This window comes from Bos indicus x Bos taurus, chromosome 16 (genome assembly GCF_003369695.1).
Source record: "Bos indicus x Bos taurus breed Angus x Brahman F1 hybrid chromosome 16, Bos_hybrid_MaternalHap_v2.0, whole genome shotgun sequence".
In the NCBI taxonomy this organism is placed as follows: Eukaryota; Metazoa; Chordata; class Mammalia; order Artiodactyla; family Bovidae; genus Bos; species Bos indicus x Bos taurus.
Window position 1 is genome coordinate 23,958,185 of NC_040091.1, and position 72,089 is coordinate 24,030,273.

Below are 72,089 nucleotides of genomic sequence, written 5' to 3' on the forward strand. Positions count from 1 at the left end.
AGAAACCAAATTTGCTGCCAACTAGATCATGGATTTCTAGCTTCCAGAGTGTGAGGGAAAAAAAAGTCTGTTGTTTGTCACCCAGTCAGTGGTATTTTATTATGGCAGCTTTTTCACTGTTGTTCAGTTGTTATGTTGTGTCCAATTCTTTGCGACCCCAAGGACTGCAGCATGCCAGGCTCCTCTGTCCTTTACCATCTCTGGGAGTTTGCTCAAATTCATGTCCATTGAGTTGGCGATGCTATCTGACCATCTCATCCTCTGCCACCCCTTGCCATTTTGCCTTCAATCTTTCACAGCATCGGGGGTCTGAAGAGGCATCAGACCAGGCATCAGAGCCTGGACAGGAAATGGCATCTCTACTGGAGTGCTTCCTGCTCTTCTTACCTAAACTCTACTTTTTCCTTTCTATTCCAGCTTATTTAGATAACCAAATTTATCACCTCCAGGCAAATTCATTGCCTCCAGGCCTGGTGCTTGGTCTAGCTGATGAAGAGTTTGACACTGCAGAGTGTGTATGGCCAGGTAGAAAGTTAAATATTCTTTTTTTTTAACCAAGATAAAACTTGACCCTTATCAAACCAATCCAGAAGAAAATGACAAGGAGGCACTGCTGAAAACTGTACTGCACACATCTAGGAGCTTTTAATCCATGTGGAAGGCATTTGTTGTTGTTCAGTAGCTGTCATATCCTACTCTTTGTAACCCCATGGACTGCAGCGCACCAGGCTTCCCTGTCCTTCACAATTTCCCAGAGTTTGCTCAGATTCATGTCCATTGAGTCAGTGATGCCATCCAACCATCTTGTCCTCTGTCACTGCCTTCTCCTCTTGCCCTCAGTCTTTCCCAGCATCAGGGTCTTTTTCAGTGAATTGACTCTTTGTATCAGGTGGCCAAAGTATTGGAGCTTCATATTCAGCATCAGTCTTTCCAGTGAATATTCAGGGTTGATTTCCTTTAGGATTGACTGTTTTGATCTCCTCGTTTCTCCAGCACCACAGTTTGAAAGCATCAGTTCTTAGGTGCTCAGCCTTCTTTATGGTCCAGCTCTCACATCCATATATGACTACTGGAAAAATCATAACTTTGTCTTTACAGACCTTTTGTTGGCAAAGTAATGTCTCTGCTTTTTCGTGTGCAATCTAGGTTTGTCATAGCTTTTCTTCCAAGGAGCAAGTGTTTTTTAATTTCTTGGCTGCAGTCACATGGAAAGCATTTAGGAGGGCTGAGCAAAGGAGGAAGTTTTGACTCAGGATGAATACAATAAACCAAGTAGCATTTCTGAGAGTGGATGGTCATTAGTTGACAAGAGGTATCTAGGTTTAAAGGCGGGGTGGGGGGGGGGGTGGGGGGGGTTGAGGGGGTGGGGTGGATTTCAGGACTTTTAAAGGTCTTGCCTGGGATATTACCAATTGCCTGAGACACTTCAACTTGGTCCTTTACATTCTTCTATGAATCTAAACCAGTGTCAATTCTCTGATTTCTTGAGTAAAGGGTAGAGAATAGGAGGAAATTTACATTATTAAAATATGCGAACACCCCAAACATTTGACACTATGTGGAAAAGAAGCCTCTATTATGCAAATAATCAGAGCCTTTGTCTCTTCTGAATGAATTTATTTGAAGAGAGTTTGGATTAAGAGGATGTGGGAAGTCTGAAAGGACACATCATTGTTTGCTTTTTAGAGGAAAGAGTCCAGAGCAATTACCAAAGCCACCAGGGCAATTAGAGACCCTGAGGGAACTCTGGTAACATTTTTTGGCTTTAGTAGAGAGTGATTGGAAAAAATGAGTCCAGCATGGCTAGTCCAGGAAATTTCAGATTACTTTGCCTTTGGGTACCTCTCACCCATGTACCAAACAATGGTATCTCAGAGTCTGTATGTGGCCATGAAGCTGCATCATTTTCTCCATGTCCTGGTGAAGCCTAGGAACTGTATTATTCAGGGGGAATAGCGCTGGGATGGAACACCAGTTTGAAAGATATGTAGCGGGAAAAAGAAAGGCTAATCTGACTTTGGGCATTGTAAATCCCAAGTTGTCATAGCCTGTGGAAGTGGTGGTGACTGGGCATCTGGCTTAGTGAGCTCCTTAGAGCCTGAGGCTCATGGATTCAGTGGCACTGGCTAGAGTCCTGTTAAATTCATTTTCCTTCTCACGGGGAAACATTCCCTTCAGGGGTTCAGGGCCACCATGCTGTGAGTATGTGTCCATGTCACTGGGCAAGAGTGTGATTGGTCAGCAGATGCCAGAGTCACGGCTGTCAGGTGAGCTCAGTGGAATGTCTCTGGGGGTGGTTTGGCTGTATCACCACAAATCCAGAAGAGAACTGAAAGCAAAGGAAACCCAGTCATTTCTTGATGAATTCAGCAGCTGTGGGTACACAGTTCGGATAATTCAAGTTCAGAGTCTTCTCCTTACAAGTTGATCTTTCTCATGAATAACTTAGGTAATGACCCTCTTTGACTTAATCTTTTTCTAAGTATGGGCATAGCTTGTTTTATTGTGCTTTACTTTTTATGTTTCCCAGATATTGCGTTTTGTTTTTTAACAAATTAAAGGTTTGTGGCGATTCTGCATGGAGTAAGTTTAATGGCGCCACTCTTTCCAACAGTGTTGACTCATTTCGTTGTCTTTGTATCACATTTTGGTAATTCCAGCAATATTTCAGACTTTTTCATTATTACTGTATTTGTTTTGGTGATCTGTGATCAGTGGTATTTGGTGTTACTACTGTGGCCCACTGAAGGCTCAGATGATGGCAAGCATTTTTAACAAAAAATATTTTTTTAAGTCTGTATGTTGTTTTTTAGACATAATGCTATTGCACCATTAGTAGACAATAGTGTAGTATAAACATGACCTTTATATGTGCTGGGAAACAAAAAGAAATTTATGTGACTCACTTTATTGCAATATTTGCTTCATTGCTGTGGTCTGGAACTGAACCTGCAACATCTCTGAGGTCTGTCCTACAGGCATTAGGATGAATCTAAATGTATCGAGTCAAAGACTTCCCTGGTGGTACAGTGGATAAGAATCTGCCTGCCAATGCAGGAGACAAGGGTTCAATCCCTGGTCCGGGAAGATTCCACAATCCTAGGAGCAACTAAGTCTAGGCGTCACAGCTTCTAAGCCTGTGCTCTAGAGTTCTCAGGCCACAAGTACTGATGCCTGTGTGCCTGGAGCCTGTGCTCTCCAACAAGAGAAGCCTCTGCAATAAGATGTTCAAGCACCTAAATGAAGCACAGTCCCTGCTTGCCGCAACTAGAGAAAGCCCGCAGGCAGCAACGAAGATCCAGGGCAGCTGTAAATAAATAAAAAGGTGTTGAGTCAGGTAATAAATCTATCACTTGCATTTGATTTCTATAAACAAGTAGTTTCAGTATGCCCCAATAGCAAACTCATTCATTATACTGTTTATTCATGTTACTCTTTTTTTATAAGTAAACTATGATTTAGAACAGTTTTAGATTTTTTGAAAAAATTTTTAAAATAGGACAAAGACCTACCATAACCATAAATCCTCTACCTAATTTCCCCTATTATTGACATCTAACAATATGGTTCACTTGTTGCAATGAATGAATGAATATTGATAGACTAAGTCATGTCAGTCATGTCTGACTCTGTGTGACCTCATAGACAGCGGCCCACCAGGCTCCCCTCCCTGGGATTCTCCAGGCAAGCATACTGGAGTGGGTTGCCATTTCCTTCTCCAGTGCATGAAAGTGAAAAGTGAAAGTGAGGTTGCTCAGTCGTGTCCGACACTCCGTGACCCCATGGACTGCAGCCCACCAGGCTCCTCCATCCATGGGACTTCCCAGGCAAGAGTACTGGAGTGGGTTGCCATTGCCTTTTCCAATTGATAGACTACGATTAACTAAAACCCTTAGTTTTCTGAGATTTCCTGTGTTTTTAATTAATATCCTTTTTCTGCCCAGTACACCACATTGTGTTCAGATATCATGTGTCCTTAGTCTCCCCTCAGAAGTGACAGTTTCTCAGGCTTTCCTTGTATTTGATGACCCTGATGGCTTTGAGGAGGACTTGCCTACTTGTTTTGTAGAATGGCCCTACATTACAATTTGGCTTAAGTTTTCACTCCTGAGTAGACTGAGGACTTATTGCTATTGCTATAAGTCCTTGATTATCTGGCTGAGGTGATATTTGTTAGGTTTCTCTGTTGCAAAGTTGTCCTTTTTTCCCTCTTTTACATACTGTACACTTTGGAAGGTAGTCTTTATGCTCTCCCTCCTTGAGGGTGGAGTATCCACAAAAATTGGGGTATTTCAGGGGAGATTTGTTTCCTCTCTTTCATGTATTTATTAATACTTATTTAATCCTTTATTTATATTAGCATGGACTCGTAAAAATCTATTTTCTACTTTTGGTTATAATTCATTGTTACTTCATTTATTCTGTTCCTTAAATTATCTCAGTATTGGATACTACATACCCCCGATTTTTGGGGGAAATTCTTTACCATCTACTATAAATGCTTTATTTTCTTGGGCTGCAAAATCACTGCATATGGTGACTTGCAGCCATGAAATTAAAAAATGCTTGTTCCTTGGAAGGAAAGCTATGACCAGCCTAGACAGCACATTTGAAAGCAGAGACATCACTTTGCCAACAAATGTCCATATAGTCAAAGATATGGTTTTTCCAGTAGTCATGTAAGAATGTGAGAGTTGGGCCATAAAGAAGGCTGATTGCTGAAGAACTGATGTTTTCGAACTGTGCTGCTGGAGAAGACTCTTGAGAGTCCCTTGGACTGCAAAGAGATCAAACCAGTCCTTCTTAAAGGAACTCAGTCCTGAATATTCATTGGAAGGACTGATGCTGAAGCTGAAGCTCCAATACTTTGGGCACCTGATGCAAAGAACTGACTCATCAGAAAAGACCCTGCTAGTGGGAAGGATTGAGGGTCGGAGGAGATGGGGGTGACAGAGGATGAGGTGGTTGGATGGCATCACTGACTCAATGGACTTGAGTTTGAGCAAACTCTGGGAGATAATGAATGACAGCGAAGTCTGGTATACTGCAGTCCATGGGGTTGCAAAGAATCTGGCATGACTGAGTGACTGAAAAACAATAAATGCTTCAGGATAATCTTCTATATTTCTTGTCCCAGTCCTAAAATGAACCATTTCTTGGAGGAGCACTGGTTCCTTTAATTGCAGAATGATAATAGAAATCAGAATCTGGGAGCTGGGCGTATCTCTTGTTATCAGACGTCTTTCCTTCTTGGCTCTCTCAGCTAAAGAGTAAGGAAATAGATATATGTGAATTCTAATCCGTGTATAGACACACACCTATAAATATTTCTATATGTAACCACTTGTATTTATATTAAGCTAAACTTGAGCTCACACTGATGCTTTCAATGCTAATCATTACCACAAAGATTTTTCTAGCCTCTCTCCTTGCTTATCCATAAAATCCCACTTCAACAGTCAGATACCTGGTCTCCACCATCCACCATCCATTTTCTTAATTGTTCAGTTCCAATATACACAGATAAAAGTATCAGGTTTGTAGATTCATACCCTCTTGGCAAACAACTTTATTTAGTAGAATTCAGTGATTATATGCCGTTCCTTTTGTCTCTCATCTTACGGACTCAAATCATTTCCAGATTTACTTGGGTCAGCACCATTTTCCCCCATCCTGTACCGTGAGGTTGTGTCTTAAATTTGTAATTCAGTTTGTTTCTCTTATGACAGTCTTGCAGCCCTTTCTAGGATCTCCAATCTTGTAAAGAATTTTAGAAAATTGCATATATTAAAGTTTACTCTGTTTTATGAAGTTCCATAGGTTTTGGCAAATGTCAATGTCATATATCCACAATTACAGTATAGCTTATAATAACTTCATTGCCCTAAAACAACCTGGGTTTCACTGATTCAACTATCTTACCTCCCTCCAAACTTCTTTTAACTGCTGCAATTTTTATTGTATATAATTTTACCTTTTCTAAAATGTTATATAAGTGGAATCATGTGGCATGTAGCCTTTTCAGATTGCCTTCTTGTAATTAGCAGTTTAAATTTAAGGTTCATCCATGTCTTTTCGTAGCTTAATTTCACTGAATAACATTCCATTTTATGAATATACCACAGTTTGTCCATTTATCTATTGAAGGGTATCTTGTTTCCTTCCAGTTTGGGATGATTATGAACCTGGTATAACATTCATATGCAGGTTTTCCTGTGAACATAATTTGCAAATCTGTTGGGTAAATACCTTGGAACTTGGTTGTTGGATCATTTGGTAAGATTATGTTTAGTCAAACAGTTATGCCAAACTGTCTTCAAAAGTGGCTGCATCCTTCTAGCAACAAACGAGAGTTCTCGTTGCTCCACATCCCGCCAGCAACTGATGCTGTCATGCTTTTAGATTTTAGTCATTTTAATATGCATAGGAACATTTCATTGCTGTTTTGATTTGCAATTCTCTAATTACTAATAATGCTGAGCATTTTTTTGCATTTTTTTTGCCATCTGCATATATTCTTTAGTCATATACTAGATTCTTTGCCTTCTAAAAAATTTGGTTTCCTGTTTTCCTATTTTTTTAAGAATTTGTGTGTGTGTGCATGTATGTGTGTGTTTATTTTAGATACAATTCTTTTATCTCAGTGGTCCCCAACCTTTTTGGTACCAGAGACTGGTTTTATGGAAGACAACTGTTCACCTTCTGCTTTATAGCTGGGTTCCTAACAGGACATGGACTGATACTGGTCTGTGGCCCAGGGGTTGCAGACCCCTGTTTTACCAGGTATATATGCTACAAATATTTTCTCTAAATCTGTGGTTGTCTTTCCAATACTTTCTAGAAGTTTTGCAATTTTGAATTATACATTTAGTTTTTTGATTCATTTTGAGTTAATTTCTATGAAAAGTGTAGGATCTACATCTAGATGATTATTTTTTTTTTTTTTTGTATATGGATGTCTATTTGTTACAGCTCAACTTGTTGAAAAGGTTATCTTTTCTCTACTGAATTTCTTTGCTTTTTCTATCAAAGATCAATTGACTGTATCTGTGTGGGTATATTTCTGGGCTTTCTATTCTCTTCCATTGATGTCAATATCCCATTTTTTGTTAATACCACATTATCTTGATTGGTGGTAGTGGTGGTGATTTAGTAGCTAAGTTGCATCTGACTCTTGTGACCCCCATGGACTGTATGTAGCCCACCAGGTTCTTCTGTCCATGGAATTTTCCAAGCAAGAATGCAGGAGTGAATTGCCATTTCCTTCTCCGGGGATCTTCTTGACCCAGAGATCAAACTCAGGTCTCCTGCATTGGAGGCCATCTCCTGCATTGCAAGCAGATTCTTTACTAACTGAGCCACCAGGGAAGCCCGCTATCTTGATTATATTAGTTAAATTTGAGTGTTGAATAATCAATGTATATCAGGGATAAATTTCACTTAGTTGTAATTCATTTTACACATTGTTAATTTCAATTTGCTAATATTTTGTTGGGTATTTTTTTATTGTCATGAGAGATATTAGTGTGCAATTTTCTTGTAATATCTTTACCTGGCTTTCATATCAGAGTGACACTTGTCTCATAGAATGAATTGGTAAGCGTCCTCTCTGCTTCTATTTTCTGGAAGAGATTATGCCTAAGTTATTTGTGAACATAGAATTGTTCACAGTGTTCTTTTACTATCTTTTAATGTCATGTACTTATTTTTTCATTTCTTATTCTTCTTTGTCTAGCTTCTCTGGCTTTGATTGAACACTTTATATGATTCCATTTTTTCTCTCTTAGCATATTGGTTTCACTTTTTAAAATTTTATTGTTTCCCTAGCGTTTGCAACATACGTTTACGACTAACCTAAGTCCATATGTTACTTCATCTGTGTAGTGCAAGTACCATAAAACAATGTAATTTCAATTCCTCTCTCTGTCCATGTCCCTTAAATATTACTTTAATTCATTTCACTTATCCATATGCTACAGTCAACCAATACATTATTACTATTATTTTAAACAAATATCTTTTAGAAAAATTAAGAATAAGAAAGATAAAAGGATCAAGCTTGTGTCTCTTATGTCTGCTTGCATTGACAGGCGGGTTCTTTACGAGTCACACCACCTGGGAAGCCTCCATAGTGTATGCTTAAATTGAATTAAATTAAATACAGCTTATTTAAAACATGGATATCTATCTTATATGTTCAGATATCTAAAATATAATATTATATATATATAAAGCATAGATATCTAAAATATGTATATATTTTAGATATAAAATACAATATAATAAAATATAAAATATAATAAAATATAAATAAAATAATAAAAAATAAAATATAATATCTGTTAGCTCAGATTGTAAAGAATCTGCCTGCAATGCAAGAGACCCAGGTTTGATCCCTGAGTCAGGAATATCCCCTAGAGAAGGGAATGGCTACCCACTTCAATATTCTTTTCTGGAGAATTCCATGGACAGAGGAGCTTATGTATAGGCTTTTCAGGTGGCTCTTGTGGTAAAGAAACTGCCTACCAATGCAGGAGATGTAAGAGATGCAGGTTTGATCCCTGGGTCTGGAAGATCCCCTGGAGGAGGGCATGGCAACTTATTCCAGTATTCTTTCCTGGAGAATCCCATGGACAGAGGAGCCTGATGGGCTATAGTCCATAGGGTCGCAAAGAGCTGGACTTGACTAAGGCGACTTAGCATGCACACATACATATATATGTATATCTGTGTGTGATCTGTCTGTGTGTGTGTGGTAGTCATTCAGTCTATGTTATATATAGCATAGATATCTAAAATATAAAACTAGATTTCTACATTATATACTGATATCCAGGTCAGAGGGGTCAAGACCAGAGTTAGGATCTCAGTTAGGAATAGAGTAGCCTTAACATGTTTTCCTTCTTCTATGCTTATTCTAGGTTTTCCCCTACTTCCTTGGCCACAGCATTGACCCTTAAGAAAAGACCACATTGACCAAAAGAAGGGAGTAAAAAGAGAAGAATAAGGGGAAGAAAGTTCTGTGAAAAGTGTTATTTTTCACCCACAAAGAAGAGAGAAAAGTAGCTTGGAAAAACAACCCTCTTCACTCTTGAATCTATTTTGATGATGTCTTAGGGTGCCCTTGAAAAAAATAGAAAGAAAGAAAGAAAGTTGCATGTAAATGATCACCTCTTTCATGGGAATATGGATATATGTTTGGTCCCTACAGTCAGTAGAGTATAGCCATCTCTGGTGTCAGACTGTCTGAAGTTAATCCTGGCACCAACATCTACCTACTATATGACTTTGGGTAAATTAATCCAATGCTATGCACCTCAAGTCTTTCATGGGTAAAATATCCCTGAAAATATTATTGTATGGTTTAGATGAATATGGTGGTGGGGGTTTAGTTGCTAAGTCACATTTAACTCTTGCAATCCCATAGACTGTAGCCTCCAGTCTTTTCTGTCCATGGGATTTCCCAGGCAATGATACTGGATTGGATTGCCATTTCCTTCTCCAGGGGACCTTCCTGATCCAGGGATGGAATCCACATCTTCTGCAATGCAGGCAGATTCCTACCACTGAGCCACCAGGGAATATATCTATGTTTGTTAGAACAGTGCTTGGTTTGTCGTAAGCACTTGATAAATGTTAATGATTATTGTATCCTTTCCTTCTCCATTGTGTATACTTCAGCCCTAGCGGTATGAGGTGAGTTCTGTGACTTTCTCTCCAGGGCTCCCTCTCAGCTTTCCTAATCATAGAAATATAACAGCAGATTAGGGGAGAGGAATGATTTTTTTGGCCAGCCTTATATCTCACTTAAACTACTGACATATAAATTTAAATCCAACTACAGAACTCTGAGGGTTTTGCCAATTTACTGAGTCCAGCAAATAGCTCCCTGTGCCCAGTGCCTACAGAGTAAGGTACAAGATGGACCTTTCTAGTTTGGCATTGGCTGTCCTGATAAAGTCCTCTTACTTCCTACCTATTCACCCCTCTTCTATGTGAAATTATATTCTTTTTTCATTGCCTTTCAGGTAATTGTGGCATTTAGTTTTGAACTTTTTCCCAGAAGACCTCCAGGCTGTGGGGATATTTTTAAAAATCTAATAAATGAAGGGAAATAAATGTACAGATTTTAAAGTAAATGGGCCAACACCATTTGGAGAAAAAACCCCAAAGTGACTGCCTGCTTGCTAGAACAGGAATAATTTTAGAACAGGTCAGTAATGTAAACAAAGTGAATGAAAACATTTTGCTTAGTGAATATACTGGGCATATGTTTTCACCTTTCTCCTGAGTCTTTGCTTCATAAGAGGAGTCCCATGACCCTCTTCTGTTGAATAAAGTGCCTCCACCAGAAGCCAAGAAAGATTGGCTTTTGCTCCATTCACCTCTCAGGTGACCAAGACTCTGTGGAGGCTGTAATTTTCTTTTACCAGTTCCTTTGAGAAAGGTAATGTGCATATTGAGTCTACATAAATGGAGGAGCTCTCAATCTGCTTATAAACCCGCCTTTCCTTTGGCTGACTGGGTATGCCTTGGTGGGTTTAACTTCTGTCCTAAGCCCACACTGTCCCTCCTTGACATAATTAAGTGGCTCCTAGAAAGGCTGACCATATGAATATGCTTGTATCCAGTTGGCCACTCCAGGGTCAGAAAGCATATATACTTCTTCCTTCCTTCATTTTACTAATGGAGTTTAAAAAAAAAGCAAAAACATTATCTTCTTTAATAAGTGGGGCTGGGAAAACTGGACAACTACATGTGAAATAATGAAATCAGAACATCCTCTAATACCATATACAAAAATAAACCTAAAAATGGTCTAAAGACGTAAATGTAAGACCTGAAACCATAAAACTCCCAGAGAAAAACACAGACCGAACACATTTTGACATGAGTTGTAGAAATATTTTTTTTGGACCTGTTTCCTAGAACAAAAGAGATAAAAGAAAAAATAATAAGTGGGACCCAATTAAGTTTAAAAGCTTTTGCACAGAAAGGGAAACTATCAACAAAACAGAAAGACAGCCTACTGAATGGGAGAAAACATTTGTAAATGATATGACTGATAAGGAGTTAATATTCAAAATACATAAACAGCTCATACAACTCAATATCAAAAAAAACCCCACAACCTAATTAAAAATGATAGAAAACCTAAATAGCCATTTTCCCAAAGAAGACATACAGATGGCCAACAGGCATATGGAAAAACCCTCAATATCACTAATCATCAGGGAAATGCAAATGAAAACCACAGTAGATGTCAGCCCACACCTGTCTGATGTGACTGATGCAACAGAACGACTATTATCAAAAAGAGCATAAATAACAAATGTTGGTGAAGATGTGAAGGAAAGGGAAGTCTAATTCGCTGTTGGAAATGTAAAATTGGTGTAGCTTCCATGGAAAATAGCAGCTCTTTGAGCTGTTGGAAGTTTCTCAAAAAAAAAAAAAAAAAAAATTTAAAATAGAGCTACTATATGGCCCAGCAATTCTATTACTGGGTATATATCTGAAAAACACAAAAACACTAATTTGAGAAAATACACATGCCCCAGTGTGCATAGAAGCATTATTTACGATTTCCAAGATATGGATGCATCTTAAGTGCCCATTAACAGATGAAGGGATATATACACCCATAGCCAATGGAATATTCAGATCAGATCAGATCAGTCGCTCAGTCGTGTCCGACTCTTTGCGACCCCATGAATCACAGCACGCCAGGCCTCCCTGTCCATCACCAACTCCCGGAGTTCACCCAGACTCATTTCCATCGAGTCAGTGATGCCATCCAGCCATTTCATCCTCTGTCGTCCCCTTCTCCTCCTGCCCCCAATCCCTCCCACCATCAGAGTCTTTTCCAATGAGTCAACTCTTCGCAGTCACAAAAAAAGAATGAAATTTTACCATTTGCAACAACATGGATAGTTGGAGGATATTATGCTAAGTAAAATAAGTCAGTCAGAGAAAGACAAATACTGTATGATATTACTTACATGTGTGATCTAAAAATTACAACAAACTACTGAATATAACAAAAAAAAGAAGTATACTCTTTTTGTTACCAGCAAGTAGAGGGAAGGGGGTAGGGGAAATATAAGGAGTAGGGGATTAGAAGGTACAAACTGTTAGGTACAAAATAAGCTACAAGGATATATTGCACAACATAAGGAATATAGCTGATGCATTTTAATAACTATAAACGGAGTATCATGTACATGTGCTGCATGCTCAGGTGTGTCCAACTCTTTGTGACCCCATGGACTGTAGCCCACCAGGCTCCTCTGTCCACGGGATTTTTCAGGCAAGAATACTCGAGTGGGTTGCCATTTCCTCCTCCAGGGGATCTGCCTAACCCAGGGCTTGAAACTGTGTCTCCTTCATTGGCAGGCAGATTCTTTACCACTGTGCCACCTGGGAAGTCCCCCCTAAATGGAGTTTAACCTTTAAAAAATTGTGAGTCACTATATTGTACATTTGTTGTTTATGTCATACTGTTCATCAACTGTAATACTTCAGTAAAAGTACTGTCTATCCATCTATTTATCTAGATAACAAATAGGACAAAGTTTTAATTATGATCTTATTGTCTTATTTCATTGGTGACCCCTCTTGAGGAATAACCATGCCTTACATTCTTAGAGTAGGGCTTCCCTGGTGACTCAGTGGTAAAGAATCCACCTGCAATACAGAAGATGTGGGTGAGATCCCTGGGTTGGAAGGATCCCCTGGAGAAGGAAATGGCAACCCACTCCAGTGTTCTTGCCTGGGAAATCCCATGGACACAGGAGCCTGGTGGGATACAGTCCACTAGGTCCCAAAAGAGTTGGACAGAACTTAGTGACTAAACAACAACAACAAATATTCTTAGAGTACTTTGTACATAACAAAGTGTTCACACGTGCAATTGGGCAAAGAGCCAAGAACTGATAGTTATATAACTGGTTGGAACCCCATCTTTGCTGGTTGCTAGTTCTCTAATGTTGGAGAAGGCAATGGCAACCCACTCCAGTACTCTTGCCTGGAGAATCCCAGGGACAGGGGAGCCTGGTGGGCTGCTGTCTATGGGATCGCACAGAGTTGGACACGGCTGAAGAGACTTAGCAGCAGCAGTTCTCTAATGTAAGGCAAATCATTTATCCATTCTGAGCCTCAGATTTTCATGTGTTAAACAGAGACCATCGTTTTATATATATACATGGTTGACTCTTAAATAACGCTTGAACTGCATAGGGTCTACGTATATGTGGATTAAAAAAAAATACATACTACAGTTCTACACAACCCACAGCTGGCTGAATCTGAGATTGTGTGAACCATGGACACAGAGGTTCAACTGTAAATTTATTTGCAGATTTTTGACTGCTTGCTAGTCGGTACCCATAACCTGTACTTTGTTCAAGGGTCAACTGTATAGTATCCTTAACAGAAATGTGTGAGGAATACATTACAAAATGGTGTGAAAATACATTGGGTATAAAGTGGTATATAAATATAAATATTACTTGGGATTAATATTTTCAACCATATCATTTGATAAGTGAGGCAAGCATCTTTATCCTCATTAGAAAGGGAGAAAACTAAGCATAGCAAGTTCTGTTTTTGCCTTTCTTTTAGGGGAGACATTACTTGCAGGTGGTTCTCCTGCCCTTGGTCAGCTTCTTAGGTCTCTCTCCATGGGAGGGTGTCCTTTGACCTTTGCGCAGGGCAGAAATGCGTCAGAGTTAACATTTCAGAAGCAACCCCACCCTCCATGAGTGAGGGACTAGAGTAGGTGGATCAACACTGCAGCTTCCCTGCCCTTTGGGGGAACAGTTCTGAGCTTCGATCTATAGTCTTAGGGAGACTTCTGGGTGGAGTGGGAAAGTTTACCGTAAGTAATTCCTCACTAACTATCTCTTCCTGTCCCACTTCTCTACTAACTCATCATGCTTCCAGGGATCACCCACTGCCACCCCCATCTCAAATAAGGAACTTACACCCAAATCCTTGTCTCAGATCTGATTTGAGGATGATTTAAATAAGACAGTAAGACTCAGAATTCAAGAATTTCATGCACAGTCACATAGCACTTGAAGGGCAGAGGGGATTATAAAGCATATTTTTCTGCTGAAATGCACTATAATTATGTTACGAGATTGTACACAGAGGATCCTAAGAAATAACTTTATTTGATTTTTTAATAAGAAAACATAGTGACTTTTACAGAGTTTTACTGTATATTGAAGTGTAGTTGATTTGTGGGGCTTTCCTGGTAGTTCAGCTGGTAAAGAATCCACCTGGATTCCAGAAGACCCTGGTTTGATTCCTGGGTAGGGAAGATCACCTGGAGAAGAGATATGCTGCCCACGTCAGTATTCATAGACTTCCCTGGTGATTTAGATGGTAAAAAATCCACCTGAAATGCAGGAGACCTGGGTTTGGTCCTTGGGTTGGGAAGATCCCCTAGAGGAGGGCATGGCAACCCACTCCAGTATTCTTGCCTGGAGAATCCCCATGAACAGAGGAGTCTGGTGGGCTATATAGTCCATGGGGTCACAAGGAGCTTGACATGCCTGAGCCGCTAAGCACAGCACAGTTGATTTGCAATGTTGTGTTAGTTTAAAATGAACAAGAAAGTGATTCAGTTACAGGTATATCTATTCTTTTTCAGATTCTTTTTCTATACAAGTTATTATAGAATATTGTGTGGCATTCCCTGTGCTATACAGTAGGTCCTTGTTGATTATTATTTTATATATAGTAGGGTATACATGTTAATAATACCAAACTCCAATTTTTTCTCTCCCTTCAGTCTTTACCAAAGCAGAGACATTACTTTGCCAACAAAGGTCCGTCTAGTCAAGGCTATGGTTTTTCCTGTGGCCATGTATGGATGTGAGAGTTGGACTGTGAAGAAAGCTGAGCGCCGAAGAATTGATGCTTTTGAACTGTGGTGTTGGAGAAGACTCTTGAGAGTCCCTTGGACTGCAAGGAGATCCAACCAGTCCATTCTAAAGGAGATCAGTCCTGGGATTTCTTTGGAAGGAATGATGCTAAAGCTGAAACTCCAGTACTTAAGCCACCTCATGTGAAGAGTTGACTCATTGGAAAAGACTCTGATGCTGGGGGGGATTGGGGGCAAGAGGAGAAGGGGATGACAGAGGATGAGATGGCTGGATGGCATCACTGACTCGATGGACGTGAATCTGAGTGAACTCCGGGAGCTGGTGATGGACAGGGAGGCCTGGCGTGCTGCGATTCATGGGGTCACAAAGAGTTGGACACGACTGAGTGACTGAACTGAACTGAACCATAATTTTGAAAAATGCAGTGATTATTGATTAAAAAACCTGACTTTTTTCTTTTTTTACCTTTAGATTTATAAAGCATATTTTGAAGTAACTGGGACAGAAGTATGAATATTAGATGAATAGATGAAAGTTGCACAACCAATACAAAGGTGATCTTGGAGGCAAGAAAGGAAAATGAGTTTGTATTTTTTTTTAAATTCTGAAGCCATAGAAATAAATCTTAAAACAATTATCTTTATAGTAAAAAGACAAAAAAAAAAAAAAAAGAATAGCATTTCTGTTTGGAGAGAATGGCCTGAAGTTAACCAAAGCAGAGAAAGCAGAAGTGTTTGAATTTTTGTTTCTCTTTCATTTCTTTTGAGGAGAATAGTCTTCAAATGATAAAATTTGGCACTCACTTGTTTGAAATTAAATCGACACAAATTTTAGGGAAGAGCCACAAAGAACTAATTTAGCAGCTCACAATGTATTCCTGTCACAGGCTTACACACCACTCAACTTTGTGTATTGGAAAAACTAGGAGATATGATAACATAATCATTTCAATAATTATCAACTTTCTGTGAAGACTTGGGGAAGTGCCAGAAGTTCTGACACATAAATCTGTAATACAGAAACTGTGGGCAAAGCCCTCTGAATTTTGTAGATTACAAAAATATTAAAATGGAAGATTAGAATATAGTTGTTTAATAATTAGATAAAGGAATTGGTCATTAGGAGGAACTAGGAAAAGTTTACTAAGTTACAATCAATCTTATTTTGAATTTGTGATTACATTCAGTTCAGTTCAGTTACTCAGTCATGTCTGACTCTTTGCGACCTCATGGACTGCAGCATGCCAGGCCTCCTGTCCATCACCACCTCCTGGAGTTTACTCAAACTCATGTCCATTTAGTTGGTGATGCCATCAAACCATCTCATCTTCTGTCATCCCCTTCTCCTCCCACCTTCAATCTTTGCCAGCATCAGGGTCTTTTCAAATGAGTCCGTTCTTTGCATCAGGTGGCCAAAGTATTGGAGTTTCAGCTTCAGCACCAGTTCTAACAATGAACACCCAGGACTGATCTCCTTTAGAATGGACTGGTTGGATCTCCTTGCAGTCCAAGGGACTCTCAAGAGCCTTCTCCAACACCATAGTTCAAAAGCATCAATTCTATGGGGCTCAGCTTTCTTTATAGTCCAACTCTCACATCCATACATAATTACTGGAAAAACCATAGCCTTGACTAGACAGACCTTTGTTGGCAAAGTAATGTCTCTGCTTTTTAATATGCTGTCTAGGTTGGTCATAACTTTTCTCCCAAGGAGCAAGCGTCTTTTAATTTCATGGTTGCAGTCACTATTTGCAGTGATTTTGGAGCCCAGAAAAATAAAGTCTGCCACTATTTCCACAGTTTCCCCATCTATTTGCCATGAAGTGATGACACCTAATGCCATGATCTTAGCTTTCTGAATGTTGATCTTTAAGCCAACTTTTTCACTCTCCTCTTTCACTTTCATCAAGAGGCTTTTGAGTTCCTCTTCACTTTCTGCCATAAGGGTGGTGTCATCTGCATAGCTGAGGTTTTTGATATTTCTCCTGGCAATCTTGATTCTAGCTTGGGCTTCATCCAGTCCAGCGTTTCTCATGATGTACTCTGCATAGAAGTTAAATAAGCAGGATGACAATATACAGCCTTGATGTACTCCTTTTCCTATTTGGAACCAGTTTGTTGTTCCATGTCCAGTTCTAACTGTTGCTTCCTGACCTGCATACAGATTTCTCAGGAGGCAGGTCAGGTGGTCTGGTATTCCCATCTCTTTCAGAATTTTCCACAGTTTATTGTGATTCACATAGCCAAAGGTTTTGGCATAGTCAATAAAGTAGAAATAGATGTTTCATTCTTTGGCATTGCCCTTCTTTGGAATTGGAATGAAAATTGGCCTTTCCCAGTCCTGTGGCTACTGCTGAGTTTTCGAAATTTGCTGGCATATTGAGTGCAGAACTTTCACAGCATTATCTTTCAGGGTTTCAATAGCTCAACTGGAATTCTATCACCTCTACTAGCTTTGTTCATAGTAATGCTTCCTAAGGCCCACTTGACTTCACATTCCAGGATGTCTGGCTCTAGGTGAATGATCACACCATCGTAATTATCTGGGTCATGAAGATCTTTTTTGTACAGTTCTTCTGTGTATTCTTGCCTTCTCTTCTTAATATCTTCTGCTTCTGTTAGGTCCATACCATTTCTGTCCTTTATTGAGCCCATCGTTGCATGAAATGTTCCCTTGGTATCTCTAATTTTCTTGAAGAGATCTCTAGTCTTTCTCATTCTATTGTTTTCCTCTATTTCTTTGCATTGATCACTGAGGAAGGCTTTCTTATCTCTCCTTGCTATTCTTTGGAACTCTGCATTCAGATAGGTATATCTTTCTTTTTCTCCTTTGCTTTTCACTTCTCTTCTTTTCACAGCTATTTGTAAGACCTCCTCAGACAGCCATTTTGCTTTTCTGCATTTCTTTTTCTTGGGGATGGTCTTGATCCCTGTCTCCTGTACAATGTCATGAACCTCTGTCCGTAGTTCATCAGGCACTCTATCAGATCTAATCCCTTGAATCTATTTGTCACTTCCACTGTATGATTGTAAGGGATTTGATTTAGGTCATACCTGAATGGTCTAGTGTTTTCCCTACTTTCTTCAATTTAAGTCTGATTTTGGCAATAAGGAGTTCATGATCTGAGCCACAGTCAGCTCCTGGTCTTGTTTTTGGTGACTGTATAGAGCTTCTCCATCTTTGGCTGCAAAGAATATAATCAATCTGATTTCGGTGTTGACCATCTGGTGATGTCCATGTGTAGAGTCTTCTCTTGTGTTGTTGGAAGAGTGTGTTTGCTATGACCAGTGTGTTTACATTAGCAGATGCCAATCAGGGATTGTATTATCAGATGTGTCATAATTATTGTTATACACAGCATTGCATGCTGATTTGCACCTTTGTAGTTTTGTGTATTGATTCATGTATTAAATAAAGAAATGTCAACTGATTGGCATTCTCACTTGATGGATTCAGACCTCATCAAACAGGTTCTTAGGCTTATTGTTCATGGTAGAATTGCTATTTTTGCTATCGTTTAGTTTTGAAACAGTGAGGTTTGTATGGTTTGGTGTCAGGCTTGAGTTCAAATACTGGCTCTAATACTTTCTGAGTAAATCATGAAAATCTTAGTTTCCTCAGCTACAAAATAAGAAACCAAACAACTCAGCTATTGTATAGTGTTCTTTTGCTGATTAGATGAAATAAAGAACATCAAGGAATGTTATAAATTGAAAAGTCATATAAAAGATAGTGATTATTACATTTTAGCAAAAATGTTTACATTTCCAATCATTATGAGAAAATGGAAATCCAAAATATATCTCTGGTTGCTTGTGTTGAAATAAAAATACAAAACAGCCTGTCTTTAACTAGAGTCTAATACTTTGCTAAATAAAACCCAACCCATTTTTAGATTAGGTACGCAATTGCTTAGATTTTTTTTTTTTTTTTTCTTTAATGGAAAGGCTGGCAAGACAAGGCGTTGACAAACTGCAGCCCATGGACTGAATGTCTTCTAAATAAAGTTGTCTTGGTGCACAGCCATGTCCATTCATTGATGTATTTATTTTCTGTGACTGCTTCTAAGCCACAATGGTAGAGTAGAGTACTTGTGACAAATATTTACTATCTGGCCTCTGATAGAAAATGTTTGCCAACTTCTGGCCTACACTAAATAGTGTGTATGTAATGTGATATAGCCTCTGGAAGAGGGCATGGCAACCCATTCCAGTATTCTTGCCTAGAGAATCCCGTGGACAGAGGAGCCTGGTGGGTTACAGTCCATAGGATCACAAACAGTCAGACACAACTGAAGTGACTGAACATGCACATAATGTGATATAGCTATTTCCATATATATATTATCTATCTATCTATATTATGTATCTATATATATATACACACACAGACACATATATACACACAAGCATACACACATACATGCTCACACTCTCTTAAGGAGGATATTTAAGCAGAGGTAAGGAAATTCTGGAGTTTACAAATTTCAAGAATAAGAAAGGGAGTCCAAATATTATAGACAGCATGTACATTTTATCTATTAAAATCACTAGACAGTTGTTAATTTCCCTAAATTTGTAGTCCGAGAGCATTACACAAAAATCATGACTTGGAAGCATGGGTTTAAAAATGTCTTTGGTGTTGGAAATCAAGGAGCTGGTCTGAAGAATCACTTGGGGAGAGAAACTCTGAAGAGAAACTGAGTGTGCTCAGAGACTGCTTGGCTGAGATTTTTGGGTTTAACTTTGATGAAAGTACTGGTCCAATGTTCTCATGAATCCAGTCATTTGTGAAAGCTTAGGAAAATCTTTCTGCACTTTCCAGAATCTCCAAGCATTATGCTATTCAAAAAACAGCATAATTACTTGCAATAATAGTTGCTTTATGCTAAGAGCCTGGCATACTGAACTTACTGTAGCAGTTCAGCTTAGTCATATTTGAAACAGGCAGTTGCCTTTACTAAAATAGGAACCAGTGTCATCCTTTGACCCAAATTTACGCTAATGAAACTAAACCTTCTTTAAGAACTTTCAAATAATAATTACCAAGAAAGTAGGGTCCTCTGCTGTCTGGTTCATTGGTCAAGTTTAAATGAAAACACTAAGATATATATTTCCTAAGATTTCTGAACTCACTAGAGATGGTGGTCCTAATAATGCTGAAAGTTTCTCCATAATGAAGTTTCAAATGGTAGATTCTGCTTGCAAGTTAGACACGGGGGTTGCTAAATTATGACAATAGAAAACTCTTTGAAGTTTGAATTTATTATGTATTTTGGGCAATGGGTAAATCTTTGATTAATTTTTTAAGTATATTATTTAGTGCTGGTGAAAATTATCTATAGGGATGTCCAGCCACACTGTTTGTTGAGGTGCGAGATGAACTGAATTGTAGGAAGAGAATAAAGAACAGCTTGAAGGAGTCCACAGAAAGCAACATTAATTAGTCTGGAGAAACATGCGGGTACTGTTTTGGAACATTTTTTATGATTTATGTCAGTCTTTCCTATTTTAGCCCAATTTTGTAGGTGAAAGAACTGAGGACAATGAAGCGATTTGGCTATTGTCAGGCATCTAGTTTTTATAAGAGCACAGATTAGAATCTGACCCTTGAGTTTAGCGCTGTTTCCTCTACATGATTTTCCTAAGCTAACTGAGAGGGAGTGTGCCTGTGAAGGAATTCAGTTAATGGGGTATGACTTAAGAAAACCGTTTTGTACTGAGTGAATCTGGCCAATTCTGAGGAAGCTTTGAGACTGAGCACTGAGAAAATGACAGTTTCAAATGATTCTGAGGGGAAGATTACTACCATATCAGAAACAATGTGGGCAATTTTATGCCAGTGACTGATTGGAGGGAGTAGACTTTTCAAAAGTCACTTGAATTAGCAAATTCTTAACAGGTTAAAGGCAAAAGTAAATGTTAATAAGCATGATTGATATCTTCAGACCTGTCAAAATTCTGTTGGGAATGTGGCCAGTGGAGCTCTTGACAGGGAGGCAGTGAATGATCGACACAGTCTGATAGGGTTAGGATGTAAAAAAAAAAAAAAAAAAAAGAAGAATGGACTTATTAGGAATTGATTTTTAAATAGAAGAAAAGATATAACAGTGATGACATTTGGGATCTGTGTGTGGGGGTGGGTTGGAGTATAATCATCATCTAATTTAAATTATCCATCATATTCATAGGTGAAAAAATAATTTCACATGCATTTATAAATAGTGGTAAGTTTGTGTCTAACCTATGTAAGAAGATCTGCCAAGATGGCGACCTTGCCCTAAAATTAATCCTGAAGAAAAGACTATAAATAGACAGAAGAGAAACATGAATGCCCAGAGTGAATTCGTTCAGTTCAGTTGCTCAGTCGTGTCCGACTCTTTGCGACACCACGAACCACAGCATGCCAGGCCTCTTTGTCCATCACCAACTCCCGGAGTCCACCCAAACCCATGTCCATTGAGTCGATGATGCCATCCAACCATCTTATCCTCTGTCGTCCCCTTCTCCTCCTGCCCTCAATCTTTCCCAGCATCAGGGTCTTTTCATATGAGTCAGCTCTTCACATGAGGTGGCCAAAGTATTGGAGTTTCAGCTTTAGCATCAGTCCTTCCAATGAACACCCAGGACTGATCTCCTTTAGGATGGACTGGTTGGATCTCCTTGTAGTCCAAGGGACTCTCAAGAGTCTTCTCCAACACCACACTTCAAAAGCATCAATTCTTCAGCTCTCAGCTTTCTTTATAGTCCAACTCTCACATCCATACATGACCCCTGGAAAAACAATAGCCTTGACTAGACGGACCTTTGTTGACAAAGTAACATCTCTGCTTTTTAATATGCTGTCTAGGTTGGTCATAACTTTCTTTCCAAGGAGTAAGCGTCTTTTACTTTCAAGGCTGCAATCACCATCTGTGGTGATTTTGGAGCCCAGAAAAATAAAGTCAGCCACTCTTTCCACTGTTTCCCCATCTATTCGCCATGAAGTGATGGGACCGGATGCCATGATCTTAGTTTTCTGAATGTTGAGCTTTAAGCCAACTTTTTCACTCTCCTCTTTCACTTTTACCAACCAACCAATTGATTTTAAGAAACTCTTGAGGAATCAGAAGACCACTTGGGCTCTGGTGCAGGTCAGTTGCAGTAGATAGAAAAGTTTCTTCAGTTCTACTTTTTATTTTTCTCTGTCTTTTCCCTTCACTGCAGAGGTGAACTCAGGTAGTAGCAGGGTAGCAGAACAGCATTGCTGGGGGAGGAATTAATGAAAACACATGCTTCCATTATGCCCTTCAGACTCACATGGCTCATGGACTGAAAGTTAGGGAGACTGTCTTCTCCCTAATGCATCTTTCTCTTGAAATTTAAGGTAGAATCCTAACCACTGGATTTGCCTTGTAAGTTGGCTACAAATCAGAGTAATTCATGGCAGTATAGTGTTATGTGGGCTTTCTAAATGGAGGCTTATTCTCTCTTCTTTAACTCATCTAAATGGGGCACAATAGCTGGTATCTTCATGGTAAAAATAAGCTCTTGGTCCCACATAACTAGACATTCAAGAGCTACTTGTATCCTTTGAAATGTAAATGTTAGAAAAAGTAGACTAAGAATTTAAAATAAATGTGATAAAAAATACTTAAAATTACAAGGGAATAAACATACCAGCTTATAATTTTAAGTATATTTTTCATATTTATTTTAAATTCTTAGTCTTCTTTTTCTAATAATCTGTTTCACAGGATACAGGTAGCTCTTGGATGTCTAGTTATTTGGGGCTGAGAGCTCATTTTTTTCCATGGGGATACCAGAGGTGGTGAAAGACAGGGAATCCTGGCATACTGCTGTACGTGGGGTCTCAAAGAGTTGGACACATCTTAGCAACTGAATGACAACAACAAAAATATACTAGCTATAAGACAAAATAATTAAAACAATGGAAATATAAAGTATGAGCTTAAGTGAAGAAAAATATATGGGATTGTAGGAGAATAGGTATGACTGAAAAGTAAATTAATGAACTGGAAGAGTAGATTGAGAAAATCTTCTAGAAGGCAGTAACAATGCATAAAAATTAGAAAACAAACATAGGAACAAATTAATAAAAGTTAATATGATGAATAGAAGTCATCATACTGTCAATAGGAGTACAAGTGACAGTATCTAGCAATAGGACACTCAGAAGAACAATGAAAACATTTGGAAGGATGTAATATGAAGAAGTAATAAGGATAGGACACTGTTTACAATCGAAGCAACCTAGATGTCCATTGGCAGATGAATGGATAAGAAAGTTGTGCTACATATACACAATGGAGTATTACTCAGCTATTAAAAAGAACACATTTGAGTTAGTTCTAATGAGGTGAATGAAAATGGAGCCTATTATACAGAGTGAAGTAAGTCAGAAAGAAAAACACCAATACAGTATATTAATGCATATATATGGAATTTAGAAAGATGGTAACAATGACTCTAGATGCAAGACAGCAAAAGAGACACAGATGTAAAGAACAGATTTTTGGACTCTTTGTGGCGGGGGGGAATGATTTGAGAAAATAGCATTGAAACATGTATATTACCATATTGCAAAATAGATGACCAGTCCAAGTTTGATGCATGAAACAGGGTACTCAAAGTTGGTGCACTGAGACAACCCAGATGGATGGGATGTGGAGGGAGGTGGGAGAGGGGTTTGGGACAGGGGGAGATGTGTACACCCGTGGCTGATTCATGTCAGTGTATGGCAAAAACCACCACAATATTGTAAAGTAATTAGCCTCCAATTAAAATAAATTATTTAATTAAAAAAATAAGGAGAGGTGATTTCCCTGGTGGTCCAATGGTTGGGACTTCACCCTTCCACTGCAGGGGGTGCAGGTTCCATCCCTGGTCTGGGAACTAAGATCCTGCATGATACTTGGTGCAGCAAAAATAAATAAATAGATAAATAAACAAATAAATAAAAAATACCCACACATACAGGAAAAAAAAAAAAAAAGAAAGAATAGGAATAAATTACTCATACTTAAATAAAGGGAAGATCTCAGCTTCAAAGAGCTGATGGATTGCCAAACATAAGAGAACAGGAAAACCCACATTTACACAAATTAAATAATGTATCAGAGCAGTAAGTAGGAAAAAAAAAAGTTTTATATGTGTCCAGGAAGAAAAATGAAGATCACCTAAAAATAAACAAGAATCAAATTGATATCAGCCTTTTCAATAGCAACATTGGATTTGAGAAGACAGTGAAGTAATATTTTTAGAACATTGAAGGAAAATAACTTTTAATAGAGAGTTTTACATTTAGCAAAATTGCCACTCAAGTATGAGGGATAATAAAAACATCTCCAGGCATACAAAACCTTAAAAGTTTGTCTTATGAAAATACACATGGAAAGTATTTTTTTGGAAAAGTATTTATTTCAGAGGAAAAATGCATTAAGAAGACTGTGCAAGAGATATGTTGTAAGTAAGAAAGAGGGAGGTTCAAAAGGAAGGGGATATATCTATTCCTAAGGCTGATTCATGTTGAGGTTTGACAGAAAACAACAAAATTCTGTAAAGCAATTATTCTTCAATAAAAAAAATTTAAAAAAAAGAAAGTAAGAACGATAACATATCTTGGGATCCTAGACAATATTATTGTGACAAGAGATATGGCTTGTAGGTCACAAAGGGGCTATGTGAGCCTGTCAGACTACTTTGCTGTTTAGGAAGAAGATTCAGGTCTTGATAGGCTGTTTTTTATTACTTTGCCAAGACTGCCATAACAAAATATTACAGACTGGTGGCTTAAACAACAGAAATTCATTTTCTTACAATTCTGAAAGCTATAAGTCTCAGACCAAGGTGTCAGCAAGTTTAGTTTCTTCTGAGGCTTCTTTCTGAGGTAGTAGATGGCCAACATCTCTATATGTCCTCATAGAGTTTTCTATCTGTGTGTCTATGTCCTAATCTCTATGTCTGTCCTAATCTCCTCTTCTTAAAGAGATATCGGTCAGACTGGATTAGGGCCCACTTTAATGACTTCATTTTACCTTAATTTCCTCTTTAAAGAACCTATTTCCAAATACAGTCACATTATGAGCTACTGGGGGTTAGGATATGAACATATGAATTTGGGAGGCACACAGTTCATCCTGTAATACAGATGTTCTCCCAACATATACCTATAAGCATGTTAATCAAAGATTGTTATGATTAGTGTCAGCATCATTACCAGTTGTATATATTTTCAATGTCACTTCTAGATACTGCAAGTTTAAGACCTAAAGGCATGTAGTTACATGCATAAAATATCACATAAAAGCAAAAATATAATGTATAGCTTTTAAAACAGAAGGAAAAATAAGTGAATCTATTTAACAGAAAGCAGGAAGAAGAAATGGAGGCCAAAAATACAGTAAATGGAAAATATGAAATGAAGGAACAAATATAAGTTTAAAAACTCATTACATTCAATGTAAGTGGTTAAAACATATTTATGGAAATAGACTTTTTGATTGGATTTTACAAAGATTACATTGGATTCAAAAGATACATTGAAGTAGAATATACAAAATGTAAAAATACACAAAAAGATAAAAATAAAATAAAAAGTACATCTGGAAAATATGAATTGAAAGTAATCTAGAGTAGACATCTTAATAATTGGCAAAAGAAATAAAAAGGACAAAGAAGAATAATGCTATGTACAGTAAACTGAGCAATAATACAGAAAGATATAGTATTTTGATCTATTATGTCCCTAATAACACAGCTGTAAATAATATTAAGCTCCAAGAAGCAGAATTTCAGGAAGAAATAGATAAATCATCAGGTGTGGCTGGAGTTTTTATACACAACTTTCAAAAACTCATAGATCAAGCACAAGTACGTGTACACAACACACACACACACACAGCAGCAGGATTAAAGGCCTGAACAATGCAATATGTAGAAATGCTAATACATAGAAATATGTATGTATGAATTTCTACGTCTGACCATTATTTAGTTACAAGCACATATGGAACATTTGCAAAAACAGACAATAAATCCATTTCATTGCCTAAGTTTCCTGAATTTCATATGCAATACATTGAAACATTAATTGCCAAAACAATAGCTAAACCCATCATGTATTTGGAAGCTAAATATTTCAAAAGAATCCATATGTTAAAAATGAAATCATTATGTGCCAAAATTTATGAATGCAGTTAAGCAGAAAAAATTATAGCTTTAAAAATAACATGAAACTCCAAAGATTAAAAGTACATAAGCTAAGTTTTCAGCTCATGAAGTTGGAAAAATAGCAGGGAGGAGACCCAAATAAGAAGGAAGGAAATGATAAAGATAAAAGTAGAAATCAAAAAAGGCAAGAACAGAGGAACAATAGTGAAGATTAACAAAACCAAAAGCTGATTCTTTGAAAAGATTAACAAAGCAGACTCCTGGCAAGACTAATCAAGAAAAAATAAGAAGCAAATAAACAGAAGTAAAACGGAAAAACTGATAGTAGCTATAGATAGAGAGAGATTTGAAACAGATAGATTTGAGATTCTAGATGAAATAAACTCCTAGAAAAATATAAAGTGCTAAAATCATCACAAAAAGAGAAAACTTGAATAGATCAAATAAATAATTGATATCATTCTCAAATAATTATCTAACACCAACAGCAATGAACAACAACAAAACCCATAAAACTTGAGGTTCCAATGATTAGTAAAATTTACCCAAATTCCAAGGAACAGTAAATTCTACATTATGCTAATTGTTACAGAAAATATTGTTGATTTTTAATTGCTAAGTCATGCCTGACTCTTTCAGGACCCCATGGATTGTAGCCTGCCAGGCTCCTGTGTCCATGGGATTTCCCAGGCAAGAACACTGGAGTGGGTTGCCATTTAACTTCTCCAGGGGGTCTTCCTGACCCAGGGATCAAATTCACATCTCCTGCATTGACAGGTGGATTTTTTTTTTACCACTAAGCTACCTGGAAAGCCCACAGAAAATATAAAAGGATCAAAAATTCCCTAGCTCACTTTGCAGCTTTATTGAAGTGTAATTTACATACCATAGAAGTGACCCATTAAAAATACACAAGTTGATGATTTATAATAAAATTTTACACTTTTCTAACATTACAATTTTGTTCTGTTGCTTTATATCATTCATTCATTCCTTTTTGTTGCTGATTAGTATCTACATGTTGTATTAGTGTTTTAGGACCACTGTAGCGAGCAAATTGCATTTGGCATAAACAACAGAAATTTACTATGTCACAGTTTTGGAGAAGAGAGGTCTGAATCAAGGTGTTGGTCAAATCATGATCTGTCTGAAGGCTCAAGGGAAGCCTTCTATTTCTTGGCTTCTGATGACTGCCAACAATCATTACCATTCCTTGGTTTGAGGTAGCACAACTCCAATCTTTGTTTCCATCATCAGATGATTGTCTTCTCTCTGTGTCTATATCCAAGTTTTCCTGTTTTAATAAGGATATCCATCATTGGATTAGGGCTTACCCTAAGCAAGTGTGACTTCTTTTAACTTGGCTGTCTACAAAGATTCTAGTTCCAAGTAAGGTCACATTCATTGGTTCAGGGTAGACTTGAATGTGGGGGGACATTATTTGGTATGTGTGTGTGTGTAGCAGTACTTGCTAGGTATTTGGATTGTTTTCAGTTTTCACTATTAAGACTATTCTTATAGAAGGCAGCAATTCACATTTTACTTAATAGGAAAGAAACAGACAAAATGAAGTGGTCTAGTGGTCAAGTCTCTCTTGCCTCTGCTGTCACGCTTCATGAAGGAAATAAAGGTATAAAGGAAAGTTTAGGAAGCTACAGTCTGGAAAATTTCTTTCAAGAATCTTTCATCAAACTTCCCTGGTGGCACAGTGGACAAGAGTCCACCTGCCAAAACAGGGGACTTGAGTTCGATCCCTAGTCTGGAAAGATTCCACATGCCAGGGAGAAACTAAGCCCACGTACTGTAACCACTGAAGCCCCCACACCTAAAGCCTGTACTGCATAACAAGAAAAGCCACCACAATGAGAAGTTGTCGCACTGCAATGAATAGTAGCCCCTGCTTGCTGCGACTAGAGAAAGCCCTTGCAAAGCAACAAAGACACAGCACAGCCAAAAATAAATAAATAAATACAATTATAAAAAAAGAATACCATCTCAAGCAAATCATTTTTAGAAAATGTCTGACTGACTTTCGAGACTCTTTTATAGAAAAGCGTGTGTGTCCGACTCTTTGTGACCCCATAGACTGCAGCCCACCAGGCTCCTCTGTCCGTGGGATTTCCCAGGAAATAGACTCTAATTATTCTCTGAGCACATAAACTTTTGATTGTTGCTGAGCAGGAAATGGCCAGAGAATCAGGAAAGATGGTCATTTGTCCCTTCTTTGAGTGTCCTTCATTTTCTTGATGGTTACAGGGGGCCTCTGGGGAACCAGACTGACCCATAGACAGGATGCCTCTAGATAAGGGCATTCTTGCTAGGATTTTGTCCTTCCAGGGACAGATGATGCTGGTATCTGCAAAATGGCAGCTCCAATGGCTCTCTTTTTAGGCTTCTCTCAACTTTAAAATGAGTATAATTTTCAAACCTGCATTCCAAAGAATTTTTTTTCAGAAATGCTTTTGTGCTTAACACCTCTGTGAATTCTGTGACCATACACCCCCATCTGGAAGGTCTGTATAGAGCTGGTTAAGCAGGCTGCCAGATTCAGTCTCTGAACTCTATCATTCCTGCATCAAAATGCTTCCTCCCTCCCCACCCCCGCCCCACCCCCAACAGCTGGAATTAAATATTTAGAGGCATTTGGATTAGAGTTGAACTGTTTAGTCCTATCTTAGTTGCCTCTCCGCACACAGACAGGACCTCTAACCTGGGAAAGGGTGTTGGTTGGATCTCAGGAAATCAAGCAACAGGGGTACTTTGATCACAGTGTTCCAAGTTAGTTTTAGGTGCAGCTAGCTGTCTTGAGGAAAGCCTGGGCTTGTTGTCGTGCTGACTAACAAAGGCCATTGCCGAGAGGGTTCTTAATAGGCATTTTCTCACGAGGAAAACTCTTCCTGCAGTACCATCCCAAGTAAAACTGTTCTGAGGTTATCAAGTTCAAACATACAGTGATATTCAGTCTCCATCATGGTCATAGTATGCGGTTTAAATATATACTTGGTCCACTCTCTTAAGCACTAATTTACTGAGTCTAAAGAACATTTTTGTCTGCTCAGTACCTATATGACATTTTGGGGGGTACTTCCCCTTCCTAATTGCATCTGGTTCTACTGGTTCGTAGCAGTGTTTGTTGTAGCTACCCTCCAGCCCCCGAATCCATCCACAGCTATGGCAAGGAGTCCAGACCAGGTCAATCATGGGAACCCATCAAGGATGAGATTGAGATTCAAGCAGGGCCAGATTACTTCCCTGCATTTGCAAAGACATGTCCACTTTCTGCTGGGAGGAGGTGAATCTAAGGTTACATTCTAGCCATTTTCTCTGCAACATAGTACTCGTCTGTGGAAAGAAACCAACATACAAAGGAAGAAGCAGATGGTGGATGGAGACAAATCTTCGAATATATCTCTTAGATTGCAGAAGGTGGGCTGAAGTCTTATAGCTGTAAGCCATATTTCACTTACTGCCTAATCGAGAACTTTCTCTTATTTATAATCAAAAAATGCCGCATTAGTTCACTATGTCTACTACATATCAGGTACTGTGTTAGGTGGGGGCTGGTGGAAGGATAAAGATGAATAAGACACTTTCATAATATAAATAACAAAGCTGAAATATAGATGAAAGACTCTCTATAGAGAGACTGTGCTTTAGAATTATTGAGAGTATGAGTCCTGGTTGTTTTTATAGATTAGCATCAACAATTACCAAGAAGTCACATTTATTACTAGAGGATCAATCAGGCAACTTTGCTTTACTCAATAGGCGCACAACTCGAAATTAGCATATGATGTGCATGATAACAGGTCAGATATTTTAAAAATGTAAGATTTTCACTGTAAAAAAGTAATAATGAACTTTTCATGTATTGGTTATGTTGGGATTTTAATAAACTAGGTCCTGGAGACATGTTCCATTCATTCAAATATTTATCAAGTGCCTACTCTGTTGTAGCCATTCCACTGGGCACTTAGAAGACCATCCAGAACAGAATGTTTTGCATAATGTAATATTTTAGCTTCTTCCAGAGTGTTACTAGTATAACTGATTAAATGCTTCAGCATTGCTGACCCTCTCAGATGATTATTAATTAGGAGCTAATTAATCAGCTATTATCTTACATAAGTAATCAAATATTTATTATTTCATTTTTTTCTCTTTAAGAAAGATGTCTTTGAATTGAATTTGGGGGAAAATTTCTTCCCTTTTGGAAAATTTGGGAAATCTCTGATACATGAATGTAGTCCACTTGTTGGAGAAGCTATTTTGAAAATTTGTTTTAACAATACAAAAAGGACAGTTCCAGTCCTCGAGGAGCTCATGGTCCAGTTTTAAGGGACAGATATGTAAGCTTATGACTGAAGATCCGAACAACATAAAACCTGTGGGGCCCTGAGAGCACAGAGGCTGGAGTCAAAATCTGACCTGTGGTTGCCAAGTCATTCTGGAGGGAGCAATGCCCTCCCTGAGTCAGGGAAGGTCATTGGGAGCTGGCCAGGTGATGGAGGTGGGAGGGCATCCAGGCAAAAGCCCATATATGTTAACTGAATGAAGCAAGAAACAATAGGACGTGCATTTAGTTCTGTGTGGCAGAAGAAAAAGTGTGTAAATGGAGACAAGAGTTTAGAACAAAGAGGTCTCAAAGAGCCTCACACAGGTAACTAAGGAATTCAACTTTCTAAGGAATTCAAAAGCTTGGGCAGAGGCTCATTGGAGAATGCTCAACATGGAAGTGATTTTTATCACATTTGTATTTTAAGAGACTGTCACATGAGTTCTATGAATAACAGACTAAAGTGGAATAGAAGCACAGAGCTTTCTAGGAATTCAGTTGAGGGGCCGAGCTGGAACATGAGGAGTTGCTAAACCAGGGTAGTAGCAGAGGGGATGGAAAAAAAAGTGATTTCATGTTTGGTAAAATTAATAATCATAAAGTAATCTAAATTTGTGTATGGTAGTGAAAGGGTTATTATTTATTTAGAAAAACCATTTCTAAAACCATCTCCGATCATATAAAAATTATTTTCAAAGTGTAAAAACATTTGTTTTCTAATGTTGGATGTCACTGGAATCTCTTTATATTCGTGATGCAGAAGACTGGACTCTAGCACACTACCAGAAATGGAGCAAAGAGACCAAACCAGTCAATCCTAAAGGAAATCACCCCTGAATATTCTTTGGAAAGACTGATGCTGAAATTGAAGCTCCAACACTTTGGCCACCTGATGCAAAGAGACAGCTCATTGGAAAAGACCCTGATTCTGGGAAAGATTGAAGGCAGGAGAAGGGGACGACAGAGGACGAGATGGTTGGATGGCAGCATTGACTCAATGGACATGAGTTTGACCAAACTGTGGGAGATAGTGAAGGACAAGGAAGCCTGGCATGCTATAGTTCATGGGGTCTCAAAGAGTCGAACACGTCTGAATGACTGAACAACAAGCTCCCCTGGGCTCAGATACAGTTTTGAGGGCAAGAGCCTGTTGTGTCCCCCTTTGCCTTTCAAAGTAATAAAACTATTGTTTTCTACTTCAAGCAAAACCAAGATTGGATTTGGCACTAGTGCTCAGAGGCTGAGCTTTTGAAATCATTTTAACCTAAGGGTATATGATGGAGAAGGCGATGGCACCCCACTCCAGTACTCTTGCCTGGAAAATCCCATGGACGGAGGAGCCTGGTGGGCTGCAGTCCATGGGGTCGCTAAGAGTCGGACACAACTGAGCGACTTCACTTTCACTTTTCACTTTCATGCATTGGAGAAGGAAATGGCAACCCACTCCAGTGTTCTTGCCTGGAGAATCCCAGGGACGGGGGAGCCTGGTGGGCTGCCGTCCATGGGGTCACACAGAGTCAGACAGGACTGAAGCGACTTAGCAGCAGCAAGGGTATATGAATATTCATCAAGGGACTTGGGCTGTCACAAGCTTTAGTTGATTGAAGCCAGGAGGGTCCAAAAAGCTCACCATCTTCGACCCTTAGGTTCCAGCTGATCTGGTGCTTGAACACTTTAGGCTAATCTTTACTATTGAAAGAGAACTGGGAGTCTTTACAAGTGATACGTTATCTTTGCTATTGTTACTTTTCTTGCCTGATAATAGTGCTTTGTTGCTGCATTCTTTTGTTCCCTTAAGATCTTTAATTACTGAGACCTGCTCAACAGCAAGCACTGTGGTCAGACAGATCACAAAATGGCTTAAGCCAAAACTGGCTTCTCTTATGTCAGGAAAGCCTTGTTCGGTTCTCTTTCTCCAGAGACCCCTTCACCGCCTCTTTAACCTCATCAGCTAGCACTCTTGCTTGTTCCACGTGAGGCATTTGTTTTGCTCTTATTTGCTTTCTACCACTGACAGTCCATAGGACCATTGCGCTTTTCATTCTTATAAGGCACCTCCAGCTCACAAACATTTCACAGGGGGCACTTTCTCTTGTTCTGGGGACCACAGGTTGGTATTGCCAAGAAGATTTCTTAGGAAGTAGTACTTAGGGGAGCAAGGTGCCACAGAAAGGTAGGGCCTCACATATTTAAATGTGATAACATGCATGAAGCCCTTTACAGTAGCCGCCACATGTTAAGTGTCTAATAATTAGTACTGTTCAGGATTGGTTTATTATAGGATACCTTTAGCATTTGGAGACTGTGAAACTTAATGCTATGCTGATCTAGTCACAGGACATTTCTAGCTCAACTGTAGGAATAGAGAAAGAAATATGACTTCGATGTTGGAAGTAGAAAAAGGAATTGACTCACTACAATTATCAGTCAGTTTGGGGCAGAATCACCACCTCATCTTTTGGTCGATTTTGTTAAAAGCTTTATAAATCCTCTTTTTCCCTTATTACTTAAAAAAAAAATTATTTCGTTTTAAAAAGTTTTGACTGTGGCATGCAGAATCTTAGTTTCTCCAATCAGGGACTGAACCCACACCCCGTACAGTGGAATCTCAGAGTCTTAACCACTGGACCACTAGGTAAGTCTCTTATTGTGTGTGTGTGTGTGTGTGTTTGTGTGTGTGTGTATGTGTGTTCTCAGTTGAATCCGACTCTTTTGTGACCCCATGGACACATAGCCCACCAGGCTCCTCTGTCCATTGGATTTCCCAGGCAAGAACACTAGAGCAGTTTGCCATTTCCTATTCAGAAAAGCTATGACCAACTTAGACAGCGTATTAAAAAGCAGAGAGATTACTTTGTCAACAAAAGCCTGTCTAGTCAAAGTTATGGTTTTACTGGTAATCATGTATGGATGTGAGAGTTGGACTATAAAGAAAGCTGAGTGCAGAAGAATTGATGCTTTTGAACTGTGGTGTTGGAGAAAACTCTTGAGAGTCCCTTGGACTGCAAGGAGATCCAACTAGTCCATCCTAAAGGAACTCAGTCCTGAATCTTCATTGGAAGGACTGATGCTGAAGCTGAAACTCCAAAACTTTGGCCACCTGACACGAAGAACTGACTCATTTGAAAAGACCCTGATGTTGGGAAAGATTGAAGGCAGGAGGAGAAGGGGATGACAGAGGATGAGATGGTTGGATGGCATCACTGACTTGATGGACATGAGTTCGAGTAAGCTCTGGGAGTTGGTGATGGACAGGGAAGCCTGGAGTCCATGCTACAGTCCATGGGGTCACAAAGAGTCAGACATGACTGAATTGAACTGAACTGAACTGATTACAGGGGATTTTCCCTATCCAGGGATCAAACCATGTCTTCTGCATTGGAAGATGGATTTTTTATGATTTCACAACCTGGGAAGCCCCACTTCCTTATTACTTTTAAATAAACTTATGCACAAATGTTCTACATCTATTTTTTTTTTTAATTTATTGACCATCTTGAGCTTGTTTTAAAATTACTTGAAGTAGAGGCATTTTCCTCTGCTATGTTTACATGATGTTTCTTCCTTTCCTGTTTTCCTGTTTAAATTTGTGATTTTAATATAGCACTTCTCATGGTCAGATTTGTATTACAGTTTCTTATATATCGTCTGCCCTTTCTGAGGGACTGTGGACTTCTGGAAACCTGGAATCATGTTTGGATCTTTGCATTTCCCACAGAACTAGCATAGCACCTCATATATAGCAGGCATGGTTTAATGTGAAATAAATTAAAATCAATTGTCTGTCCTATTATTAAGGACTAAATGCCAATTACTGTCCGGTGTAGGAAGTAATTCACAATTTTACAGGTGGTCTGGGGAAAAGTTAGTGACAGAAACTTCTGCTGATGTGCTGGAGCAAGTTTGTATGGATTTGAGAAAACAGATTATTAAATATTCAGGAATTCTTGGAGCCAGTTGCTAAATCATTGATAACTTGAAATTGGCTCTGCTGGGAAAATTTACACCATGGAAATCAGCACACCTTACAAATCAAGGCTATTTTTTTTCCTTTGAGTGTAAGTTTGCCAGCAGTCCACTGATGCTAATTGCACTGGATACCCGGTGAAACTTCATTTAGTATTGGCTATAGTCAAGAATTTTGTAAAATAACCAAACTTCGCAATAGAAAGCAAAACACAAGTGCAATCCATAAATTGTCCGTGAGACAATTAGATAATTTTCTACATAGTAGGGAGTGAGGGCAAGTAGGGCATCAAGCTTAGAGAGAGTGCCTGCTTGAAAAACAGTTCAGGGCTTCCTCATCAACAAACAAGCAAACAACAACAACAATAAAAAGCCAGAGCACAGCTGAAGAAAGCAAGATAGCATCTCACAATTTCCCAAAATAGCAAAACTCATTCAAGGTATTTGCAGGCACTAAGATCTGCATTGTGATCTATTTAAAATGTCCCATAGAAATTTTAAAGTCTATGGCAGTGTCAAGGAGCACTTTAAAAACTGGTGTGTTAGAAGAAAATGTTAGATGTATTTAGAATTAAGTAAAGCATTTGCATATTCAGTATGTATCAGAATAAAATGGAGAAAGAATAAACCACATCTCAGTTTCTAATTTTCAGCAGAGTGAATGATGCAGCTTATGAGTTATTCCTCAGTGACCCTTATATGCAAAGACTGTCTTTCTTGTTAAAGTACCTGCTCATTCAGTAACAATATTTTCACAGAACTTTGCATTCATTAAAATCTTCAGACACATGTACCCCAATCTTCATTGCAGAACTATTTAAAACAGCCAGGGCATGGAAGCAACCTAGATGTTCATCTGCAGATGAATGGATAAAGAAGATGTTGTACGTATAAACAATGGAATATTACTTAGCCATAAAAAGAATGAATTTGAATCAATTCCAGTGAGGTGAATGAAACTAGAGCCTGTTATACAGAGTGAAGTAAGTAACAAAGAGAAAAACAAAAATAGTGTATTCACACATATACATGGAATCTAGAAAAATGGTATTGATAAACCTATTTGCAGGGAAGGAATGGAGACACAGATGCAGAGAATGGACTTGTGGACACTGTAGGGGAGAAAGAGAGAGCAGGATGAATGGAGAAAGAAGCATCAACATATATACACAACCAAGGATAAGCTGGTGAGAAGTTTCTATGTAGCACAGAGAGCCCAGTCTGGTGCTCTGTGATGACGTAGATGGATGGGATGGGTGGAGGGGAGGGAGGCTAGGGATGAAGGGGATGTGTGTATAATTATGGCTCATTCAAGTTGTTGTATGGCATAAACCAACATAACATTGTAAAAATTTTAAATGCACAAAATAAAAAAGGTCTTCAAACAGAGACTTCTGTGGTGATCCAGTGGTTAAGACTTTGCTTTCCAACGCAGGGGGTATGGGTTTGATCCCTGGTCAGGGAACTAAGATCTTACATACCTTGTGGCCAAAAAACAAACATAAAGCAGAAACAATGTTGTAATAAATTCAATAAATTTAAAAATGGTCCACATCAGAAAAAAAAATCTTAAAAAAAACAAACTTCAGACAACGGTAGTCTAGAGGAAGAAAAACTCATTAAATCCTTATTGTGAGGCAGTTTTAAAAGAACGATGAGAAAGCCATTTTAAGATTTTCTGATGATGAACCAAGATATTCTTCACAAAGTATCAGAGTTGTATGATCTGAATATAATAAAATACTGTTGGGCTTAATTTTATTGAAAAAAAAAAACTCTTTCAAACTTTGAGACTACAGAATAAATCACACAAGCTAAGAAGGTATTCCATTATATGTTAAACAATATTTTTGGCTAAAAGACTTCTGGCATCTTATAACTGGTTTAGGAGGTCCACTAAGGAATTATGGGAAAGCTGGAGTTACGAAGTTGATTCAAAAGGCTAAAGGAGTGTGTAGCATGTAGCTCGCATATCACACTAGTCTAGACTGTTGAAAAGCACCCGGCAAGGACGCTCAATCACCTAGCAGAGTGATCTCGGGAGATCTTTTTCTGGCTTCGTACAAGTGCTCCTTGCTTTTCAGCAGTCCACTGTGTGCAGAAAATTAACAACAAGCTACAATGACTTCTTATACCATAAATGGAGTCCCTTAAAGTGATATTCCTTCCCACACTTTTGCAGCCTTCCGGTGAGAATTACTACCGGACTCCACTTATTTGAACAAAAGGTGTGAGTTTAAAGGTATGAGGAAACACGCTGGCAATATATTAGCTGTCTCCAGTGATGTACGGATAGATGGTTGAGTGACGCCTCGGCTGTGTGTGGCTACAGAAACCTATTTGAATAAATGCTAAATCTTCACCAAAACATCTTTTGGGAGATTGAAACTATTCTGAACAGCTATCTCTACTGGAATTTTCAGCTGAGCTTTTTTTTTCTCTTTTCACCTGGTTGTTTTAGCGCCATGTAGATCCAACAGTCATCACCTTCTGCTGTGAGTGTTTTTAGAGTCAAGTCTTGTGACTCACCAAGAGTAGAATCAACTGTTCCTTACCAGTGAGATGTTTTAAATAAGGAAAACAGAAAGCCCACCAAAGGAAAAGTTGAAGCTAGTTCAGCGGCTTGTGTAAGATCAATTTGTCTGTGAAAGTGGGAAGGATGAAGTTGGTGGTGGAGTTGATAGACATTAATTTTTAAAATTTTACTTATTATTGTAGTAAGCTTTTTAAAAATTATATATTTATTTGTTTATTTTTGTCTGCACTGGGTCTTCACTGCTGTACGGGGGCTTTCTCTAGTTGCAACAACTTGGGGGCTCATTTCGGTGGCATCTCTTATCGCAGAACACAGGCTTAGTTACCTCGTGGCATGTGGAAGCTTTCCAAACCAGGGATCAAACATGTGGCTCCTGCATTAGCAGGCAGATTCTTAACCACTGGACCAGCAGGGAAGCTTGATAAACATTTGTTGAAAGCTTACTAGAGTCAATCTAGTAAGTCATTTAATCTTCACACGATCCTATGAGATAGATAATATTTTTATCTCCATTTTACACATGGGGAGACTGAGGCCAAATGAAGCACCATGTCCAAGGTCACACAGCTCGTAACTGATATATTCTGGATTTTAATCCCAGTGATCTGATTCCAGAGCCCACTTCTTACTATTAGCCTTCAATATCCAAAATGATCATTCCCTATGGTGCCTCATGGGTGATGGAATCAGAGTCTGGGGTAATATGCATATGTCCTCATAAAGGTATACCTGACCAAAAGCCTAATCTCCCTTTCTTTCTTGGCTTCTATATCTTATCCAATTTCACATACAGAAAATATTTTATTTGTTTGATTTTCACAATGAACTTGTTTCCATACTTAGCTAATAAAAATACAGAATGCCCACATATATTTGCATTTCACATGAACAACAAACATTTTTTGAAGTATAAGTATATCCCAAATATTGCCTGGTACATTACATGAAAAATTATTATTTCTTGTTTATCTGAAATTCCAATTTTTCTGAGTATCCTTTATTTTATCCTTCAACCCTAAGTAAGCCAAGTTTCGAACTTGAATGTCAAACTGTAAAAATTGCTCTTTTATCTCTTGGAGATGCTTGAATAAAACCTGCCTTGCCTGAGGTTTGTGAGGTTAGGGATGAAATGCTGGTCAAGTTTTCCTTGGGACTGCCTTAGACAGGTCAGACGTGGTATTTCTGTCCACCACAGCTCAATTCCCTGATGTCCTCTGAGTCATGCAGAGAGTTTGGGGAGGTGTGTTAAGAGCACAGGTTATTTTACTTTTATAGTTGCACAGTTTTGCATACCCATCACTTAGATTAAAATAAAATCCCTAAATGTGGATTTAATGATGTGAGCCTCAAGTTGCAAATGGTTCTATTTGCTGTGGTCTCCAAAATAAAGTAATCGACCCTGATGCCATTCAGCTTGGGACACATAACTCAAGCCACGGTCAATTATTTTTTGGTGGACTTTAACACAGTGGGAGCCATTGTCCACATAATGACTGTGGGGCTTGCAGAGCCCACATCACTGCAAAGGGGACTCTTGAGAGCCTCACCTGTGATTAAAGGGCCAAGTCTCATTCATCTCTGCATCTATCACTTAGCACTGTGCCTGGGACATTTACAAACACCTACTGAGCATCTACTCTGGGCTGGATGTGGGGGTCACAGGAGGCAATGACATAGATCCTGCCCCTGTTCTAACTGAGTTAACAGTCTGGAGAAGGTGGTCAATAGACAGGTAAAGAGTAGTTGGTACAGGGATCCAGGCCTTTGAGGACTGAGGGATTCCTTGGTTACTTTACATACAGATGAGGAAACTGAGGCTCCAGAATGGGGACCAGAAGTCAGAAGACTGGGTCTTGGAAACCAACTTTCCCTTTGAGCAAGTCCCTAAATTTCTCTTAGGCTTAGTGTGCTCATTGGTAAAATGGAGATAATATTGCTGTCTAGGTGATAAGACAGAAATGAGATAATACTCTATAGACTTCAAAGTGTTATATCCTTGTAAAGTGTGATGATAAAAGGCATAGAGCTTAGGTTGTATGGTCAAAATGAGAGATAGCTTAGTATGAGGGAGCCAGGATGCCTGGGTTTACATTCAGGCTTTTCCATTTACTGATGTGTGTTGTTGTTATTGTTTAGTTGCTAAGTCATGTCAGATTCTTTTGCAACTCCTTGGACTGTAGCACACCAGGCCCCTCTGTCCACGGGATTTCTAGGCAAGAACACTGGAGTGGGTTGCTATTTCCTTCTCCAGGAGATCTTCCTGACCCAGGGATCGAATCTGCATCTCCTGCATTGGCAGGCAAATTCTTTACCACCAAGCAATCTGGGAAGCCCTTATTGATAAATAAATATGGTAAATTATTTAAATATGCATCAGTTTTCTCATCTGTAAAATGAAGACAATCAGGGTAGCTACCTCAAAGGATTATTGTGAGGATTAATCAAGTTAGCACATGCAAAAAATAATAAACTCAATAAATTTCATTTATAATCAATATTCATTGCAATACCTGGTCATGAGGGTATTGTCTTTAGGCTATTAAGGCAATTACCCATCTAATACTCATTCTTCCACATCAACATAGTGAGGTTCATTTTAAGAAAGTAGCAAAAAGAGATTCAAATTCCACCGTCTGTTTCTTAAATAATCTTCAGGTTAAGAGATGTTTTTATAATCATGTACTTTGATCAGAGACTTCTGAACAGCCCCCAAATCCAAATATCAGCAACGAAGCGTGGAGAGAAATGGAAAACTGATTTATTCATTCCTAGTCAATAAAGTAAGCATGCAGTAGCTGGATTGTAAATACCCCTGCAAAGTGAGATTTACAAGACATAATATTGGAAGACAGATTTATCCCAGTTGAAAGTGCATTGCTGTTGAAGCAAGTTCAGTGGAATTTATAAGATGAGGCCCTTGAATGAGAAGAACTCAGAGACCTTGGGGAGTCAGACTCAGGACGTTTGCTGGGCACAAGTTGGATTTGCATCTTCAAGAAATTCATTCAAAGCGTTTTCTGAAAATATTGCAGGGAGAGGAGAAAAACAACCCAAGCCAGGGGCATCAGCTTTGTTTAAAACTTCCTTTTACTCAGGACTGTTGGGTTTATAAATCAAAATTATGTGTCCAGTGAGGAAATGAGAAGTAAAACTTTTTCCAAAAGAAAAAAGAAAAGAAAGCAAGTGATTCATTTTGGCCTAAATAATTGAAAATGCAGATAGTTCGAGTGTTCCTGGCTGCTCGGTCATGAGTTTATTTGTCGTTTTTGCTGTCATGTAGCAGACTCCACAATGGAGGCTTGGAAGATGAGTCTCGGCAAATCTTTAAACTGTTTGGTGAAGTCAGTTGGAGCCCAACCCTTAGAAATTTGCTGAATTTTCACTTCTTCTTCACATGGGGCAGAACTCTAATGAAGCAATGTGATTATGTTTGTCAGACAAAAAGAAATAAAGAGGATGTAAAGAAAGGAAGGAGGAAAGAAGAAGAAAACAGGGACAAAAAGTAGTTTGTCCAGACATACAAGGTCAGATTTCTGTCTTACACTCAGATGTGGGACAGTCGGTTCACCTTGAAGTCTGAGTCATTTCTGTGTTCAGGACCCTAAGTGACTGACCCTCAAACCAGATGTAGAACATGAACTTGTTTATGACTCTGAACTATTATAGCCCTGAATGATGCCACCAATCAGAATAAGTCTTACACATTTTCTTAGTGTCTAAGAAGAACATTAGTAAGAGGGAACATCAGGGACCAGGATTTCATAGTTACTCAGGATTTTCCTTCTAGGAAGCCCAAGAACATTTAAAAATATCTATCCTTATTATAAAAACCAGTGTGTGCTAAGTCATTTCAGTCACGTTCAACTCTCTGTGACCCAAGGGACTATAGCCTGCCAGGCTCATCTGTTCATGGGATTTTCCAGGCAAGAATACTGGAGTTGGGTTGCCATGCCCTTATCCAGGGAATCTTCCTGACACAGGGTTCAAACGCACGTCTCTTATGTCTCCTGCATCGGCAGGAAGGTTCTTTACCACTAGCACGACCTGGGAAGCCCATAAAAACCAGTAGAAATAATTAAATGACACAAGAAAGGGTAGCACACTGGGAGAAGAATGCAAAGGAGGTAGAGCTCTCTTCTAGCTGGGGGAACTTAGGAAGGCTACTTGGTGGGAGCAACTTTTGAGCTGAGCCCTGGGATATAGTATAGAATTAACTGTAATTGATCAGGAGAAGAGCCGAAGGGCCGAAGGGCTGAAGAGGGATACAGAAGAGTGAATTGGGATAAGAAACAGTGGTTATGACAAGTTATACAAGGGGATGTGTGCATCCATGTGTGCTTAATCACTTCAGTCTTGTCTGACTCTTTCCTGACCTTATGGACTATAGCCCACCAGGCTCCTCTGTCCATGGGATTCTCCAGGCAAGAATACTGGAGTGGGTTGCCATTTCCTTCTCCAGGGAATCTTCCCAACCCAGGGATGGAACCTGTGTCTCCTGTGACTTCTGCACTCCAGACAGATTCTTTACCTGCTGAGCCACTGGGGAAGCCCCAGACAAGGGTATCAGTTCAGTTCAGTTCAGTTCAGTCACTCAGTCGTGTCCGACTCTTTGTGACACCATGAATCACAGCACGCCAGGCCTCCCTGTCCATCACCAACTCCCGGAGTTCACTCAGACTCACGTCCATCGAGTCAGTGATGCCATCCAGCCATCTCATCCTCTGTCGTCCCCTTCTCCTCCTGTCCCCAATCCCTCCCAGCATCAGAGTCTTTTCCAATGAGTCAACTCTTCACATGAGGTGGCCAAAATACTAGAGTTTCAGCTTTAGCATCATTCCTTCCAAAGAAATCCCAGGGCTGATCTCCTTCAGAATGGACTGGTTGGATCTCCTTGCAGGCCAAGGGACTCTCAAGAGTCTTCTCCAATACCACAGTTCAAAAGCATCAATTCTTTGGCACTCAGCCTTCTTCACAGTCCAACCCTCACATCCATACATGACCACAGGAAAAACCATAGCCTTGACTAGACGGACCTTTGTTGGCAAAGTAATCTCTCTGCTTTTGAATATGCTATCTAGGTTGGTCATAACTTTCCTTCCAAGGAGTAAGCGTCTTTTAATTTCATGGCTGCAGTCACCATCTGCAGTGATTTTGGAGCCCCAAAAAATAAAGTCTGACACTGTTTCCACTGTTTCCCCATCTATTTCCCATGAAGTGATGGGACCAGATGCCATGATCTTCATTTTCTGAATGTTGAGCTTTAAGCCAACTTTTTCACTCTCCACTTTCACTTTCATCAAGAGGCTTTTTACTTCCTCTTCACTTTCTGCCATAAGGGTGGTGTCATCTGCATCTCTGAGGTTATTGATATTTCTCCTGGCAATCTTGATTCCAGCTTGTGTTTCTTCCACCCCAGCATTTCTCATGATGTACTCTGCATAGAAGTTAAATAAGCAGGGTGACAATATACAGCCTTGACGTACTCCTTTTCCTATTTGGAACCAGTCTGTTGTTTCATGTCCAGTTCTAACTGTTGCTTCCTGACCTGCATACAGATTTCTCAAGAGGCAGGTCAGGTGGTCTGGTATTTCCATCTCTTTCAGAATTTTCCAGTTTATTGTGATCCACATAGTCAAAGGCTTTGGTATGATTATTTGCCTATTTCTAATATGAGTGGAGATTAAAAGTCCCTTGTCCCTATCTGCTTATACTTGTCATATCACTAATGGAGAGCAGAAGATGTAATTGTTTTAAAATTTACAAATAATAAACCAATAGGATGGAAAGATAATAAAAAGATTGTGTAACACAATCCATTATTTTATAGATAATGTAACTGAGTCACAGAGAGATGAAGTGGCTGCTCAAAAGATCACAATGCAGGGCTGGACTGGCATCCAGTTCCGCATTCAAGACTTTCCCCAGTACACTACCCTCCAATGGAAGGGAGACATCACTCAATAAATAAGTGAAAGGAGTCTTTTGTATGCTTATGACCCAAATAAGGAAACTAAAAAGCAGCTGCAAGCCCAATACCTGGTCGCGCCACTTTAGGACTCAGCCAAAATTGAAAAGCAAATTAAAACACTCAGGCTTTGACATATGCAGTTCATCGTTGCCAAAAGGTCTCACTCAATAGTGAATGAAAGAGAAATGAACTTGATAAAAGTAGAAAAACATGTGCTTTTTTGTTTTCAAATTTTAATACCTAGGAGTCATTCAGAGAACAGGATGGTGATAAAGTTTTGTCAGTTGATACAGTTTTGTTCTTGGTTAACTGGTTTCCATCAGTTTACAGAACCTTCCTTTCCATTCTACCAAGAGGCCGGGAGACCCAGTTTTGTTTAAGAATTGATTTCTGGTAGGATAAATTCAAGTGTGTGCCTATCTTCTAGGAAAAGAGGACACCTTAAACTGTGAGTCCCCTGGGGTCAAGTTATGGATTACTGATCTCTATATCCCCAACAAATAAAGTGTCTCCCAACAATAAAGTGCAGCATTCAATTACAGTTCTTAAATGGATAGGTATATTCGGAGACAATTTTATTTGAAGCCCTCTCTTTCACAACTTGCCTTATTAAAATGACGGCAACCAAATCCCAACCAGAGTGTTGCTATGGTATGTGATGTGATTTCCTGAAACGGGCCTTGTGGTGGATGAGTCCCCCAGCTGGGTTTAGGGCCCCACTGCAATATAGATTAGATAGCATTCCTTTTTTTAGAATCGGTTTAATCAAGTACAACTTCCCCTTTCCTAGTCAGGGACTAAACAAGTCAGAGCTTTGGCCTTCTAATTTATCAGCCAGTAAATTATAACTGCAAAGGTCTGGTGTAGGCCAGGGATTTTCCACACAGAGTGAGGGGGATCCTGGGGGGCCAGGCATAGCAGATTAGATATGTGACTCATGGCTGGGGTAGCATTACATGTGAAAGTGAAAAGGTCAAGCAGGGAAAAGCTATTTTCCATAAAAATAAATTAAAAATCGAAAAGCTCTCCTTCATGACACTGGAATTTTGAACTCAGCTATACAATTATTAATCAGAAGACTTATTAATTTAAGTAAGATGTGAAAGTTAGCTAACAAAATGGGAAATCAGGCAGATTTTAAAAGCACAATTAGAAAATGAAGCAGAGCACCTAAAGAGACCTAATTTTCATGCAACTTACAGATCTTTGTACAAAGAAGTGTCATTTCTTTTCATAGTTTAATATTTTCTATCATTTCTGTTAGCAGAAAACAATAATTATTGTGTTTCTAGTTGTGTTCCCATTCTGAACCTGAAAATTTGTGTAATTATGATGAATTACATCATGGTTAAGTACATTAAATAAGCATCCAACTTGACTCCTAGGTGTGAATTAGAAGTGTTAATTTTAGACAAATTTGAAAATGCTATAGTTTTGCAGGAAAACATTAGAAGAATTCTTATTTAAAAAAATAAGAAGAATTCTTATTTAAAATTATAGAGGTGACAAGATGGTCTTTGAAGCCCCCTTCTAATTCAGTGAATCTAATAATTTTAAATAGTCTCGGAAATACGAACATGAACAGAAGGACAGTTCATACATTTCCTATGGCTTTTTGCTCTCCCCACTGGCATTCTGGATCCACGTTCTACTTGTACAGAACTTATTATTTCCTTGCTTTGCTCCCTCCAACTTGACAGCAGCCCCCTCATGGCGAGTTCCAAGCCTTCTAACATGTAGGATAAGGTTTTGCACACAGTAGGCAGAAATGAAGATTAATGGAGCAGAGATGATGGAATCTCCAGTTTGGGCTAGAAGAAATGCCAAATAGGCTGACCCTTACCTATGAGGTCTGTAATGCTTCTCTCACAGGTCTTGAATTTAACTTCCGACCTCAGGAGAGAATGAAACACAGCAGATGTCTAGGTGATGCAAAATGAAAAGATGAGAGCATAGAAGCGCTACACGTCGTTCTCAGCTTGGAACTTACAAAAGGAGGCTCTGGGCCTTTTTGGAGGAACAGGGATTGGAATCGTTTTCTGTTTACTTGATAAACCTCAAGTAGATTCTGAAGAGTTCCCTTCAGATGATGGGAGACCGGATGTAAGCAATGGCCATGACAATGGGAAGGGTCCTGTGATTCAGTGTAGTGTAGGCTTTAGTCTCATTTCCTTCCCTTGCCCCAGGGAAAGAGATAATGGAGCCTTCTGGGCCAATTTTACAGTGGTCTTTTGATTTGAATCCTAGAATGTTAGTACTGGAAGGCCATGGAGTTGAGGAAACTGAGACTAACTCCAGAGAGGAGTCACCCCAAGTTGGAAAAAGAACTCTGTGTACATTCTGATCTCTTCAATCCAGTGTTCTTTTTGCCACATTGCTTCAAAGATGCTCTGGTCATCCTTAATCTTTATGCTATTTGCATTCAATCTAGGAATCCCTGTTTTTTTCTCTCCTAAAACCGCAGACTGACTACTCACTGAATTTTCTGATTGTTTTGTTTTGTCTTGCTCTAGCTCTTCTGGGAGATAAGCTCATTTAACTTATCTGCAATTTAGATCATGAACAACCATCTCTCTTAGATTAGACATGTCTCATCAGAGATCACTCCACTCTACATTTTCCTCCAATGAAAATAAGTGCTCTGAAAGGTTACCCAGCCCTAGTGGGAAAGAGGAACACAGGGGACTCCTATGACTATGATATATGATGATATTTCTGAAGAAAGTCAAAACCATTTGGAGACCAGGTTTTGATGAATTGCAGGAAATGGCAGGTTTGCAACCATTCCAGAATTCCCAGGGACTGATTGTCATTGGCAATGATAAGAATTTTAACTAGCACGTTAGAGAACCAAGACCAAGGCTAGCACCCTGGCAGAATGGTTCTGTTTGGATCTCCTGTTTGGATCTCCCAGGCATCTGCCCCTGGGAGAGGTGCTTACAATTATTTCTGCCTTACTTGAGACTCACTGCTACTTGTCTGCTCAGGTCAAGAATTAGCAGAAAGGGAAAAAAAGCCTACTGCAAATACTTTGCTATGAAGACAGAAAATAATCATGCCGCCCCTCATCCCTGCTCTAAGGGGACACTTTCTCCTAAGAAACAAATCCACATGTTAGAATCATTAACTTGGGTGTGAGGCTGCCTGGGAAGGGACCAGCATTTCTTCTCTATCAGTTGGCTTCTACCCTCCAATAGCTATGGCTGGATCAAGATACAACACTAACATAAATGGACATTCTGACATTTTTAATCTCTTGGTGGGAAACCAACAAACAACAAGATGATGTTTACACAAGAACAAGAATACACTGAACTTATTGAAGATTTCTTCCCAGTATAGATTATGATAACTTGGTTTCATAAGAACAGCTGAGGGTCAAAGTGCTCATGTGTGCTCAGTCGTGTCCGACTCTTAAAGACCCTGTGCACTGCAGCCTGCCAGCCAGGCTCCTCTGTCCATGGAGTCTTCCAGGTAAGAATACTGAAGTAGGTTGCCATTTCCTCCTCCAGGGGATCTCCTCCACTCAGAAATCGAACCTGAATCTCCTGTGTCTCCTGTATTGGCAGGCAGATTCTTTACCACTGAGCCACCTGGGAACCCCCGTTGGTGGTCAAGCTATAAGTAAAAGGAACAACAGAAGCAAAATCTGGGGAGGAGCCTGACCACCCAGTGTTCTCTCCTTCTTCCGACCCTTTGATTAGCCCAAGCCATGAAACTCTCATTATATCATTTTGAGGGTGTTGGCGATCTCTGCCATCTCCTCTCTGAATGCTCCTCCATCCGTCTCTCTATAAGCATATTCTGGAGTATATAATACATACACTGTGGACGTTGAAACGGATTCCTTTTTTTTCAGGTGGTGAACCCAAAGATGGGATTTTGGAGGACAAAACAAGGTCTTCCCCTTTCAACACAGTTATTAAATTATTTAAAGCATGAGATATTTTATGAAAGCCTGTAGTGTTTTAATAAGGCCAGCTATTTAGGAAGTGGTGACAATGTGCAGTCTGCAGAAAGGGGAAGCCTCAGAGGTGCTGTGGTAATAATGCAGTTACTTAAAGAACATTTAAACTACAAATATCTCTGTGGTTTCTTATTTGGTTCCACACTACAGTCACTCTGAGAAATTTCTCAAACCTTGGCTAATCATTTTAAAATGTAAGGCTTAGCAAATGACTATACTTCCCCAAATGCTTTGGGGCCTTTCAACCCCACCCCCTGTTTTGTGTTTGATAAAAGTAAGGAATCTGATGCAAGTAGAGCTACTGAGGAAAACGGAGAGAATTTTAAAATGGACAAATAGGGAGAAAAGAGCTGTAACTCTGAAGTTGCAGTGAAGTTCCTACTGGTGATACAGAAAAGAACTAAACTTTAATGAAAAAAAAAAATAAAGGAGGCACTTCTTTTGAAAGTCAAACATTTGATCCATTGAAATAAAATCGACCTAGCCAGTGTTACAGACAACTGTATCTTTGCGATCTCATTTTATCTTCACATTAACCTTCTGTGCTTTGTGTGACTAGAGAGAGAGGACTCAGAGGGACCAGAGTCCTTGCAGTCCAGTGTGTGCTGAGTTGTGTCAAAAGAAGCAGCTGGAAGTGTGTGTGTGTGCTTCATGTGTGCACTTGTGTGCCTTAATCTGATTCGGAATGACATTCACCCTTCTCATTCCAAATCAGGTGAAAGCATACAAATGCACACTTGCAAGCACACACACACTTCTCTGGTGACCCAAACAGTAAAGAATCTGCCTCCAATGCAGGAGACCTGAATTTGATTCCTGGGTAGGGAAGATTCCCTGGAGAAGGGAATGATAACCCACTCCAGTGTTCTTGCCTGGAGAATTTCATGGGCAGAGGAGCCTGGTGGTCCATGGAGTCCAAAAGAGTCAAGCACAACTGAGCAACTAACACACTTTCCCCCTTCTCAGTACTTCTTTATTTGGCTGATCACTGCCTTAAAGTGGAGAGTTTTTTCACAACCTGGTGGGCGGTGGTGTAGTGAGAACATATGGATTTGGCTAACTTTCTCAGGGACCTAGAATTATGTCCATGGGCCAAGAGAGACATTGATGAGTACTATAAGAGCGAGGAAACTACAACTTTCTGAGTTCACATTTGACCTGCAGAAAAGGAGCAACCCATGATTTGCCTGCTCTCAGCCAAGGTCAGCAAGAGGTTGCTATCTAGCTGTTTCATGGGGGTTAATCTTGTCAGACTTTATTTTTTTGGGCTCCAAAATCACTGCAGATGGTGACTGCAGCCATGAAATTAAAAGACGCTTGCTCCTTGGAAGGAAAGTTATGACCAACCTAGATAGCATATTCAAAAGCAGAGACATTCATTGTCAACAAAGGTCCGTCTAGTCAAGGCTATGGTTTTTCCTGTGGTCATGTATGGATGTGAGAGGTGGACTGTGAAGAAGGCTGAGCGCCGAAGAATTGATGCTTTTGAACTGTGATATTGGAGAAGACTCTTGAGAGTCCCTTGAACTGCAAGGAGATCCAACCAGTCCATTCTGAAGGAAATCAGCCCTGGGATTTCTTTGGAAGGAATGATGCTAAAGCTGAAACTCCAGTCCTTTGGCCACCTCATGTGAAGAGTTGACTCATTGGAAAAGATTTTGATGCTGGGAGGGATTGGGGACAGGAGGAGAAGGGGACGACAGAGGATGAGATGGCTGGATGGCATCACTGACTCGAAGGACGTGAGTCTGAGTGAACTCCGGGAGCTGGTGATGGACAGGGAGGCCTGGCGTGCTGCAATTCATGGGGTCGTGAAGAGTTGGACACAACTGAGAGACTGAACTGAACTGAATCTTGTTTAACCAACTGGATCATGAGTTTCTGGATGGTAGTGGCCATGCCTTACACTTTAAAAATTGATGACATTTCTTAAAAAAAGTGTTTTCTGTGCCTGTCTCAGTATAGAAAAAGCACTTAAGATATACTTGATGAATTAATGAAAGACAGCTTCAGACTGGAGGCACTATAACTGGTATATTGTTATAAACTCACTTCCCAAAGAATTCAAACTTGGGTGTACTCACTATGCCCTCAGGCTTTCTTATCAGAATACTGCCTTCTCAGATGTACCACAGGGTAAATCTACCACCTATTATAGGAGATTATACAGTGGCTAGTAGATCCAACTATCAAAATCAGAATCTTTATATCAGAGTCCAGAACCCTGACCTGGATGGTCTATGGCACTACTTATATTGATGTTTTGGTATGTGCACAGTTAATACATTTCTATATATCTCATTTTGGTAATAATTAGAGCTGACATTTTAAGTACCTACTATGCACAATGGTCCAAACCTGCATTTTATAATATCACTTTTTCTTACCATACCCTTTAGGCTAGGTATGGATATTCCTATTTTACAGGAAGAGATTGAGTGTCAGAAAGATTAAGAAAGTAATCAAATAGTTCATAGCTAGAAAGTAGTAGAATCAAGATTTGAAATCAGTTCTCCATGGCTCCAAAGGCTGTGTCCTTGCCATCAACCTCACTGCTATCCTAAAAGCAAGCAACTAAAAAATAAAACATTCAGTTCATCAACATTCAGTGTGTGTGTGTGTGTGTGCTCAGTCATGTCTGATTCCCTGTGACCCCGTGGACATTCAGTGTACACGTATTACTTAAAGAGGTTGAAGTTTTAAAGAACTATTCCGGATGCTCTTATATTTAATTATTTCATTTCCTATTATTGACTTCAGGCTTTCAGTTTTCTAAACAACTATATCTTTGCCATGTCATTTATATCCACAGTAGCCCTATGTAGTATATAAGGCTTAAGTAATTTAGATTCCAGACACAGATGGTAAAAATAAGGTCATAGAAAGGTATAGTTGCCCAAGTTCATTCCGCTGAAGAGTGGCAGACCTAGTAACCTCTTTCAGGTCTTTTCCTCTCCATTATTTCACGAACAACTCCCTGTGTAACACATCTGGCCCATGTACCGAAAGGCTGATATGAGCCCACGGTGAGCTATCAGTCCCCATCATATTAAAAAAATCAGCGGAGAAGTCACTGAGGCCGTCCCGGGCCCCTACTTCTGTTTATGACTTTAATGTGACTCTCAGAGTATTCCCTTCTCTGGGAGACAATTCATAGCATCGTTCCGCATGGATATGGAGACCATATAGTTTGGGGGTTTGCAGTTAAATACACTCAGCATTTCTCCATATTTTGCCTTTAGATTCCTTTGTTGGAATGACATCTTTGAGGCAGCAAGGCAGCAGGAGGCTTCTATACAACTTGGAATAGAAGCAGGCTCCCTGACTGTTTTCACAATTGGGTCTTTGCTGATGATTTGCATACCCAGCTGCCAGGGCTGATGAGCAGTGCCCTCCCCTCCCATGTTTCCCCTGCAACTTTAAATGGAATCTGGAGAGGCTGCCTGGACTATTGACTTCTACTTAACAGTGGGTGGCAGGAACTCAGAAGTTTAATCTCAGACCTGCTACTAATTTCCTGGATGGCTTTTGGTCCATCCATTAATCTCTCTCTATCACCGTTCCCTTCTCTGGAGGAGATAGCAAGAATAATGGGATGTTTTATGCATTAACACATTTATGATCCTAATGTGCTCTGTAAAAGTACGGTTTTCTGGAAATGCTCCATGGTAGCAGGTAAATCAAAAGGAAACCAGTTTCTTTTTCTCTAATATGACATGTTGATGGGATCTATCTTTTTGTGACTTCCATATTTATAAACTAGAACTGAGACGGATTGAAGAGCTGAGTGGTTTACTGTATGAAAAGTACTGTCTCGCCAAATGCTCCATCCTGAGTTATCTAATAATAATCACAAAGGTACCTTAAAGTGAGGACGAGTACATGAGGGGATTTTCTGGTACCAGGGCTAATAAAATTAAAACCTCATACTTTCTCAAGAGGAGCATTTTCATTATTCACTGGGAATGTGAAGCTGGGACTGGTCTCGTTAGGACTTTGGCTGGAAGCACTTAATTTTTTTATATAACAGAACACTTTGGTTATGAATTTCACAAATATTTTACTGCATCAGCATGACTTATACGAGACCAGGGAGGACAAAATAAACCTCCAAGATGTCATTCTGGATGAACTGCATTGCATATTCTCTGAGAAATGTCCTTGCCTATTTTGTCTCTATAAATTCTTCAGCCTCCTAGAAGATATGTGAAAGCTCTAAGGAGAACTCAAATCATGTGTGCAATGACCTTGTGCAAGATAGAATTAAAATGTGGTTCAGTTATAAAATTGCAGTCTAGTCCAGTCTTATTTTCAAAAAGTAATTCTACCGCTTAAAGCATGGGCTTGTTTTTACTCTTTGGTGTTTTCTTTACTGAGGGACTATTGTTTTTGACATTAGAACTGGAGAAACAAACCAAATCACCAAAATTAGTTCATTTTTAAAGAAACCAGAAAACTCTACAGGTTTTTTCCTTGTAAGGTAAAATTATAGTGTCTGCCTTTTCAGTGTGTGGTTATATGAGAAAATATAATCTAAGATAAATCTGAAAAAAACCTTAAGGAGATAAGTTGCCCTAAAACAGGCCATTTTGCAAAGTGTTCACATTGTTATTTCTCATATTGGAAAATAATCTTGAGGGTCTCTACCAATAAAGCTAGATATTACATGAGGGAGCCTTTCTGAAGTTCATTTTTGGGGTTTTCCCAATATTTTTATCCATAAATCACTTATAATTAGTGTTGTCAAGTGTCTCAGGTATGATACTAACATGAACTTATGCACAATAGACTATAAAACTTTCTGAGGAGACTTGGAATATGACAGGAAACATACAGCTTAGATTCATTTAAATAGATTTCCCATGCAACTTCCTAATTAACACTGCCCTCTTGTAAACCAGTTCTGGTAATTGTGTTCCAAATTACTCAGATCTTGTCAAAAATAATTAAAAATGGTAGATAAATTTTTATTTAAAAATCACCGTAAAATCTCTGAAGTGCTAAAGAATAATTCCAGTGTATGAAAAAGCCATATTCAGAAAGGTAGACAGAAATGGAAACCCTCAGCCGCTTATACCCTTGAAATAATAGTCCATTCAACACACTTGTATTCTGAGTCAATGACTCAGTGGAGTAAGAAGGATAGAAGTAAAGCCCCAAGACATGCTGAAGATTAAGAGTTTTATGGAATACCTTCCTTCATTAAGTGAAAACACAAAGAACTTTGTACTTAGGGCTGAACCAGACCTAAATTCATTCTCCTCCCCTTAACATTAGAGAGTGTAGAAAAGACTCTATCAGTGCTGAGCAGCACAGGAGAAGAAAAGGAAAGGAGGAAGGGGGAAAAAACCCTATCCATGACATGGCTATTGACTGGTACAGAACTGTATCCTGGACATACATAACCTATGTGAACCTAGAGTCTCAAGCCTTAATTTAAGGTAGTTTCTGTCTAGAGGTGTCCCAGATATCTTCCAGCAGTAAAGCCTGTATGGTAAACTACTCATTCTAGGTTGCAGATTATTTTCCAAGGGCAATGATCAGAATGCATGCAAAGATAACTAGGCACCTAAGAAAAGAAAAAATGCATAGGAACTAGCAGAAACAACAGGCAGCAGCAGACACTGGGGACTACAAGCATCAGATTGTGGAATTACCTGGACTAGGTTATAAAACATGCTTACAAAGTTTAAATACTCATGCTTTCAAAGTTTAAATGTTAAACAAAAAGCTTAAAATATCTATAGGAAATAGGAAACCCTAAAAGGTAACAGTAAAGAGATTTAGGGTTTCAGGATCTTATAATGTAACTGAAACCTGAAAAAAAGTAGAAACTACATTACTTCTTATTCTCAGAGCTTCTTTCTCAATTTTGATCAGCAATGCAATTCTCAATATGGTCACTGTCTTTGTAAACCTCAAGCAATCAGGTGATGGAGTAATAATTCCTTTATCCTGTCTGTAAGATAGTAACTCAGCAACTCAATGAAAATAATTGTCATCCCTTCTCAGATAACACAAACCTCCTAAAATCCCAGAACAAACTGACCTCAGTTTATTGCTTTCCAGCATATAGTAAGTAGTTATATAAATAATAGAGCTATATTGTTTTACGTTTCACCCCGACCCCAAAGGCTATTGTTTTCTCTTGCATGGATGAGACAAGCTTATAAGACTGTTGCTTTTACAAATCTCACTTGAAATTGCAAAGAAAGATTAAGGTTAAGTTCTGCACTTCTGTCATTGAACAGTTCATATTTTGAGTATTGACTATCACCAGATATTTTTTGGACATCTATCTCAGAGTCTGTGTTTTGAGTATGTATATGTATGAGTATATATGTATATCTGTGGCAAATGTGGTGTGTGTGTATGTGTATATGTAGTTATATATAGGAGTGGCACATGATTGTGTGTGTATCAATATGGATATAAAGGTATGTGTGTGTGTATGTGTACATGTGTGTTATGTGGTCTGTGTATGCTGGAACTCTTTATATTTCTGAAATGAGACTTAGTGCTTTGGGTCATAAATCAGGACTTCCTTCTTTTTTTTAGTTTTAGACTTACTGCTGACAGCCACTTGTAGCCAAATTTCCCCCAACACTCACACAGTGAAAGAACAGAGATCTGGACAGTTCAGGCTTATCAGAAATATGCTCTAACTTATTGGAAAACTTTCTTGAAATGGGCATGAGCCAAAGACTGGGGCTGTTAAAATTGATGTCTACATGGTCCATTGATATGATCTGATCCCAGAAATGACTGTGACAAGAATAATATAGACAACTCAAGAACTAGTGTGATGAGTCATACCGTGTGTGTACCCATGTGGTATGTCTGTGGTGGTGTGTGTGCCTGTGCATATGCATATTTTGTGCATACACATACTATGGTGTGTTAGTGTGTGTGGTGTTGTATGTATGATGCTATATGCTGAGTGGTGGTGGTATGTGTGTGTGGGGATTGTGGTATGTATGTTTACTATATGGTGTGTGGTGGTGGTGGTGGTGCTGTGTGTGTGTGTGATATGGTACAAATATTGCCTGCAATCTTTGGGCTGCAGTAAGAAGTAATGTCTTTAGGGTTCCTGATGTGTGAAATCCTTCAAAGTTCATTATTTCCTTCACTTTTAAACTGACTTCTGTCAACATAACAAATAATGCTGAGATTGCTTTCTTCCATCATAAAATTGTTAGTGAGAAAAACAAACTTGTAAGTAAAACAGAAAGCATTGGGACAACAGTGAGTGACTCTTAGAATAGCTAGAATTTTTAAAAATTGAATTTATTTTTAAAATACAATGTGATGCCTTTCAACAAAGGGTGTAAAGGGGCTCTTTGCTAAAGGGTATTTTGTATCTCCTCAGTAGTGATCTAAAGCTGGGATTTAGCAAGTTTCTGGCACATAGTGTCAGCTCAATAAATATTTCTTGATTAAATGAATGAAGACATCATAGCAAAGCAATAAAGAGCATGAAACTGGGACTGTGGCTGAGACTCCTTGGTCCTAATACACAGGGCCCAAGTTGATTCCTGGTCAGGGACCTAGATCCCACCTGCCACAACTAAAAATCCCACGTATCATAGTGAAAATTCTATGTGCTGCAACTATGACCCAGTGCAGCCAAATGAAGAAATAATAAATAAAATAAATATTTTTTAAAAAGAGCATGGAGCTTATCTCAGACAAGGTTACTAAAGCTCCCTGTGCCTCAGATTTCTTATCTGAAAAACTGGAATAAGAATAACGTTTACCTGATGCCGTCATGAGGGTTAGGAGTCAGCACAGTGAAAATTCTTAGTATTGTGTCTGGCACATAGAAAATACATTGTAATTATAGCTATTGTTATGGTCATGGTGATTGCTCACATTCTGTATAAACAGGAGACTAAAGCATCATGGATATTTTGATTTTCAGATCACACATCCAATCATGTCTTTGAGAAATGATCAGGTTGACTTCGATATTATTATTGGGGTAGAATCTCTGCAGTTGGGAAAAACATGGACGTCGTGTCCACCAATTTGTATAAATCCCAGGCTCTGAGGAGAGAGTTTCCTGGAAAGCTCTCTTCAGGTTGTCTTCCCAATTTCTCTTAATTCCACTAACCCACTGTGTGATGGGCTTCCCTAGTATCTGGGAAGAAAATGGCTTTCATCTGCCTGGAAGGAGTAGGTATGACCTGAACAAATCAAGCTTGCAGCCTTCAGGTTCTCGGACGTAGGAATGGTTCTTCCTCTCTGCCTAGCTGAGTCTAGCAGGCATGGAGCAAGCAGGATCCTCGTAAGGGTAAACCTTGGGCTCTGGGGTGGGGGGCAGTGCAGCTCCGGGCAGAGGAACACCATACTTCCCTCGGCATCGCATTGGCCTCTGGTGGCCCCAAGCAGCTGACAGACGGCTCAATCATTTCCTCAGGGCCAGTGGGCTCCTGCGCCAGCTGGCTTTGACATTAGCGCGCAGGTCCTGACTGACAGGGGACTTGTCCTTGGCTGAGCCCTGGAGGCCCATGAGCGTCTATTCCAACTCCTCCTTTAGTCTGTTGATTTACTGTCCCTGTTGGCCAGTGGTTGATCCATTTTTCCTCTTTGTTGGCTCACAGGGCACCCCAGAAACCAGCCTCTGGTAATATATTTGGTTCATGATTTCCTCACAAGCTGAGGAAGAAAAACAACCTAGGCAGGTGCACCTGTTAGATTTTAACGTGCGTGGGGCCCTTCAGCCAGGACGGCGCGGAGAGACGGAGCCTGCGGGTCCCAGGCCCATACGCGGCTCACGTTACTCTATCAGGATCCAAGCAGAAGCAGACTGAGGTCCCTTTGAAATATATTTGCTGTTTTATTTATGGCTCCTTTGGGGCCCTGCCGCCTCTAAGTCTGGTTTTGGCCAAGGCACCACTGCGGAGTATGATTCCAAATGGCAAACATCAGCGAGACAGCAATGGCCTTGAAGCAGCCAGTGGGTGCTGCAGGTGGGCAGGGGGCTTTGCTTGCCACCACTGCTGAGGCTTTAAGACCAAAGCCTTTCCCACATTACCTGCTTTTGCACAGACACAAAAGGTGGGTCATGGGCGCTTGCCTGATGCTTAAGAGACAGTCCGTGGATCTGAAGGGGTCTTCTGCCTCTCCTAACCACTTTATAATCAGACATTCATGCAAGGTGGTGGGGCTGCCTGGAATGGATCTGCCCATGGGGTGTATTTTTCTTCTCTAGACTGTACTGTTGAAGGATTGAGGAATATTTGCATATGTCACATGAAGCAAACTGATATCTTGTACATGCTGCTATATTAAAAATGGATAACCAACAAGGACCTACTGTATAGCACAGGGTACTCTGCTCAGTGTTATGTGGCAGCCTGGGTGGGAGGGGAGTTTGGGGGAGAATGGAAACATGTATATGTATGGCTGAGTCTCTTTGCTGTACACCTGAAAACTATCACAACGTTGCTAATTGGATATACTCCAGTACAAAATAAAAGTTTGAAAAGGAAAAGCAAACTGATATCTGACTTCCCTGGTTCAGGAGTGGATTTTTAGGATTCCAAAATCTCTTTCTCTTACTACAGGGAGCTGTCGTAAACGTGGACCATTTTCAGCTATAAGTGGGAAGCAGGTGAATGTGTATAAAAGGTGGTGTAGCACGTCATTTCTGGGTTGAGTACTGACACCAGTAGTTCTCAAAGTGTGGTCCCCAGACCAACAACATCAGCATCACCTGGAAACATGTTAGAAATTCAAATTCATGCCCCCCACCCCAGACCTACTGAAACAGAACTCTGGAGGTAGGGTCTGGTGGTCTGTTTTGCCAAGTCCTCCTTGGGATTCCCCAACACACCCAAGCTGAAGGACCCTTGCTCCACACCACCAATGTTTTCTTAATCATCTGTTGATTTTGATGGAAAAGGAGAACCTTAGCCAGAGAGGAAAAAGTGTCATCCTGGGCTAGATGGGGACTTTCAACCCAGGGATGACAACTGTGACCAGGACATTAAAGAGGATTAAAATACCAGAAGCACAGACTTTGCAAAATTACTCTTTGATCCAGGCAAACCAAAGGTGTTACTTTCTCCATTTATAAAAAATAACAACAGCTACACATCTATCTTCTCCACACTTCTAGGGAACTCTACAAGACTCACCTTTGAGATTTATCCTGTAGGTGATGTTCCTCAAATGAAACAATAAGGTTCAGTGAAAGTCGGATAGTAAAGCATTCTTGAGGCTAGTCCCAAAGCATGGATATAGAAGGCAAAGTGGGAGAGGGTGCTTTAAATCAAAGGAGCCATGCCGTCATAACCACTGCAAGTTACCTTCTAAGCTGTTGCAGTATTTACACTCCAATGTAAGGTTGGTTGTAGCAGCTTCTCAAAACAAAATAAAGCCACCTTGATTGCTGACAAGTCTTTCAACAGTGGCAGATGTTGTGGAAGTGGCCATTAACAGATTCGAACAGGATACCTTATTACATACAGAAGTTCTCAGCCCCTGGGAGTCTGGTTTATAACTTGGGATTACTTTATTCACTGGGTCTTTAATGGGGAGTTGGGACAAGAGGATCTATGAGCTTCTTTGACAGTGAGTAACTATCTGCTTCATTCTAGAGTTTCTCAGCCAGTTCATTGCAGAAAAATGATCTTCCTGTGTGAGAGATAAGTCTCTTTACTCAGCTGAAAATGCAAAATTGCCTTTTTTTTTTTTTTTGCAGAATATTAAATTTAGGTCCTGCTGGTTTCAATAAATACTTATGAGAAATAGATTCACAAGTAGTCCTGGATACCAGTGTCATCTTAATGATAGTTTTGTAACAGCGCGGTCATTATAGAGCACAGTAAGTCCCTACATATGAACAAGTTCCATTCTAAGAGTGTGTTTTTAAGTCCAATTTGTTAAGTCCAACAAAGTTAGCCTAGGTACCCAACTAACACAATTGACTCTATAGTACTATGAGAGGCTCAGTTGTGTGTAGCCCGCCAGGATCCCCTTTCCATGGAATTCTCCAGGCAAGAATACTCTAGTGGGTTGCCGTTCTCTTCTCCAGAGGATCTTCCCAACCCAGGGGTTGAAGCTGGGTCTCGTGCATTGCAAGCAGATTCTTTACCGTCTGAGCCACTAGGGAAGCCCTATTGTACTGTGATAGGTTAATAATACTTTTCACACAAATAATACATAAAAAACAAACACAAAAAAGGAAACAGTTTTAATCTTATAGCATAGTATCTTGAAACTTATAGTAGTATACTACAACAGCGGGCATACAGGTGCTGGCATCAAGTGAACAAGCAGGAAGGGTTGGAGTCCTACTGACTGGAGGAGGAAGGGGAGGTGGGAGATGGTAGAGCTGAAGGATCGTCAGTAATAGGAGACAGAGGGCAAGCTGCAGTTTCACTCATGCCTGCCATTGATGGAATGAATGTTCGCATCTTTGAAAGTTCACAACTCGATGTTTCGTGTGTAGGGGACTTACTGTATACTAAAGAAGGGAGTGCTTACAAGAGGTGCTTTGATCAGAAGCCAACACTATGTGTGACACAATAGATGAATTAGGCTAAGAAGAGGCAAGGTTTTTCTCTGGGGCAGCCCTGCCAAGTCAAGCTTTCTCTCATGCTTTAGGGGGAAGGGTGTGGAAGGCATCTACTGAGGTCTTCCCTTTGGGTGCCTATACAATGGCCTGCAGGCACTAATCAACACACCTGCAACGTCTTATCAATGCACACACACCAACAACTTATAATAATCTCCAGCTGAAATGATCCTAGGTCCTGGGAGAATGCTGCCCCTTTAACATCTGGGAGGAATCTCCATAGTAACACCGGATCCAAAGACTCACCCTCAGGAAACTGCCAGGTATTTAGTACATTCTTGGGAGGCTCTGGTCTTCTTTGCCAGAGTTTAGTGTTGATTGCACAAACCTTGGTATTCCAAATTCAGGCTTAGTCTTTTGATTCTCCATATGCAGATTGCCCAACCATGGTGCACAGTCATTCTGTGAGATTCAGTTAGGAAAACCAAAGCCCCTACTAAGGACATCAGCATGAAAACCAAAAAAAAAAAAAAAGAGTTGCTTCTGAAATCATGCAGGAAAAAGAAAGAGAGAAAGAAGAAAGGGAGAGAGAAAGAAAGGAAGGATGGAAGGAGAGGGAGAGGAGAAGCAAGAAAATAAGGAAGGAAGATAAAGAAAAATGGAACCATGCAATTCAGGATTAGTGGGCAAGTGTAGCTGAACAATTTTTACATCTTTTATTAGGCTCAGAAGGAAACCTCTTTAAATATTCTGTTTCATTCTGAGTCTGCCTGTGATGAATGCCTACTGAGAAGTTGTCAGTGTTAGTGTGAGCATAGATAATTCAGGGGAAAAGTTAGGTCTGCTGGTCTAATGTTGTTACTTGTATTATTTCCTGGACCTACAGTAACAGATTACCACAAACTGTGTGCCTTAAATACAGAAATTTACTATCTGGAGTTAGTATTTACAGTTCTGGAGACTAAATTTACAGTTCTGGAGAGTAAAAACCTGAGGTCAAGTTGCCAGCTAGGCTGATTCATTCTGAAGGCTGTGATGGAGCATCTGCTTAATTGTTGCTTCTGCTGGTTTGCTGGCAGTCTTCTGTGTTCCTTGGCTTGTAGATGCATCACCCCAAACTCTAATGTCTAGTTCACATGGTGTCCTCTGTGTGAGTGTGCCTGTTTAATGTTCAAATGTTCCATGGATTAGGGCCCAAGCTAATGACCTAATTTTAACTTGATCATCTCTTTAAAGACTTATCTCCAAATTAGGTAATATTCTAAGAACTGAGGGTTAGATCATTAACATATACATTTGGGGGGATACAATTCACCCCAAAACATTATCTTTTCATGTCATCCTGGGTAAAATGTAATAGTCTCACTTTCTGTCTCTGATCAATCTGAGTTTCTGTAGGGAAAGAGTTCTATCTCCCTTAGGTTTAAAATGGACTGAACTAGTAAAACATTGTATTTTTCAAAGACTGGTAAAGGATCTCCTTTCCCAGATGCTCTTCTGCAGTATGGCACTGCCACTTTCCATTAAGACATGGAATCTAATTACCCACTTGTCAATCATGGCCTTTCTCCATGACTCAATAGATTGCAGCAGGAACATTGCTATGAAACTGCTGAGGTTAACCTCCATAAGGAGTTTTGCAACTTCCACCTGTACCTCTTGGTAGCTTGGATTTCCTCTTCCTATGAGGAAGACCATGGCTCCAATGGGAGGCGCATGTGAAGGGAAACCAAAGGTTCTTTAGCTGAACTTTCAGTTGACAAACGCTATCAACTGCCAACCATCTGAGGGAACCATGTTGTATGTTAGGCCCAACAAACCTTTCAGGTTGCAGTCTCAGCTGACATTTGACTCAACCAACACTAGGAGAGATACCAAAGAACAGCCATGGAGCTGAGTCCCAGTCAAACTGGAGAACTTCTAAGCAATAGTATTCAATTTTTGTTTCAAGCTATGATGTTTTGGGGGTTGTTTGTTACATAGCAATCAATAGTACAGTTGGTCCTGGTACTTGAAGAGAGAGGGGAAGCGTTTCAATACTTCCTGGTTTAAAAGACATAATTAAGATATGATCATTTGCATTGCTAGAACGTTTTGTAATGTTACCAAATGATTTACTACTGGCTTTTGAATCAAGCCTTCTTAGTATATATAGAGTGAATAAAAGATAATTGTACAAATGTGCACAGATCACTCTGGAGAAGAAAATGGCAACCCACTCCAGTATTCTTGCCTGGAGAATCCCAGGGATGGGGGAGCCCGGTGGGCTACTGTCTATGGGGTCGCACAGAGTCGGACACGACTGAAGCAACTTAGCAGCAGCACAGATCACTCTATGGTAATATATATTTTGATAGGATTAACACTTAAATATTTTATGTGAAATTGTATCCATTTGTATCTCATAAATGACAGTAGAATTCTAAGCTTAAATCCCTAAAAACCTTGAATTCAAGGTTTGAAATCCAGTCCAGAAAGTGTACCCACATTTCTTAAAATCAGGAATGGAAAGTTTCTCTCTCTTTTTATTTTTTAAAAATTTTAGGATCTGCTTTGTAAAGGAACAATAGATTCAATATTTTAAAAAAGTACCAATTTTAACTATAAAAAGGAAAGATATATGAATTAAAATACATGAATATATATTTTTGTGAGTCTTCAATAATTAAATAAGGAGAGAGAGAGAGAATTAAGGAAAAGTAGGGAGGAGGGCCTCTGGTGTGCAATACCTCTGAGTTTTATCAAAGTCGAGACATTCGGGATGGAATTAAGCACTACACAACTCTAAAATGCCATTTTGGTATGTGTCCTAAGGAGGCAGAGATTCATGGCATACATTTACGGAGGAAATCCTGATACAGGATTTCTAAATTCCTGAGCTGTGTGGTGGGAGGAATTATTAGGTAATTTATACTTTAGATATAGAACATTAATCTCAGTTTCACAGCAGGCTTAGTGAAATAGTAATCCTTTTTTTTTTTTCAATGAAGAGGGATTTAATTTATAATTTTTCTACCAGGAGCATTAAAAAAGTGATGTGTAATCATCGAATTATGTGTCTAGAAATGATTGTTAATGTAATGCGGTCCATCTCCTGCACTGAGTTATTCAGTTGATTACAATTTAGTCTCTTTAGCCTTAAGGTTTATTAACAAAACTCGTCATAGAATATCTTCATAGTTTTGTGTAGAGGAGAGGAGAAAGAGCAAGGGGAGGAGAGTGAAGGAAGAGAAAAGAAAGCGTAAGAAGAGGGGCAGAGAAAGGACAGCTTTCATAATTATCAGCAATTTTGTAAATAGCAAAGCCCAAGACTAGAATATATAATTATGAATTTAGTATTTGAATGTACATGGCCCTAAAAGTAGGAAATGCCAGATGATGTCTAAAAATCTGCTCTAATGAAGCCAGTTTTCTACTTCTCTATTGAGCCATGAGCTTAAACTAATCAAACAACCAACCAAGGAAAAATAAACACATTTACTTAGTCAATTTATTTTTATTGAGCATTGACTAAGTGCCTGGCACTAAGCTACATTTGGACAGGCAATGATGAGAAAAAGACACACAGAGTCTTTGTCCTCCTGGAGCTTAAAGTGTCATAGGATAAATTTCAAACAACCACAAAAGGAAATTGTGAAACTGAAACAGTGATAAATACTTTGAAAGAGACTCACACAGAGGAGGATGTTATCCCAGGATTTTGCAGTATCAGGGTCTTGGTATGCGTTCCTGAGATCATATATAAGCTGTTACATTGCTGTTTTCTGTTTATTTGTATGTATAAACTTTCAGAAAAGTCATTTTGCTATAGATGTCACATTATTACTTAAATTTTTACTAAAACTGTGTTTTAAGACCTATTCATCTTGCCATGTATAATATGTACAACCTTTAAGTCCTGCAGAGTATGTCATGGTGAGTATTTATCACATTTTGCTTATCTATTCCTTGAGTGATGAGCCCTGTCTTAGCTTGTTTGGGTTGCTACTATAAAAATATCATAGACTAGATTGGTTAAACAACAAACATTCACTACTCATAGTTCTGAAGACTGGGAAATCCAAGATCAAGATGCTAGCAAATTGGTTATCTAGTAGGAATCCATTCCTCGTCCATAGATGGCTGTCTTCTGGCTGTGCCTTCACATGGGGGAAGGGATGAGAGAGCTTTCTGGGATTTCTTTTATAAGGGCACTCATCTCATTTATGAGGACTCCTCCCTCATGACCTATCACCTCTTGAATTTTGAGAAACATACACATTAAGTCCATAGCAACCCCCTAGACTACCTAATTGTCCCTGGTACTGCAAAATCCTGGGATAACATCCTCCTCTGTGATAGTCAGCATTTAATCAGAAAAGCAGAAGCACTAGGAAGGGTTAAATGATTTGCATATGGCTGTTGCTTCTGCATCTGGTACTGGGCCTGAAGTCAGCAGGGCAGACAGTTGGGAAGGAAAGATGGACAGGAAGCAGGGAGAGCAGGGACCAACTGGAACTTTTAAGGGTGACTGGAACCAGCATCCTTCTCTTGCTACCTCCTAGCCTTTGGTGGTGCAAGTGGCTTGCAGCAGAAGCTGGAGCCCTTTGTCACACCTGGCCCAGGATTTGGAGAAGTAGAAAAAGGAGACTCAACAAGAGTTGGAGGGACTGTAGGCTCAGTTTCTGCCTGGGAGATGCTCATTGCTAGTGTAGGTTGGGGAAGTTGAAGAAGGAAATCTGGCAGGAACAGCAGGAAATGCTGGCCAACAAGGTGAACGAGCAGATAGGCAACAATGTGCATGAACTATTATAGTGTTTGGTGCATGGTGATGACCTTCCAAGTGTGAAAGATTATGCTGGCTGCTTCTCTTCTGCCTTCCAAATTGCACAAAATATCCCCATGACCTAGAGTAATTCAAATTAGACTGAAAAAAAGAATTCTTAGAAAAGGAATTCTAGCTTAAATGTTGTTGTTGTTGTTGAGTTGCTAAGTCGTGTCCAACTTTTTGTGACCCCATGAAAGTCTTAAGGGTGTCATGGTACAAATTCACAGTAAACATCATTGTGTGTTGTGGACCTGTGTGTACAGCTTTTTGTGGTAGATTTCTCAGAACTGAATTGCTCACTCACAGAAGGAATATGGACCAAATTTTACTACCCAGTGCCACACTGCCCACCAGAAATGCTGTACTTGGCTATAATTTCATTTGCAGAGGTTAGAGTTCCAGTCTCTTAGCATTCAACAACCTCTGTACTTTGGTCAATCTGAAACTTTTCTGATTACTCGTGTTTTAACATCACTGCAAATACTGGTTAACCATTAGAATTTCATATTTTTTGAATTGCCTGTTCATACCTTTTCCCCATTTTTCTACTGAAGTTTCCATCATTTGCATATTGATTTTCAGAAGGCTTTTTGTATTCTAAGTATTAATCATATATTGCTTTAAGTGTGGAAAATACCTTTTTCCAAATATCTTTTCTTAATTGTCATTTTCTGTTAAATTTGTCAGTGGTATCCTTTGTTAAGCAGAAATTTTGAATGTTGTTTTAATCAAATATATTAATTTTCCACATTATATTTTCTGTTTTTAGGTCACTCGTATTTCCTTTGTTTACTCAAATCTATGGCTTAGTCTTCTTTTTGATACTATTATTAAATAATTTGGAAGAATTTCTGGAAAAATCCCCAGGAGAGAGTAGATGAAAATGAAAGAACTGTAGATAAAAGAGGGAAAAGTAAATAAATTTGATTCAAATTTCAAATTATTTTTATATAGGTGATCATATTATTTGTGAGTAGAGACAATTGTTTTCCTTCCTTTATATTCTCTATGCACTTTGTTTACTTCTTTGTATCATATTGGTTTGGCTAGCACCTTCAAGATAAAATTTAATTAAGGTGATGAGCAAATATCATTATCTTATTCCTGATCTCAGGGAGGAAAGTATTCAGTCATTTATCATTAAATATGACTTTAGCTGTAGGGTTTTGTATATGCCCTTTGTTAAGCTGAAGGAGTGACTTTCTCTTTCTAGTTTGGGAACTGTTGTCATGAACGGATGCTTTTTCAAATGCTTTATTTGTATATGTTGATTATCATGTTTTTCTTAGTCTATCTGTATGGCCAGTCATATTGATTAACTCTCAAATGTTGCCAGCCTTGCATTTCTGCTGGTCCTTTTTTTAATGCCTTGATCTCACAGATATCTCTTGTTTTAAAAACCTCTAGTTGGGTTTTCTTTGTTGCTAAACTAGATTATAGAGTTTATCAAGTATATAATCTGAGTATTTGGTGGAGTGTTGTGTGTATGTGTGTGTTTGGGTGAGAGAGATGAAGGGAAGAGGAAAAAGGAGAAGGGAGTTTGGAGAGTGGAGAAGGGAAAAGGGTTTATGATTGGCATTTTAGAACACCTGGTGATTAATGGTGTCTTTTTGTTACTGCTTCTTTCTGATGAGGCCTGGTTAAAAAGGTTAAAAAGGTTAAAAATTCTGATTGGAAGTTAGCTTCTTAAGTGCCTCTTGAAAGTTTAATTGTTGGAGAAGACTCTTGAGAGTCCCTTGGACTGCAAGGAGATCCAAACAGTCCATTCTGAAGGAGATCAGCTCTGGGATTTCTTTGGAAGGAATGATGCTAAAGCTGAAACTCCAGTACTTTAGCCACCTCATGCGAAGAGTTGACTCATTGGAAAAGACTCTGATGCTGGGAGGGATTGGGGGCAGGAGGAGAAGGGGACAACAGAGGATGAGATGGCTGGATGGCATCACTGACTCGAAGGACGTGAGTCTGAGTGAACTCCGGGAGTTGGTGATGGACAGGGAGGCCTGGCGTGCTGTGATTCATGGGGTCGCAAAGAGTCGGACACGACTGAGCGACTGATCTGATCTGATCTGATGATATAAAGTAGAGTAAGTGCTTTGAATTTGCTAGCAAGAGGCTTACAAATTAAGATTTTTTTTTGGCAAAAAAGGCAAAAAGCAAACTATACAACAAAAACTATAGATGCAGTTATATATATATATATATACACTCATTTTGTTATATATATTTATATGTTGTATATGTTTATATATACAACTATTGGGAGAATGCCTACATCTATAACATCGTGGGAGATTTAACTAAATTTTCTCACAGAATGACAGAGTCAACTGAAAAAAAAAAAAAAACAAAAGCATATACATGTAGACAGTATTTGAATAACATAAATATCTCTCTTGGAGATATATATATGTTAAGTCATGCATGTGTATTTATGTGTATATATATGTATATGTGTATATGAGACAAGTATATAAGAAGTCTCAAACATGAAAAAAAAATCACAATTAAATACATTCAGAAGTAAACACAGAAGGATATCCAACTTTGTTTTCCTCAGAACATCAACATCATTTATCTATAAATTTAAACATATTACTAAATTCATGAGAAAAGAGAAAGTTAAAATAGAAATTGTAAAATACTCAGAACTAAAAGAAAACAATTAGAGTTTCTAATATCTATGGGGAAAAAGCCAAAATGTTTCTCAGGGAAAATTTTATACTCTAAAATGCATGTATAAAAGAAAAAGTGATAAATACGCTAGGCTTTCAACTTACAAAGCTAGAAAAAATAACAAGCAAACAACAAAATAAACACAAACACCAGTGATTAAGAAGCATAAAAGAGTAAAAATAAGAATAGGAATTAAAGAGTCAAAATTGAGTTCATCAGTAACCTAGAAACTAGATCTCAGCAAAGACTGTGACAAGTATGATAAAAAAGAAAAGTAATAAACTAAAGAAGTTAATAAAATATATATTAAAAAAACTTAAGAGTTTACTAAAACAAATTATACTAGTATCTTTAATATCTAGATGCATTGATCAACTTTTTAGAAAAATACACACTATCAAGATTGTTCTAAGGAGAATAAAAATGCTATGAACATGATGACCTTAGAAGAAATTGAAACAGTAGTTAAAGGTCTACTGATCTACCAGATTTTAATACCTCTGGGCCAAGATAGCTATATGTTTAGCTAAAAATTTAAAGGCCAGCTACTTTCTATCATATAAATCATTTAAGAGCATAGAAAGGATGGAAACTTACTCAATTATCTTAATGAGTCCAGGATGACCATAATACAAAGGTAGGAGAAAGGGGGAAACAAAATTATTGATCAATCTGTTATAACTGCAGGTATAAAAATCCTAAATGAGGTTATTAAGAAAAATAATCTAGCAATGTTTTAATAGAATAGCCTATGGTCATTAAAATTTACCCTAAGAATGTAAGAGTTATTTGATATTGTAGTAAATTATGTTTAGACTTTTAAAAAAGACCAGATTAAAGGAGAATACCATATATTCATTCCATTAGTTGTTAGAAAAGGCTTTGATCCGTTGTAATACTTATTCATGCCAAAATTTTATCATTTTATTTACAATATTCTTAATCTAAAAAGGGTATCTACTACAAGCTTATAATAAATATCATGTAACAGTGAATCATTAGAAGTCCAATTAAAGCCCAGGAGAAGGATGACAGTGTCTGCCTTTACTAATTCAGTATGATACTAAAGGGGCCTAGACACATGGGCAAGGGCAATAACAATTAAACGAGATGTAAATACTTAAGAAAAAAAAAGAGCCAAATTTTTATTTCATACTGTAGTGTATGCTGCGGTGTGCTCCCCGTATCCTCCTCTTTTAAAACTGGAAAAGTCACTCTCCCGGTTGCAATGACTGCTGATGGATGAAGGGTCACAGCTGATTGAGTTCCCCCTCCTAGTGGTTGGCTCTTGGCTGAAGCGTGCTGCCTTACTCAAGGTCACACCCTGTTCCTGGGTGTGGCTCATATGCAAAGACTGGATAAAGTGAGGATATAAAGATCTGGTCCTACTGCCTCATCTCTGCAACCCCTCAGGGCCACCCCAGTGTGGAAACTCTCTGGGGGGAAACCCTGTGTGGCCTTTGTTGTTTCATCATCATAACAACTTCTCACTCTGCCCAGTCCTGCTATTTTCCCTTCTTCAACAGGGGCAAATGTGGAAACATCTTCCTAACACGCTTTTTTCATGAAAATGTCCATCTCAGAGTCTACTTCCTAGGGAACATGCTGAGAATTTTGTGATCTCATATAACCTTTCCCAAATCATTATTAAGATGTATTAGTTATTAAGCAAAATATTAAGATGAATAAAATGGTCTGTTAAATGACCAGTAGATGGAGGAGCCTGGTGGGCTGCAGTCCATGGGGTCATGAAGAGTCGAACACGACTGAGCTAACTCCACTTTCACTTTTCACTTTCATTTTTTGGAGAAGGAAATGGCAACCCACTCCAGTGTTCTTGCCTGGAGAATCCCAGGGACGGCGGAGCCTGGGGGGCTGCCGTCTATTGGGTCGCACAGAGTTGGACAGGACTGAAGCGACTTTGCAGCAATAGCAGCAGCAGGCCAATACAAGCCAACGTACAAAACTCTGTAGCTTTTCTTTATTCAGCAAAAGACAATTAGAAGATATGACTCATAAAAATATCTTTCACAGTAGTAGCAAAGTAAAGCAACTACAAATAAAATTAACAAAGGATCTTTTTGAAAAAATTATAAAAAAGTTTACTGAGGTACATTGAAGACCTGTATAAGTAAGAGAAATATTGTAGAATTCCTCTTTTCTATCATAATCACAGCCTTGTCCAACCAGTCGTGTCCGACTCTTTGCAACCCTGTGGACTGTAGCCTACCAGGCTTCTCTGTCCATGGGATTCTCCAGGCCAGAATACTGGAGTGGGTTACCATTTCCTTCTCCAGGGGATCTTCTTGACCCAGGGGTCAAACCCAGGCCTCCAGACGCTTTAACCTCTGAGCAGGAACTGATGATTGGTCAGTTGATCATAGCAAGCTTCTTAAGGCATGAAATAATTAAAGACAAGGATAAATATAAACCTGAAGTATTTTATTGCAACTTTCAACATATAAATTTACATTTATTCACCAATATTTTTCCACAGAGCTTAACTGTAAGTCTTACTTTAAGCAAGAATTGATTGGAGTTCCTCATTGACTTTTTTGCATAAATCATATAAGTAAAGGCAGTATTTCAAAGTTCAGTTTCATTTTCTTTGAAGTGAGACTAGTAGTAGAAAGTATTGATGAAGCAATCTGAGAGCAGAATCCTCCTAGAATTTCACAATTTCCTTGTCCTAATATTTGACTAATTCCTCTTTACATCTAATTTTAGCAACTTCCTTTCATTGAATTTTTTCATAGTGTTCAATTTCACTTTGGTAGAAACGCTAATTCTCTCCTTTTGCATGACGTTGGTTTGTGAAATATTTAATTAAATTGCATAATAATGTTAACTAGAGCAGATGTCACAAAAGGGTGTGTAAGCTGTCATCTCATTTGAAACATGTGGGTGTTCTGGGAGTGTTCTAGCTGGGTGCATTCAGAGTGTAATGGGTGTCCATGAGTATATTTCAAGTAATTTGGTTATGAAGAGTTTGACTCAATATTGCAAGGATGTTAATTCTTCCAAAATTGCCTCATAAATTTAATGTGATTGCCGGAATTTCGATAGAACTGATTCTCAAATGCATGAGTAAGAGTTTTAATAAAAATAAAATTGAGAGCAAAAAGAGAATTGGTCCTACTAGAAATAAAAACATCATGAGTTTGTAGTTGCTATGGGAGAGCGTGAGAAATAGATCAGAATGAATAAGAAAGAAATTAGAATAAAGAAACAAGTATATGCATGTATAAAAATTTGGAGATAATTCCCTGGTGGTGCAGTGGTTTAGGACTCTGCGTTTTCACTGCTGAAGGCCTAAGTTCAATCCCTGTTTGGTGAACTAAGATCCTGAAAACCAAAACAAACAGAAAAAAAAAAGGAATAAAAAGCAACATTTGAAAGTAATGATACTGGGGCAATTGGCTCTCCAAACAGAAAAAAATTTCAGTCTCCTGACCTTTATGGGTTAAAGACCCAAATGTTTACATATATGTTATAAAATCTCAGGAATAATTTATTTAAAAATACAAAAATAAAAGGAAATACTGACAAATTTATTTGATAAATAAAAAGAGAGAAAGAAAACTTCTGTATAACATAAAAATACCATAAGTAAAGATAAAATGCCAACAGACTGGGAGAAGATTTTTGCAACACATTTCATAGACAAAGTATCTGTCTCTTAAATGTATAAAGGATATCAACAAACCAATACAAAAAACCAGCTGAACATAAAAATGGGCAAAATATAGAAGTGAATTTTACCCAGAAGACAAAATACAAATGGTCAATAAAACATGAAAAGATGCTCATTTTAAGTACATATTGTGAAAAGAAAGGAAACTTCGTTTAAAATGGAGTTGGGAAGCCTGAAGGGGGAGCTCTCGCACGCACACATCACCACTTCCTATAGACACCAGACTTTGGACCGCAAGCCGGCCACTGCCTGCAGCCGGTGAGGACGAGCCGCTGCGCTCCCTAGTTTCCTCCTTTCTTCTGCAAAGGCAAGCCCCTCCCTTGTTGTCTGGTTCTCGTTTCTTTAACTGCAATTCTCTGCTGTTCCTAAACAAACTCATTTTGCTGGTATATGAACTGGCTCTGTTGTTTTTTAAAAGGTCAGTATTACTAATTAGGAAAATGAAAAAAAAAAAACTGTACGAGACACTATTTTTACCCTTCAGATAAGCATAAATCAAGTTTAAAAATATATAAGTAAAATGGAAAGAATGATAAGAACCAGGAAGACTGTGAAGAACCAGGTGCTCCAACATACTGCTGATGATTTTGGAGGGTAACCGACCAGTATTCAGACAAACTCGTGTAGTTTTTTGTTCTTGTTTTTCATTTTCCTAATTAGTAATGTTGACCTTTAAAAAACAACAGAGCCAGCTGCTATACCAGCTAAATGAGTTTGTTTTCCCTCAGAGCTCAGTTGGTAAAGAATCCAGGAGACCCCGGTTCGATTCCTGGGTCGGTAAGATCCCCTGGAGAAGGGATAGGCTACCCACTTCAGTATTCTTGTCCTTCCCTTGTGGCTCAGCTGGCAAAGAATTCACCTGCAATTCGGGAGGCCTGGGTTCGATCCCTGGGTCCAAAAGATCCCCTGGAGAACAGAAAAGCTACCCACTCAAGTATTTTGGCCTGAAGAATTCCATGGACTAAGTCCATGGGGTCACAAAGAGTCTGACCCAACTGAGCCATTTTCATGAGCAGTATTCATCAAAATTAAAAATGCATAGACCCAGTAATTCCCTTTTTTTCATAAAGAACCTACACTTTCATGCATGTGTAATAAGACCAGTTCAAAGGTGTTTGTTAAAGTCGTAGTGAATTGAACAGCCCACAGATAGTACAAAGCTCAACAAAATGCAATAAATTCACAAGACATCCTATTCTATAACATTTGAAAGAAACAGCCTGGCTCCTTGTAAATTAATATGGGTAGTGCTAAAAAATGTTTGTTGAGTGATAAATAAGTACTGATTGACACCTATAGTAGTAGTTTCTGTGGGTACATGTATAATTAGAAAAATAATAACAGTTTAAAAATCATAACAGGGCAGCAATGAGTTGAAATAAAAAAGGAGTCTAAATTTATTGATTATGGCTTTTTAAAGGAGCCTATATTTATGTTTTACTTGTGTAACTAAAAATTAATTTTAAAAAGTAACTGAATATACCTGAATTGCAAGCTCCTTGAGGAACAAGACAGATAACTTTGAATTTCCAACATAAGCCCAGTGTCTGACACAGAGTGCTGCTGCTGCGTAGTTACTAAGTCGTGTCCTACTCACTGTGACCCCATGGACTATAGCCCACCAGGCTCCTATGTCCATGGCATTTTCCAGGCAAGAATACTGGAGTGGGTTGCCATTTCCTTCTCCAGGGGATCTTCCCAACCTAGGGATCGAACCCACGTCTCAGATTAGGCAGGGGGATTCTTTACCACTGAGTCACTAGGGAAGCCCTTCTGACACAGAGTTGCACTCAGTAAAATTTGGTGAAATGTTTAAAGAGATGAGTGGATGAATAGATGAGTGGTTAGACGGGTGAGTCACTGACATGGTGAGCTGACTTGGGCAGAGTTGGTAGAGGGATGACCCACATATTTTTTAAAAGTCTGACAACCTTTCCACTGATGCTTTCTTGAGAATAGCGATGGGTAGTGTTAGTCTGCTAAGGTTGTCATAACAAGATACCACAGACAGGGTGGCTTAAAAACAGACATTTAGGGACTTCCCTGGTAGTCCGTGGCTAAGACTCTGAGATTCCAAGGCAGGGGACTGGGATTCAATCCCTCATTAGGGAACTAGATCCCACATACCGCAACCAAAGACCTGACCAGCCAAATAAGAGACAAAAAACAGGGGTTTATTTTCTCATAGTTCTGGAGGATGAAAGTCCAAGATTAAGGTGCCATTGGGGCTGGTTTCTGGTGAGACCTCTTTTCCTAGCTTGCAGATGTCCACTTTTCTCTTCACGTCCTCACATGGCCTTTCCTCTGTGTCTGGAGAGAAGGAGATGTCTCTGGTGAAATTTAAAAATCTCTCAGTTGTATCCAACTCTTTGCAACCTCATAGACTGTAGCCTGTCCATGGAATTCTCCAGGTCAGAATATTGATTAGCTGTTCCCTTCTCCAGGGGAATCTTCCCAACCCAGGGATTGAACCCAGGTCTCCTGCATTGCAGACAGATTCTTTACCATCTGAGCTACCAGAAAAAAACAAGAATACTGGAGTGGGTAGCCTATTCC